Here is a 71,342-nt window from a genome sequence, read left to right as displayed (position 1 = left end):
CCCCAGCGTCTCCGTTCATCTGTCCTAGCGGAACTACACGACCTACCGACCGCAGGCCACCTCGGCGTCTCCCGCACATACGATCGGGTCCGACGCCGCTTCTTTTGGCCTGGTCTGTACCGCTCTGTTCGGCGTTACGTTGCCTCCTGCGACCTCTGTCAACGCAGGAAGAGACCATCAACGTTGCCTGCTGGCCTTCTACAGCCTATTGACGTACCTCTCGAACCATTCTACCGTGTTGGACTCGACCTTCTCGGACCTTTCCCGACGTCCTGCTCCGGCAACCGTTGGATTGCTGTCGCGACCGACTATGCGACCCGGTACGCTATCACGCGTGCGTTACCAACAAGTTGCGCAACCGATGTCGCCGACTTCCTATTGCAGAACGTAATCCTTCACCACGGCGCTCCACACCAATTGCTGACGGACCGCGGCCGCTACTTTTTTGTCCCCGAGTAGTTGACGATATCCTCCGGTCCTGTGGCACGCAGCATAAGCTCACTACAGCTTACCATCCCCAGACGAACGGGCTTACCGAGCGCCTCAACAGGACTCTGACCGATATGCTATCCATGTATGTCTCGCCCGACCACCGCGATTGGGACGTTGCCTTGCCTTATGTAACATTGCTTATAATTCGTCGCGGCATGATACCACCGGCTATTCTCCTTTCTACCTTCTGTTTGGTCGGCATCCTGCGCTGCCATTGGATACATTACTACCGAGTTCTACTGCCTCGACCTCAGAGTATGCACGTGACGCCATCTCCCGAGCAACTATGGCCCGTGAAATCGCCCGAGGACCGGCTCACCACATCTCAGACCTACCAGAAGTCAGTTTACGACCGCCGGCATCGCCCAGTACACTATCCGCCGGGCTCACTCGTCCTCCTTTGGTCTCCTTCTCGCCGTGTAGGTCTCTCTGAGAAACTTCTACGTCAGTACAGTGGCCCTTATCGAGTTCTCCGTCAGGTGACCGACGTGACCTACGAGATTACACCTCTTCATGCTCCGACGTCGTCCACTAGCCCTTTGACTGACGTCGTTCATGTAGTCCGTCTCAAACCGTACCACACGCCTGCTACATCATCCACTTAGCACCGGGACGGTGCTTTTGCCGCCGGGAGTTATGCTACGGTTGTGCTTGTGCTTGGAACGCTCGTGCTTGGAACGCGAAGAGGACGAAGTGCGTTTCTGCTGCTGGGCTTCGCGTGCCCGGTTGTTCGGCTGCGTGGCTGTAAGCTGTTTCCCTGTAAATATATTTTTCCCTTTTGGTGTGCACATCTTCACGTTACATTATGTATGAACCATCAAATCTAGTAGAGCTGCATTATCACGCTAGAAAATTCAGCGCGAACTTTAGCGTACACAATTGTGCACGGCGTACCGCTATCGCCACAAACCGAACGATGGTGTATCTTATAATTCAGGTTTTCAATGATAGAACTTTAGGTCTTTTTGCATTTCCGACTTGAGAAATCATATAGACAACGAAAAAGACTCGATGATGACTCGGCAGAAAGACTGCTGTCCAGATTGGCGATGGGAACACGTCGGATATTGGACTTTCGGACGACGACGAAGAAGGGCATCGAAATCTATTTGAGTGGCGGAATGACAGCGATTGTGATTCTGTCCTGTTTCCCTGGGTAAGTATAAAATAAATTTTGTTTGGCAGGCGGTTGTCAGACAATGAAGCTGGTCCGTCCAGAGCAGCTCAGCATCTTGCTCCTCTGCCAGACCATGGTGACGAACAAAAAGTCACCGGCCAACAAGAGGACAGCCGTTTGGACCACTGTGGAATTTGAGCTGCCCGACCAGACATTTCATTCCATAGGCCGTGATGTCAGTGTTGTGACTGAACCGTGTGAGTTCTTCAGGCGCCTTACAGATGAGCTGTTTGAAGAGATTGCATTTTGCACGAACATCTACACGCTTCAGATTTCAGGAGCCATCCTTGGAAAAACACCGGAAGAAATCAAATCATTCTTCAGAATGTTATTGATAATGGAGACACTGATATTCCCACGCATCAAAATGTACTGGAGTTCTGCAACACAAATTCCAGTGTATCGGGAGCAATAAGCATGAGCAGATTTTTCAGGCTCCGGTCTGCATTACATGTCAGAGCCGGGCCCAGGACACACAGGAACTAACAAGTTTAGGAAAGTGTGACCGCTTCGTAAAGCGGTCAGGGAGAGATGCCTTGAACTACCTCCTACTGAAAAGAACAGCATTGCTGAACAAATGATTCACACTAACCGAACAAAGCGCTGCACACAGCAGTGTTATGCATATTGTGTCAACTGTCGTCTGAACCCAACAGGTCATCAGCATTTGCATTGCAACCACTGCGTTAGTTATCATGGATTCTGCGAATGAGAACGCAGTGATCGAATATGACGAGAATGAAAACGAGGCAAGTTAGCAGCTTTTAAATGCTTCTGTTGCAGCTCATTATCTAAAATTAGCACTCTGCCCTGATCACACTAGGTGCTCGCAATTTTATGAACGCATGGTTTTTGTGCAGTTTCCAAACAGACAGGCTGAAAACCCTCAGTTTTCCCAAAATTATGACCTCGACATGAATCCTCCTAACTCTGGTATGTCGCCATTACATTTTTTTTAATTTTTTAAAATACATCAATAGAGCACCCTCTTTATAACTGTTTAATGTGAACAGGAGGCGATGAGCCTGAAGAACCCGAACGATCCAACACCAGTGACCTTTCACTGGATAGGGCAGCAGGAGGAGGAGGAAAGTGATGCACAGACATGTTGTTATAGTTCACTTTTTTATGTGCGTTCCATTGATGATAGTGATGAATTCTTGTATGCCAAGGACAGAGATCTGCCAAAGAGCGCCATGGCACAAGGTATTTTTGTGACGCAAGGTGGGGTGAAAATTGTTGCATAACCCGCAGAAGCCGAGCAGAAGGCAGGGGGAACGCCGGAAAGCTAGCACGCTTTGTATCACCTGGGTACCCGGTGGCATTGGGAATATCCTGCTTGCAAGGCAGATGGTCAAACCATTAGGGCACCGCCGAAACGAAATTATACCACATTTCATTCCACTGGTCGTGATGCCAGTGTTGTGATTGAACCGTGTGAGTACTTCATCAAGTGCTTTACAGATGAACTGTTTGAAGAGATTGCATATTGCACGAACAACTACACGCTTCAGACTTCAGGAGCTATCCTTGGAAAAACACCAGAAGAAATCAACACTCTTTGGAATGTTATTTATAATGGAAACACTGAAATTCCCACGCATCAAAATGTACTGGAGTCCTGCAACACAAATTCCAGTGTGTCGGGAGCAATGAGCGTGAGAAGATTTTTCAGGCTCCGGTCTGCATTACATGTCACAGAGCCGGACCCAGAACACACACAGGAACTGTCAAGTTTAGGAAAGTGCGACCGCTTCGTAATGCTGTCAGGGAGAGATGGCTTGAACGACCTCCTACTAACAACAACAGCATTGATGAACAAATGATTCCATTTACGGGGAGAGTCGTGGCTAAGCATTTTGTCCGCAACAAACCCATGAAGAGCTGCAACAATTGAGCATCACCATGGCAGAAGAACTGCGTACGATACCAAACTGCAATGAACAGATGATTTCAAAGCTCACAGCACTTAGCAATATAGCTTCACAGAATGAGCAGATGCAGAACCATAACCCCTTGAGTCATGCGATTTTGGGGCTATTTTTCTTTTCCTGGAGTTGAAATTTCCCACAAGAAAGACATTTGTGTAGGTTTGTATGGGCACTGGGCAAGACTACTAGCGCCATTGTACTTCCAAAGTACATATACTAAAATTGGAACGATACAGAGAAGATTAGCATGGCCCCTGCGCAAGGATGACACGCAAAATCGTGAAGCGTAAAAATAAAAAAAAAAATCTGTCGTTGCTATCCACAAACGAAGCCAAACATGGCCACTTTCAAGATGGACGCCGCCACTTTGTATGGCACCGCTGTTAAGTGCTTTACAAAGCGAATGTTTCTGGACTTTTATTGCTATTGGGAGGCAAGTGCATTGTTTTTCTATGCTTGTAAAGACATAAGGAACATGTATGAACCATCAAATCTAGTAGAGCTGCATTATGGCGATAGAAAATTCAGCGCGTTTTCCCAAAACAGATTGTCCTCCAACCTCCTTTGTTTCCGGAACCCATTTTGTAGCTCCCCTAGCACCCCCTCGTTCTCCACCCAAGCCTGCAATCTGTCCTTTATAATCTGCATCACCACCCTGTAAACCACAGATGTCACTGTTATGGGACGGTAGTTACGTCAGCTTTCTCCCCCTGTCCCTTATATATCATGTTCATTCTACTTAATCGCCATTCACCGGGGACTTTCCCATTTACTATCATTTTATTCACTACCTGTAATAATGTTTGCTTGGATTTTGGTCCTATAGCTTCTTCATTAACATAATCAGAATACCATCTGGTCCTGTTGACGTGCCACCAGGAACCTTCTTCTCTGCCCTTTCCCACTCTGCTCAAGTGAAGCTATTGCAGTAATCAGTCAATCCTCCTTCGATAAATTATGTGCAACATTTCTTTCTTTAAATTTTTCTGTCATCCCTGTTCCTATGTGTTTTATCGCTTCAACCGCTTCTAGTCGAATACCCTGATCTGTAACAATAAACCTTTGTTGAAGCCTAATCTTATTACTCATTGCATTTAGATGCTTCCAGAATTTTTGAGCTGCTTTTCTATCCTTTTTATTTACTTTTGACATCCATTGGGCACCCTTTCTTCTATTTTTCTCATTAATCAAATAGGATGCTTCCCTTCTACACTTTATGAAGGTACCGTATTTACTCGAATCTAGGCCGGCCACGATTCTAAGCCGAGACCCGAAAGTTGAAGGCCACAGAAAAAAAAAACCTCGATTGTAGGCCGGCCGAAAAAACAACACTGTTTATACCTCATTATCACAATTATTTTTATGACGCGACACGACTGTTCTTACGTCGCCGCGCACGTGAAAGTGCGTGGCGCGAAACGACTGCACCATGTGTCTGCGCATAGGTGACTTGGTGTAGAGAGAGGAACTCGAGTGAGACACAGCGGGAAGCATCGTGCCTGCATGCTCTGCCGAAGCGTGATTGATGGCCCCGAGAGGGACCGTTGAAAAAAAAAAGCTGCCAAAGGAGCTTTGAGAGAAGAGGAGGAGGAGAGGCGGCGTTGGGCGAGGAGACATATGCAACGCCAGCCCGGGATCAGCCCCCGCTCATTCGTCATCATCATCGCTGACTTCTTTATCGCTGGCCTCCTCGAACAGTGCACTATCTTCACTGCCATCAAGTGCATTAGAGATGCAGCACTTGCGGAATGAGCGTGCAACCAAGCTTTCTGGGATGTCATCCCAGGCTGCAGCTATCCAAGTGGCTACAACTCCCAGTGAGGCGCGCTTTATTCGGCCTGTTGGTGTAAGCTCGCGCCGCTCTTCACTAAGCCAGTCCACGTAGTACTTGCGCAGCCGATCCTTGAAAGGCTTATTGAGGCACACATCAAGAGGCTGCAGCTGGCCTGTCATGCCGCCGGGTATGATGGCGACGTCGGTACCGGCTTCGGAAAGCGCAGCTTTTACGCCGTCAGTGAGGTGTCCACGGTAAGAGTCCAGGACGAGGAGGGAACGTTTGGCCAAGAGGGCCCCAGGACGCCGCTGCCAAACCATTCTGATCCACTGCTCAACCATATCGCTCGCCATCCATCCATTTTCGTTGGCGCGGACGATCACATTTCTTGGAAACACTTCCCAAGCTGGTAGAGTCTTCCTCTTAAAAATTATATACGCCGGCAGCTTGTGGCCATCCGCCGTGCAGGCCAGCATTACAGTCATGCGCTGCTTTTCGTATCCGGCCGAGCGCACTTTCACTTCCTTGGCACCTTTTTCGTTCACGGTGCACGCCACTGGCATGTCAAACCATACCGGCGTCTGGTCAGCGTTTCCCATTTGTCCTACGGCGTAGCCGTGCTCCATCCTCTTCCTTATTACGAATCGCTGAAATGAGATCAGCTTCTCTTCGAAGTCGCCCGGCAGCTTTTGACAAATGGACGTGCGACGTCGGAGGCTGAAGCCAAAGCGCTTCATGAACTTCAGCAACCAGCCCCGGCTGGCTTTGAACAGTTCCCGGGGGACGCCTCGCTCTCTCGCCAGCTCTCTTGCTTTGGCTTGCAGCACTTCCGTGGTCACTGGAAGTGCCGCTGACCTCTGCGTCTCCACAAACTCGGCCAGAGCTACCTCCACTTCTGGATGGCGGCCTTTCTTGGGGCCCGTGAAAGCCGTTCTCGTTGCCGCGCAAGCAAAAATTTCGTTACGCTGCCCCCTCCAACGGCGAACATTCTTCTCAACCACGCCGAAGTCCCGCCCGGCTTGAAGATTTGACGACTGCTCTGCAGCGACTATAACTTTCCGCTTGAAGGCGGCACTATAATGGCACCGCCTGTTTGGTGCCATGGTGTTGGTGATAAAAACTACGCACGAAAACTTCACTGCTGCGAATGTGCTCACGCCACCGCACGAGAACAGAACAAGGCCAAAATGGCAGCCAGTGCTCATGTGTGCTTTGATACAGTGGCTAGAATTGGGAAGTGTGATGAGCGGCATGCAGCGCCTACGGGGCGCGTTGAAGCCTTCGGAGAGGAGCCGCGAGGGGGCGCGCGCTGTCGCTTATACGTTGGCCGATCCGAGTCGCGCCGTCTCTTCTGCACGCCGTCCGCCGCTGACCGCTGTCGGAAGTCGCGCTCGTTTCTTTTTGTGTTACAGCAACAGAGAAGTCTCTATGCGTACTCATGCCTCGTAAACAGAGTCATTGTTTTGTGCCAGGATGTACTACAGGCTACAAGTCGTGTAAAAAGAAACTGTCTTTGTTCGGGGTTCCGAAGGACCAGGCAGTGTTGGCGCAGTGGCGGCGAGCTATTCCACGTGCTGACAAGGAACTCGAAGAAAACTCCGCCGTGTGCGAGCTACACTTCGACGAGAGGTATATATCCCGCCACTTTGAACACATCGTGAACGGTGAAATTGTCCGGATTGACAGGGGTAGGCCTCTCTTGCTTCCGGGAGCTGTGCCTACACAGTTTCCTAATCTCCCGCATTACCTGTCAAAGAAGTTGCCTACAAGCAGGAAACGCCCAGCGAGGACTCCACTTTCAGCTCCACCTAGCAAGAAGAGTGCAGGAGACGAGCTTTCACCAGTGAGTGTTGAGACCGAAAGCCTCTCCAGCTCAGTTTTATTTGAGGACTTGGCCCTGCCGTCAGCTGCATGGGGAAAGCATACGTTAAGTGTTTCGCCTCTGACTGTGGCTTACAGCGTGTGTCGGACTGCAGTGGATAAGCGCATCTTGTTCGCAGAAAAGCTAGTTTTGTTTTCAGGACAAGGGGGCAGTGTGACGCATGATGTTTTTGTCAAAGGAGTGCAGCAAAAGAATGTCGCGTGTGAAGACCCTGCATTGCTCCTCGAAAGAGTGGACGCCATGAGCATTTGTCCGGGTGCAGGCACTATACACGAATTTCCATTCGTGCTTGGCAATAAGAAGATTGTTCTTTCAGATACGGCCATATCGAGCCAGAAATGCCAGGGCATCACCACTGAAGGCAAACCATGTATTCAGTGCAAGCATTTACGGAAAGCTCTTCTTAACCAAAGATCAAGAAAACGGTGCAGTCCGACTGGAGTAGCCCGAACTTCAAAGCGTAGAAGAGCACAAGCCCAAGCCACCCGTCGATTAAAAGTCAAGGTAGCACTTTGCACTCAAACTATTGAGAAGCTGAAGAGTCAAAGTGCAGAACTCGAAGAGGGCGTCCTCGCAGACCGGTTGAAAACGCTTCCACCAAAGCAAAGACTTGCTGTTATGCAATGTTATCAAGCCGCTCGCCGCAAATCAACAAAAGGCATGCACTACAACCAGGACTGGTTGCTAGAATGTATAATAATGAGAATGAAAAGCCCGAGGCTCTATGAGCATATCAGGCGGGAAGGCATACTCATTCTCCCAAGCAGAAGCTGCTTAAAGGTCCACATGCGCAAGTACAGAAGTGGGTTCGGATTTAACCCTGCTATAATCACGGGGATCGCAAAGAGAACTAAATCTATGGATGCATTCAAGTGTCACGGCGGCCTCATCGTGGACGAAATGAAGCTGACGGAATGCTTGAACGTTTGCACAGGAGGGAAAGTGGAAGGTCTGGTTGACTTGGGAAAATTCACTTTGGAAAACGACAGACATCTTCTCTGCGATCACGGTCTCATTATTATGTTTCAGCCTCTCACTGGTTCCTGGCACCAGATACTAGGAGTCTTTGCTTCCCGGGGCAACGTAAAGGCTCCGCTTTTGTCAAAAATTTTGATAGAAGCGGTTTTACTTGCTGAAAAGGCTGGGTTGAAGGTGGATTATATCACGGCGGATGGAGCATCATGGAACCGTTAAATGTGGCGTCTTTTTGGGATTTCCGGCTCCTCGACGTTCATCAGGCCATCTACACCACACCCTGTTGACGCAGCAAGACGCCTCTTCTTCATTTCTGATTTTCCGCATTTGGTAAAATGCGTTCGAAACGGCCTTCTCAAAGCAAGGTATAAAACACCTGAAGGTTCCGTATATATTGAACATATCAGAGCAGCACACAACGAGGATAAGTGTGCGCTTACTCTCAAAGTGATGCCAAAAATCACTGCTGCTCACGTGAACCCGAACAACTTTGAGAAGATGAAAGTGAACTTTGCTTTTCATCTTTTCAGTCCGCAAGTGCTTCGTGGCCTGTTCTTCTACCAGAAGCAAATTAAGGAGCAATGGGGTGATCCCGCACCAACGGAAGCCTTTGTTTTGCTGATGTGGAAGCTTATAAAGGCCATGACAGCACGCATACCATCTGAAGGATTAAAACCCGACTCTACAGCTGAGAAGCACATCAAGGATGTACTAAACTATCTAAACAGGTGGGAGGTTCATGCAAAAACTTCACCAGCAGGATTCCTTTCAGCAAGCACTGCCAAGGGGCTAAAAGTCACCCTTCAAGGTACGCTTGATCTAATGAGGTATCTTCATGAGAAACTTGGCTTTAAGTACCTGCTGACGTGCCGACTGAGCCAAGACTGCCTAGAGAAATTGTTTGGAATAATAAGACAATTTTCTGGCTGCAACGACGACCATCCCACTGCTGCGCAGTTCTTGCTCACCGTGAACTGTCTAAGTTTCTACGATTTGGTTAAAGCGCCGAGCAGCGGAAACTGTGAAGGGGGAGATCTGAAGTTTCTCCTTAGTAGTGAAGATTCAAATCAAGAACTGGATGCATTGCTGGAAGGTGGGAAGATTGAAGAAGCTTCTCAGATTGTAAAGAAGTCCTTAAAGCTTTCTGACCATGAGTACCCTGAGAAGATGAGCGACTCACGGCTGGTATTTTTCATGGCAGGGTATGTTGCCCGCAAGACAATTCTGAAAACTGGGTGCAAGGAATGCAGTGATAAGCTGCTTGTTTCCGCTGATGACGCCAATGAACAGCTGGCCATGTTCACCAAGTTCTGTGACAATGGGGGCCTCATTTACCCTTCGGAAGAGCTATTCGCATTTGTCGATGCCCTCGAGACCACTTTTACGATGTGGTTCAGTTATAACGAGCTCCGCAGTGACAGCTTGGACGAGCTCGTTTCCTGCCTCCAAAACAACAATGTCACACTGGGCTGTGCACAACACGGCCCCAGCCTTAGCAACCAGATCAAAAAGTTCTTTCTAGTCACTCGTCTGCACTTCTACACGAAAGCCCTCAACAAGGAGAGAGCGTCTTCTCGTGAAAAGAAAAAGCACTTGAAGCTTAGGCGCGTCACTTAGCGAGCATCGAAGCCTGAGAATTGTATTTTGAACTGTTTGTGAGAAACTTTTCAAAGTTAACTTGTATTTCTGATAAGCGCTCAATAAATAAAATGCTTACTTCAGAGAACACCGAGGAATTTTCTGTTTTGCGTTCTGTAACGCGTGAGCGGGAGAAAATCGGGCAAAGCAAGCTTCCGCCAACCTTCAAAGCGCGCTCAGTTGGATTAACTTCGCACCTTGGAATTGCCAGTGGGTTAGCGTGACTACTCTATTGCTGTTTCCCGCCATGTTCCAAAGAAAATATATGTTACGAAGCATTCTTTTAGCGTTATCGCGTTTTAGACTGCGCATGCAGGGCTGGCGGCTGCGGCGGCGGCTGCTGGAGCTGACGTGTGAACGAGCGTCAGCGCCATCTGGTGGTTTCCTCTCAAGGCGCCACGCGCGAACGGGCGCGGTCGTCACACTTCCCAATTCTAGCCACTGTAGCTTTGATCAGTATCGGCTACGGATAGCAACGGCTACGGATAGCAACGGCTACGGATAGCAACGGCTACAGTGCTGTCTTTCGTTGGCGTTTTGTGGGGGCGCCACCTGCGTGCTACATTTATTCGTATTTTACGAATACGAAACCTCGAAACGAAATCCTCGAATCTAAGCCGACATAAGAGTTCTACATCTCGTTTTTTTGAAAAAACTATCGGCCTAGATTCGAATAAATACGGTATGTGGCATTAGGGTCAAGTGAAGCCCACCTGTTTTGTGTGAACATGCAAGAAGCAGTAGCCATCAGTAAGCAGAAGGACTGCAGCAGCTTTGTTTGCATGGCAACTTTAGCCTTATAGTTAGGGAGTAATTACTCACTGGCATCCGCCCAATAGCAGCCGTGGAATGTTGTACAGCTTCCACAGAAAATTGTAGCAGAAGAAAATTCGTCCTGGTCCAGGATTCGAACATGGGACCACTGCCTCACTGGAACAGTCACTGAGCTAGCTAACCACGATGGCTAGCATGGCATGGGTAAATGCCAATGAGTAATTACTCTCTTATTACAAATCTACTCCTCCTTAGGGCAGGAAGCCCGGAAGAGGAAGGGGCTGGGGCACTTGGACACCATCGGAGCAATTGGGAATAAAACGAATTGGAATCAATTGGCTTCAGATCCAATCAGTTCCAATTGGTCTCAATTGTGTCCAAAAATCAACTGCATTCAATTGGAATCAATTGGGTTTTCTTCCAGGACTGCAAGGGACACTGCTTTGTGTTACCATTTTTACAAGAGAATTGAAATCATGCAAATTTTAAGCTTTTAGTGGAATGAAGCCAAGCAACCAAGCCTGCATCACAAATTGATAAAATATATAACCACAGAACACACTTTTTCTCACATATATACTCCATGCATGGGACCCTCCTGCTGGAGCCAGTGGCACTTGTTAGTTGAGTTCAGTTACTTTTTTATTTATGTTCGTAGGATGTTGGAAATGATAAAAACAATTGGAGCAGATAACACAAAGCACTGTATTAACACAAACCAGTATGAAGGTCCCAGCCAAGGCAGTCATTGGCTCAAATTTACAATTGAAAAATTTCCACTTGTGCATCTGGAACCAAATGGAATTAACACCCAATTGGACATTCCCCTTGGCTCACTTGCAATTCCAGTTGGTGCTTGCAACTGCTTCCTAATGTGAACTAAAAAATTGACAATCTTGACCAGTTTAACTTGTATATGCAAAAATTTCCAATTGGTTCTAGTTGGAATTAACTGGAAATTTAATTGGTCCCAGCTGGTTCTAATGGAACCAACTGACAATTGTTCCATAAGGCAGTTAAACTGGACAAGGCTTTAATATTTCTAATTACACTCAATTCTTTTTTACTGGTATACCACTTGGAATCTCAGGAGCCAATTAATTGGAATGTCCCAAAAAAATTTTAATGTGTTTGATTTATCCAAATAGATTTGGATAGACCAGTTGGTTTCAAACATTCTAAATCTTGGTGTCTTCTATTTGGATTATGCAATGGGCGACATGACACCAATTGGAATAGCCAGTTGGAATCTGCAAAACCAGTTGGATAATCCAACAGGACCAATCAATTGTATTGCTGTGTATTAATGAATTCAATTCAGTCCAGTTGGATCTTTAGTTGGATCGAGTTGCAATTCCCAATATGTCCTAATGTTGTTTTTTGACTGGGATCCTAATTTATCAAGTTTATATTTCTCACTAGTTTGCTTTATCATTCATAATGTCATAACTCTATGGGTGCAGCCAGAATAATACAGAACATGCTTCGGTATTTAGTTTTGTCATGCATTCTGTGAAGAAAATGTGGAGACTTCTTTGGTTTATAAGCGAGCCCTCAAAATGCCCGAATTGACAATGCAGCTACAGCACAACATATTACCGAAGTGCACAAGTGCATTTTCCCATGAGATTAACTGACCTATTTAGGATAGACACACAACAATATGTTTTCGACTTCACAACTGAAACTTCGTGAATAATTTTTGGTTCAAGACTACCTTCCCCTAAAGAAACAAGTGCAATAAACTTTAGGAGCTACACATCAGACTCATCTCCGGGGCGTCATCAGAAGCAGGGGCTCCATAACTCTCGAGGCTGTCATGGTTTCAGAGGCTGCCGGCTCAGCAGGCGGTGTTGATGTCTGTAGTTTCGTCCTGCAGTTGAATATTAGCTTTGTAAATGAAAACCGGAAAACAAGAGCTGTTGCAATAAGGTTTTTGAGAACCTGGAAAAGATCACTTAATTTTACATTCAGGTATGATACCTGACCTGAGTGCACAATGTGAGAATCTGACATGGCACTCGACCACTGCACTAACACTGTTATATTTTAAATGACATTAATAATGTCACGTAGTGGCGCCAACAGTCTAGAGAGCAGGAAGGCAGCGAAAAGGGCTTGCAAACGAAACTCTTTATTTGTGCTGACTATTGCCCGCAAAGAAATGAACGACTCAGCAGTCATAGAACAGAATGCCTGCCACACTCGGGTGTGCTAAATTTAAAGCTGACAGCAAACTTTCGAGATACGGCGTAGAATCGGCTCCGCCTGGATGCATTCACTCGAGATAAATCTGGTTGCGTCTTGCATCACACACAAAAAAACGATAAAGTGGAGTGTCGACAGCTTTGATGAATGCACAAACACTACAAAGATTCGCGGCAATATGCCTGCCACATGGACACAGCAAAGGCCTTAGAGAATTGGGCCCTTCCGTTAAAAAACTCACAGTGCGTATCTACGCAGTATGCGTAACACACTGTTGCCTCAAAAACCTTAGAAGCAAAAATGGCAATCCGAGACATTTGAAGCTAGCAGCGTTCAAGAAGCTGCGATTGCAGCAACACCCGACATAGTCAACCTAATGAGAAGAGAAAACCTACGCAGTTAAATATCTTTGAAAACATATGAGATATATATAAAAAGATTGCCTGAATGTAGTTTTGGATGAGTCTATTTATGCCAAGATCCCAAGACAGTACAAATGAAACAGCAAGTTTAAGTGGTGGCCAGGGCAGTAAACAAAACCTGCTGCTACTGATAAGATAAGCTATCAGTGGTTCTTTCATGAAGGGAACATCATAAAACAAATTTCTAAGCCCATAGGATGAGTAAAATTTCCACCCCACTTTTAAAGCTCCACTTCTGCCTCTTTATGCAATGGTGGGAGCACTGAAGTCCAGCTGTTCAACCTTTGAGGTGAATACTCTAGCAATGTCATTGCAGCTTTGGTGAAACAAGAAGCCTTTGCTGTTAACTCAAACCACCATCTCAAGGCTACTTGGCAGCACTGATGTAAATGCTGGTCCCACCACTGCTTATTATGCTTCTCTGATTGTTTTTAATGAACATACTACTACTATCAGTGCATGCACAGACAAAAAAGATGCTCTTGCCTGTCATTTACTGCATTCTTGCGCGTCTTCCTTTCAATACGCTCTTTTGCATGTCGAAGCCATGATTTGATAACCTGCTCAATTTGAGCTACAGTGCCATCTCTAAACAATGAACTGGTAATCAAAACATCTACAAAAAATGACATACTTGTGCAACTACAACAGACATAACTTTTAGCAAGATGTCAAATGAATTCTTACCAAACTCTCAATGCAAAAATAGTTTTCCATAAAAACTGGTGGGCAAAAAAGAATGAAAAGGTTTGCAGAAAAAGCAAGAAAAACAAGGCACTCAATCTAATTTAATATCCAACTTGACTCAATTATTCATACAAGTTGATTTAACTTGACACATAAGAGATTGCAGTTACCACTTATTCACAGCCATGTGACAAGCATTAGAAATGCAAAAATGCGTTACCACATTTTGTAGGAGTGTTGCATGTGCTGAACTAAAATTAAAACATCCATGCTTGTTATTTGTTTTAATCACACTGTCCTTGTCCTTTTCTCTTTTATAATGTGCTGTACTTTCAAAACAATTGTAACTTCTTTATTGTGCCGTGCTAAGTGGTAAAGCAGCCTTGCGGAGGTCATGTGCCATGCCGGACAGCACCCATTAACAAGGCAGTATAAAAGCAAAAAGAAAAGCCATGTCTTTCCTTCCAGCAGCCCTGCAACTTGGTTAGAAACTATACATAAAACAAAGCAATGCCAATGTTTGCTTTGAGCATGTAACTATTAGTTGTGACACACTATAGCCACGTAATAAAGCTAGAAACCCAGGCCCATAGATCGATTCAGACCAGCTTGCCTAGCTGCTTTACTGGCCATGCCATACAGTGTTACTACATTATGCACAAGTCAATGTTTCCATCTATGAGTAAAAGAAAGCCATAACATGCAAGTGTTCATACCAAACATGACAACAGGCTGTTGTCTTGAATTGTAGTTTACCTTTGCCCCCTTGCCAACTGAAGTGGCTGGCTGTTTCACTGGTCTTTTAGTATGTGTCTAGTTGCATCGCCAAGACTTGTACCATCATACTTCTTCTAACGCATTTTCTGTAAACAGGATAATGTAAAAGTGTAACTGCAGGTAACTTGCTAGACTAGTAAGGAACCCTGCAGATAAAGCAACAAAGGCAAAATACAGGTACTTGCATGGCTGCCTACATCACATGACAAGCTTGCTAGAAATCAAACCATACACATTCAGAGACACAGCTTTTGTGCCCACAATGCTAAGAACCTGGGTTATAAGATCACGTTTCACATCAAAATGCACCAAACATTCCTAGTGCCAAGCTCTATGGGCATGCTTATCACGACTTGCACTTATGCCCACATAACATCACACATCACCAAGATAACCTCTGTGGTTGTCTACAGCATAAAACTTTTAATGAAGGATGAGAAGGCTGACATGACACAAAAGTGCTGATTCAACAAGATTTGTTTGGACACACAGCTAGCATTACATTGGCCAACAGTTAAACTTGGTGCAAAACAAACCACATCAATGCCCCAATCAGTAGGAGCAGGCATAAAGTCACTTGTTCTGTTACTTATGACTTCCATCAGTGGACTGATGTGCAGTTTGTTTCCTGCTGCCATTTATCTGGCACTATTTTCAAGGTATTTTGCCGTTTTGAATATACAGTTTTCTTGAATGGTGCATCTGGATACAAGGACAATGCTTCCAGATAAATCTTGAGTCAGCCCCTTGTGTTATCCGATCACTCTTCTGACATTTTTTTCTGCCCTAAACATTCTCTCGCACTACGAATGCACCTAACTTGCAATTGTAGTTGAATCTTAATGAATTGCAGAAAGCCACCAACCAAATAATTTTGCTTTATAAGCAGCATACCGAAGAAGTGCAGATGTGGCTGATTAAAATAAAGGAACACATTGTACAACATTTGATGCTCAAGCTATACCGCATCGATGCGCAAGCTGTAAGGCCGCTACGGATAACAGGGTGTTTTGGGCATGCCTGCCGGAGATTAAGAAAAAAGTGATTCAAACACCCGAAAGTGCTCTCGCGAGCAAATGCCAAATTGTCATGCTTAAAATTTTGCAGTACCACAATACATTCCAAGCAATAAAACAAAAAATTACCAGTAGCTTTTTCATGGCTTCTGAGGTTGACAATTTCTTGTAGAACTCCAAGAATTCTTCAAATCCGTGTGGTGGCACCTTAATGCAGTCATCTTCACCATCATCATCATACAGGAAAGTCGTTTTTGCTTTCACCCACGAAGTCAAACAGTTCAGCTGAGATGAGTGCTTCAGCTGTCTCATGCAGATGGAGTGTAGCAGCTTCAACACTTCAGGGTGAGGTGGATCTGAATGGATATGACATATATACAGAACTGATGTTGCTTCAACACTTCAGGGTGAGGTGGATCTGAATGGATATGACACACATACAGAACAGCTGTTGAAGTGCAGCAGTTTCATAATTTACAAGGCAGTGCAGTGAATTTCAAGATATTTAACAAGCTGAAATCTGTATGAGCATTCAGCCTTGACAACTGTTGCATTTACATTATGTTGTGAATGCATTTCAAATTTGCATTTCAATAAATTCAAATTTCGATTAGGATTTCACAGCAGCAATCTCTCTACAGTAAGGCCACATCAGTAGTTTCTTTTGTTCCTCGTTAGCTATCACAAATCCTTGAGAGGAACAGTTTCAATCCAGCATGCATGCCAAGATGAGCCTGGAACACTGGAAGAACTGTGGGCAAATTCATGATTAAATAGCGCTCTCTCCAGAAGGTATACATGCACTTAATAAACTGATCTTATCAGGACCACTACAACTGCCTTAGTATCTATGCTCGATTTCCGGCTTACTCACAGGGGCCATATCCAGGTGCTCGAACTGTATGGCTCGTTTCTGTTTGCTTTGACTGCCCTTTGACCTGCACAAAGAAATAAAAACACGGCTTACTTGATGCAGAATGACAATTGTGTGCCCAGCAGACATAATGGCTAGCAGTCAGTTTTAAGAACAATTAGGCTCAGGTCAAAATATAACAAGCAAATATGTTAATTGACAAAAGCATATTCTCATACCCAAGTTGCACTTTCTGTTATATCCACCTAAATAGGTAACCTTTTGTATACCAGTCAAAAGCTACCGAAAAAACCCCATGTGGGGCGAAAATGCAAGACAAGGTGTAGTTCAAAGCTCCAGTTATTCCCTTATGAATTAATGTGAACATGTCATAATGTTTTGGTTCAACTTTTGTAGTTCTTCCCTCAAACATACATGAACACACATAACAATCCTAAAGTAAATAATTTCACGTTGCATCTTGACCACGTTGTCATAATAGAACAGCATGTAGTACATGTCGTAGTATGAATAATTTGTTAACAAGCAGCACAAACTGAGCTGTCTTGGCTGTCCTACGATGCTTGTGGACTGGTGCCACTTCTACCATGATGGGATGGTGCTTGCTTCCTATGAATAGTGGCATGCGATTTCCTTTTAAAAAATGACGCACTCATTTTGCATACACCTCACACAGAGCATTGTAACATAGCTTCGTAACCAAAGAAACTCAAAGGTAGGCTTCAGTTGACAAGCAAAATTTCTATTACCTTTACTACTAAACGAGCCGTCAGTCCGCTGCCTCTTGGCGGTTTTCCTGAACTGAAGTACTGGTGGCTGTTTTGCCTGCAAAGATGCCAGCGTCTAGTTAGTTCATGTTGGTGACAACTAATTTTTGAACATGCGCCAATGTTCCTTCAAGCCGTACCAACATAGCACAGGGCTGCTAGTTTGCAGGCAATAATAAAATAAAATGACAGACCAATGAAATAAACATACCTTCATGACTTCTGAACAGTGGCCACCAACCACTGGCATTGCCAGCTCATCTTCAGAACCTGGAAAATACAGTGTAGAAATCCCATAACAATTCAGTCCTTCCTAGTAATACTGCTATTAAAATTTGTAATTTACCAAGTGGGCACATTAAAGTACAATAGTTATTACCATGTATTAATAAAAGGGCAACTACTGAATTTTGGGTAGTTGCCTAGCTAGTATTTGACAGATTTAGAAATTTATTACAGAAAATAGCATTAGAAAAACGTATTTCCCAATGAAAAATGTGAAACCTCCAAAATACCTACTATACAGTGGTCAATAGGCAAACTTACTAAAAATCTCTTCAATCAAGTTAAGCAGTCCGGGCATCATACACACACGAGTTAGAGTGAAATTCTGGCAAACTGTTACACCTCAGAAGAATACTTTTTACAGAGATTATGAGGTTAATACAGTGCTTGCCATGAATTGCTTAATATTCAACTAATGTTACAATGCAGACAAGCTGCACATCATTACCATTCATGAGTCTGGCAGCGTTGGGTGGTGTAGGTGGAGCATGAATGCTGTGTGCATAAGGCTGGACCGGTTCATCGGAGTCGGAGCTGCTGTAAATGAAATGCCGCTTTTTTCTTTTCCTCTTTGGCTCATCTATCTCAGTTTCAAAAGATGACGCCAACTCTGCTCTGACCAGTCTGCTTCTTGCTTTATGATAGTTTTCAAGAAAGATGACATCATAAAAGTATTCTAGGTGTGTTAGATGAAAGATGAAAAAGTAAGATGAAAGAACAAAGCAAGTGAAATTATTTAAGATAGAATTTGTCATGATACCTTGCTTCATGTTTCATTTAAAAATTTTTTACTCCAACCAACTTTTGCTTCTCCGCAGAAACCTCACAGGGCGCTCGCGTAAGCAAATAACTTTTTGCCAGGAAAATAGTTCAATGAAAATCCATATTATAATCGCCAACTAGCCCAACGTTTTTCATAACAATCTGTGGTGGTCGCTTTTGAGGACTACGACGTTTGGTGAGGAATGAGCCACATGTCACAAGAACACAGCGGTTTTGCATGGTTTGGGATGTAAATATTTCAGCAAAATACATATCTGATTGCCATTAGCTCCTTGCAAAACTGTTTCCTCTGAAATGAACAGTTATCAGTTTGCACTCCCTTTGTATGTCTTATCTCTGTGACATGATCTGTTGCTAAATACAATGAAAAAGACTCCAAGCTTCCAAAATAATGGCACCTTTGTCGTTCATTATGGCACGTGTATGATAGGATTCGATTTCAATGATGAAAGCTGTAATAATTTAGGAAAATTTCAGCCATTTCTGATGAAAGGAAATATGAGAAATTGCTTTCTGAGCAAGCAGTCACAACATGCAACAAAACTATGGAATATCCAAAACGTGCACAGCTTACCAAATGAGCCAAGGACCACACAACTTGTTGAGATCCATCCAGGCCTTGGCTCAGGTCCATTTTTCACCAGCTCTGCAACGTTTTTCACTTTTGGTGGCCAGAGACATGCCATGCTTCATCCACTCTCCTCTCACCACAGTAACTGCATCTCCTTGATCAGGAAACTTGACAAAAGCAAATGGTTTTGCTACAACATATAAAAAGAAAAGTTACCGTTAGTACCTCAGGAGCATAGCTCCAAGAAATCATAAAGCTTGGCCCTCAACAGCTAACTCAATAGGGTTAAATCACTGCTCTACTAACAGAGGGTGCAGTGGTTACTGTGCTCGGCTGCTGACCGAAAGACATGGGCTCAATATCGGCTGTGGCAGTCTCATTTCTATGGAGGCGAAATGTTGGAGCCCTGCGTACTGCGCAATGTCGGTGCGTAGTTTAGAATCCCAGGTGGTTGAAATTTACTAGAGCCCTCCACTCCACGCGGTAGCCGCTGCAATACTGCCCGAAATTTCATCTTTTAAGCGGCGCCGAGAAGTCCACTTCGAGAGGGCAGCGTCATGCCCTGCGTATTATCAAGGAACGTCAACGCTTACAATAGCAAAGGAAAAACGCTTACTTGAAGGCACACTCCTGTCCATGCTTGCTGAGAACACGAGCAAAGGAAGTCCGAAACTGACGCGAGCATACGACGCATGGGTACAGTCAAGCCACTGTAGCATGGTGGCATGGGTCTCAACGTAAACGCAAAGGGCGCGAAAACTACCCACACAGTGAACAAGCCCTGGCCATGGCAGCGCAAGTAGCACAGTAAGTGAAAGAGCGCGACCAGCAGGTTCACTTTAGTGAGCTACTCGGCCAACGGCTACACGTTCATGGTATATAGGAAACAAATTTTCTCGTATTTCAGTAGTGTATAGACAAGTAACTACTATTTTTGTACAGTTGTCAAGACTGAATTTGATCTTGGACGTTGCGTTGCACATAACGTGACATACCTGGCTACTTGGCTTGAACACTGCGTAATTCGAAGCAAAGGCCGAAGCCTAGCCGAGCCAATATGTGGCGACTGGCTAGGGTGGCTAAGCCGTCCTAGACTGGCCTCTGTAGACTGGCCATGGCGGAAGGAAAGAAAAGCGCATGCCGTGCGACCCAGTGCGACTGGCTGGCACCAGACAGTTCTACCAACCTCGGAATTGTGCAGCAAGCGTATAAGTATTCCGCTCCCTTCAGCTAACGTTGCCACAGTAAAGCGATGCGGTATTCAAGGTGAGTTCTAGTTGACACTGGAAGGATATCTTTTTAATGCAGACTCGTGTCCGGCGTAATACATAGGTAGTTCTTAAACAGTTTCAGTTTCGCAGCTCTAGACCTCCTACATGTTTGCAAACAAACGAGGTGGCGCTGCAGTCGCTAGCGGGCTCGCGGTAGGCAAAAGGCCAGGGAGTGGCGTCGCGGAGTGGTGTTGAGCGCGGGTTTTCAAGGCTTGTAAGCGCGTTTCCAGTTTCTGCGAATCACAGCAGTGCTTGATGCTTCCAACTTAGTAATTTCTCGAAGTACACGAGCTTGCGTTGGCCACGTGCGGCATATTCAGAGAAATAGTTTGGCACTGTGTATTGTATATATGGTTACTAGTAAACATGTAGAAAGCGTTTGTGCCGTTGATTTATACGCTAGGTATTGAATAAAATAAGTTTTGACAATATGCACTAGCCGGAATGATTTTACTTCGGGACAGTAGTGAGGGGAAGTGCTGGCGTTGTTTCGGCGGAGCAGACGTGCGCTCACCGTCTGTGGACGTACGTGTCGCGCAGTGCGAAAAGTGGGGACATCGTCGTGTCCCCGAACTCCTCGATCTGTCTCGCGCACTGCTTTTAGCCGAATGATCACGCACCAGCCAGGCCTAGTTCTCCCCTTGTTAAACTGGTCGATTTGGTGAAAACTTTTGATTTCTGGAATTATTTTCTTTCCTAGCCCTGGAGTCTTGTTGCGCGACGAAAGATTATAGCAAAATATTCTGTATGTCAAGATATCGTGGGCGGCTGTGGTGTTGGTTGGCGCCGAAGTTACAATTAATCGGGCCAACCTGCCCACCACTGCACTCTCCGTAAGTTCGGAGGGGGAGGAGCGACAAACTTCTCCACCCCGCGTGCGAAAGATTGTGATTCGACTGCTGCCCGGCGATAGGGGCACGCCTGATTAGTCGTTGACTGGAGGCATGAGGCGTAGGCAAGTTCCGTAGCGAATTAATTTAATTAGGCAAACAACAACCAAGTATTACAATATGCCCGACAAGGTAGCGCCGTACGCTGACGTGACGCAAATACCACAAGCACCAAGTGAACACGTTAACACAACAATTAACACAAAAAAAGAAACACCAGGGCGATTGCTATACAAAAATGTTACGAGACGGAAAATACAGTACAAAGGATTACCACGAGAAGCACAGAAAGCAAAAATACAAAGATAAAAGAGTTGAAGTGAGTGGTGAGAAACGATGGCTTAGCTGCGGAATGGCAAGGTCCGGTCGCAGGGAGCGTCGGGCTGCGGTTGCTCGTCGCGGGGCTGGTGGGGCTTGCGGATACGGGCGAACTTGGGCCTCGCGTCTTCGGGACTACCGTCGCCGCGCTCTACGCGTCAGATCTCCGCCTAGGTTCCTTGCCGACCACTTCCCTGGCTGACCTCACTCACGACCGCACGCACCGAAATCTCCAGACCAACTGCTAGCGCGCGGCGTTCCCGTCGCCCCCTTCGCATGGTAAAGAATGAAAAAAAACACACAGGAAAAAAAGACTCTTCAGGAGCCACGCACAGAAGAATGCAGCTCCCAAAAATAAAAAAAGAACACATGAAGGAATGTCGAAAGAATTCGGCACAATGCCTTAATCCCACGAGGAGTCATTGGGGGCCGCGAACAGTGCCGGAGCATTCAATCCGCTTCTGCTGTTCCCAACACGTGCAAGCGCTTGCCACCTGTATGGCAGCAATGCTAGGAGGGGGGGGAGTAGTTTTGAGTCACCCCTCCAGCGCTATGGTGAGAATGCCGTTCCCCCGCGGGGAGGGGGAAAAAGTCGTCGATGCTGTTCCGCGACATGTTTCTGGGAAACAAAGGTCAAAGCTGGACAGGGCAAGCATGAGCTTTGTGACACAACCCCCACGAGAAGAATGATATTCTCAATAACATTCACAAACAAAACACAAATTTCGTGCATGCACACACGCTCGTGGCGGACAAGCCACCTCAGATGAAAGACGCGCACATCACTTTCAACAGCGCGCACCACCTCGTCGTATCACCAGTTTTCCACGAAGGCTCGCAGGAGAGCGCACCCACACACGCCTCACGCACTGCCACACCTCACGCAGTCACGTCCCAGTTAGTCAAAACAGTTCGACAGTGCACATTTGGTCGTAACAGTCCAACACTGAAACACGACCACACGCAAACATCTTGCGCTGCATAACATTTCAAAACACTACCAACAATGCACAAAATAACAATAAAAAGAAATTTCCAGCTAAGGGTGAAATTGGGCCGTCGCAACGCGTTTAGTTCACCCCATGGCTATTCACACCCGGCTGAGGTAGTCTGCGCCGGCGTTATCTTTTCCCTTCATGCTCTCGACCCCGAAGTCGTACTCCTGTAGGAGCAGCGCCCAGCGAAGCAGCCGTGAATTCATAAACTGGGCCTCGTTCAGATATTTCAGTGACTGATGATCTGTCTGGACGGTGAATCGTTTGTCGTGAGGTAGAAATTGAAGCGCTTGATAGCCCATACAATGGCCAAGCACTCCTTCTCAACTGCTGCGTACGCCTTCTCTCTGGGAAGTAGCTTGCGACTCGCGTACGCGACGGGATGCAGAAGTCCGTCTTTTTCCTGCCACAGTACTGCCCCAACCCCTTGATCTGAGGCGTCGGTACGGAGTACAAATGGCTTGCTGAAATCCGCAACCTGTAGGATGGGGGCCTCCGAGATCAGTTGTTTAAGGCTGTTAAAGGCTTGTTCTTCGTGATCCCCCCACCTAACGCTGTTTGGTGCGAGTTTTTTCGTCAGGTCTGTCAGAGGTGCGGCAATAGTTGCGTAACTCGGGATGAATTCACGATAGTACCCCGCTAGGCCCAAAAAGGCTCGTACTTGGCGTTTGGTTATCGGTCGTGGGGCTTGGCGGATCCTGTCCAGTGTTGATTCCATCGGGCCAAGGGTCCCCTTTCCAATCGTGTGACCGAGAAAACACATTTGATCGACGCCGAGTTCGCATTTCCTCGGGTGTATGGTCATCCCGACCCTTGTGTCATCCCGACCCTTGTGTATGGTCAAACGACCCTTTTTAGGGGCTCACCGCGCCGCCACGCCGCTGCAGGTCGACTTTGAAATGCTCCTGCAAACGACCGTTTTTAGGGGCTCACCGCGCCGCCACGCCGCTGCAGGTCGACTTTGAAGTGCAAAACGACCCTTTTTAGGGGCCCACCGCGCCGCCACGCCGCTGCAGGTCGACTTTGAAATGCTCCTGCAAACGACCGTTTTTAGGGGCTCACCGCGCCGCCACGCCGCTGCAGGTCGACTTTGAAGTGCAAAACGACCCTTTTTAGGGGCCCACCGCGCCGCCACGCCGCTGCAGGTCGACTTTGAAGTGCTCCTGCAAACGACCCTTTTTAGGGGCTCACCGCGCCGCCACGCCGCTGCAGGTCGACTTTGAAGTGCAAAACGACCCTTTTTAGGGGCCCACCGCGCCGCCACGCCTCTGCAGGTCGACTTTGAAGTGCTCCTGCAAACGACCCTTTTTAGGGGCTCACCGCGCCGCCACGCCGCTGCAGGTCGATTTTGAAGTGCTCCTGCAAACGACCCTTTTTAGGGGCTCACCGCGCCGCCACGCCGCTGCAGGTCGACGTTGAAGTGCTCCAGTAAACGACCTTTTTTAGGGCCACCTCATTGTTTCCTGGCAGATCACGGGCGTCCTGTTTCGTGGCCGTGTTCCCGCTCTTTGTCGAAATCAGCGCCAGGCAACAAAACTAGCGCTAGGCCTTGTTGCAGGGTTAGCAGAGTGCAGTGCGCCTTTGTTCATTTGCAGTGGCAAGTCCAGGGTAAAAGTGGCCGCGATGATTCGGCCACTACAATTGGCCCTTTTGGATCGCTATCAGCTTCAACGGTAAGTCCAGAAGTTCCGACTCGCGCATTGTGGAAATCGCGCTTGGCCTAGGTATACAGCATTCACCCAGTGCAGTGCAGCTTTGTTTAATTCCTTAGACACTTCTCGCGCTTTGTCGAAATCGACGGCAGCAGTGAAAATTTACATATTAGACCTCTACAGCATTAGCCCAGCGCAGCGCGCCTTTGTTCCTTTGCGTTGGCATGCGTTAGAAGCGTGCGCCGTCTCGCGCTTTGTCCAAGTCGGCTCTAAAACTCGCGCTAAGCCTCGTTGCCGTGTTGACAAAGTGCACGGCTTTGTTCCTTTCAATGGCAAGCCTCTGCCACTACAGTCGGTGCCCTTAATTTTATGATCGCTATCAGCTTCAACAGCAAGTCCAAGAAAAGTTATGACGATCGCACGGTGTGGAAATCGGCGGTAGAGACAAAAAACTCGTGCTTGTAGCTACAGACTTACCCAGCTCCAGTGCGCCTTTATTTCGGTAGCGACTACTCGCGCTTTGTAGAAATCGACGCCAGCCGTGAAAATTTACATATTAGACCTCGGTACAGCATTAGCCCAGCGCAGCGCGCCTTCGTTTCTTTGCGTTCTACTTGAATGTAGCGCACCTTTGTTTGCTCGTTACTTTTGTTCTTTTCAGTTGTTTCCTGAATCCGTCCAAATAGCCGGGCTAGGTGGATGATTGTTCGCCGTCAGTGGAACCACATGGCGATCGCACTGCATGCAGCACGACTTTGGTCCCTGTTTTTTTAAATAAAAACATCAGATGTCGAAGGTCATGGTCGTGTCCGAGGATTGCTTTGACAGCTGGGGCAAAACCACGGGGACGTCGCACACGCTGTGTCGTCGCTGCCAAGTTAAAAGGCACAAAACGGCTGTCAACCTTAATAAAGGCGCTTCTCGGGGCCGCCTCAGTGTTTCCTGGCAGATCACGCGCTTTCCACCCTGTGCACGTGTTCTCATTTTCAATTAAATAGGTCCTTCAAACCCTGCAGAATACTTGAATTAAAAACTGCTAATATCAAGATGGTGCATGATACTTGAGAAACAATAGCGGCTGCAATGACAAAGGTGAAGAAGGGCTGGAGTTACACGCAATTAAATAAAGGTTGGGGGTACCCAGATAACAAGCTGAAATGGTTTTGGACAGGTCTCCTAGTTAATTGCATTTGGAAGAGAAAGACAAGGTTTCATTTTGCAGTGTAAGCTTGCGTGTCTATAATGAACAGAGAACGTTGCCTCACACTGCTTGGGCCTGTCGTTTGACCCTTCGTTGACCCCATGAAAAAAAAAAACGGATGTCTCTCGGAAACTGCGGAATCTTTCCCCCGCTTAAAGAGACACTGAGGAGAACTCTATCGGATTTTTTTCGTTAGCAAAATCTGATAGTTCGGCATTTCATGGCTTTGTTGCCGCTTGTCCGGGAGCGAAAGATGCATTTCAAAGAAATTTGGATTCGAAGTTGAAAAAGTTTTTCCCGCCGCTCCGATTCAAACTCGAGAACTGTTTTGACGTCACGGAGAACTCTTATGACGTCGTAAGACGGAGTGACGTGAAACGTGACGTAAACGCAGATTCCGTGATTTCTTGTGGCTTGCGGTGCGGTCTAGCAGCTGCCGAAATTAAAGCTACCGCCGCCGCACGTTGAAGGCATCTATCGGGGGTCGCTGCCGTCGCTTCGTTTACGTTTGCACCGGCGTCTTGCCAGCGTTACGATGGATCCCGTTCCCGAACCCGACGACGTAGTTCTCGCAAAATCTCCGGCCTGAATTTCAGCGAGCTCAGCCCCACAGAGCGTGCGATGCTTTTGAGGGAGCACGGTTAGGTTAGGCGCCGGCGGGTCGTTTCCCTCTTCCTCGGAGAGCAGCCGTTGCAAACTAAATATCATAATCCCAGTGCGGGGAGTCGCGAGGCGCCAGGACAAGGTCAGCGTGTTGCGCTTGCGCCCATCGGAAGCTGGCCGGGGCTTTGGGGCCAATGGATTGGGATTCCTTGAACGGCGCGGTTGCAGGGGGCAGCAGGCGGCGTCGAGGTCGCCCACGGTTGCAAGGGCCAAGTTATTTATTTATTTTATTGCCACAAAAAACGGATAGGTGTTTAAGGGCGGTCGCGTTTAAAGTGGGCGCCTTGAAACTAAAGCCGACGCACGATGCTTCAACGGCTTCCGCTAGATCCAAAGGGTCCCCTGGATCGGGCTCTCTCGTCCACTTGCATGTACCTTCAGATGTGTACCGTGAATGGATCAAATTAGCCGAGAGCTCGAAAAGAACAGCTCCGCCCAACTGCCGAAGTTATTGAATTACGTCACAAAGCGAATCTCGCCGCGGAGCCGAATCAGTCTGGCTGGGCCGGCGGCGGCTGGCGCACTCGGCGCGAAATAGAGACATGCTCGAAGTCTCCCCGCCAGTGCGGTCAGAGTGCGCCGATGCCGCCGAACGCGTCGGCGGTCGAGCGCAGTATATAGGGTCTCGCTTTGGCCGACTTGACGTCGCCGTGCAGCGCGCGCGCGCGTGTTACGCCGGAGCATAAACGCGCCTTAACAGAGCCTGCGCTTAACCGCTAACCAACGTATTCGGTGGCGACATCTATTGGAGCCACTGAAGCCCCCCGTCCACTCACTGAATAAAAAAAAATCCTGTGCCGAGGTTCGGAATCGAAACAGAGCCTTCGGCGTTTGAGGCGGAGACGTTACCACTCTGCCCCGACAGCTCAACTAGCAATTACCAATAAAGACGCATCTAGTGAATGCACTCTTCCGATGCTGAAATTTCCGCGCTTTCGCTACGTATATCCTGGCCTAACAGAGCTATGCCATCAGCAATTTTTCTGAACTGCCTTGTACCTTGTCTCCCGTCCCTAATAAACAATTTCCGTTACGTGTTTGAAGTTGACCGGCACAGCTGGGAATGTTTCGCCGGGCGAGCGTGCGAAGACACAAGTGCTGCCTTGTACGATTACCGACCATCGTGCCATCATAGTTTTTCATCGCCCGTGGCGATCATCTGACAAGCCTTAACAGGCTCCTTCAAAGGTTAACTAGCACTTGAAGCGGCACTTGGAGTTCCTCTGCTGTTGGGCGCTTGTAAATCGAGGCGCGTCAAAAACAAAACCACGGGGCACGCAAAGCTCATAGACGCGAAGCGCCTTAACAAATCGAAACTCTCCTGGCCACCTGTGGTGCCGCCAAGCATCGGTTTTCTTTGCTTGCAACATTCAGGTTGCCTTTTGTCTGCATTCTTTGTGTGATAAAAGTGCACTATCGGTTTTAAAACAAAACTTACTTCAATATTGAACCGCGCAATCTTCCTTTGTCAGCTTCAGAGATTCGCACCCCATGTAGGAAGGAAAATTCCTCCAAGGTGGCGTCTCTTGTCCTACGACGTCACCTCGCTTGTACTTGCGAGTTTGGCCTGTGGCGGCGATACCTGTCTTTTGGTTCTTGCTTTTTTCTACCTTACAAGAGCTTTGTTATCAGTAAGAGCGGCGTTTTTGTGATCGGGAGCTGGTATTCTATCGATACAAGCCAACTTCAATTTCTCCTCAGTGTCCCTTTAAGGAGCTTCCGAAGTTCCATTGCTTTTAGTAGAAGCACGCATTGTGACACCACGACAAAGCAATGCTCAGGGATAGCCCTGAAAGGCTTTTTAGTCAGAAAAGTTGGTTACCTTTAAATGAAAGCAGGCTGCAATGATCACCAGTGTGAGGTTTCAGCATTAAAACAAAAAATGGCTGCTACTGTTTGTGATTTGTGGTAAAACTTCTTTCACTCAGGCCGATGAAATGCTGGATATATTCCATACCTTTGGCATTGAGGAAGCCTTTCCGGTGTGCGCTTCAGCTATGATTTAATAAGTTCCCCAGCAGTGGTCATATTTTGTTTCAGAAACTGCCCTGTAACAGCTGAAATTAAGAGACATATTTTGTTAAATTACTCAGCCTAAACTGTATAAATACATTCTACTAGGCGCTACAGCATTAATAGTGATAGAGGATGAATGCTTACAGTAAGGAATATTTAAGATTAACATTCAATAACAAAAAATGGTGCTGATAAACTTGTGTGATATATGGGGTTTAACATGTTAAAGTGACATGGGCTATGCAGACTTAAATAATGGGTTATCACGTCCTGAAACTACTATCAGCCCTGAGACAAGGCGAAGAGGCAGACTCTGATCAGTTTTAACTAAACTACATAGGCATTTTCAACCTGTAGCCATATAGTCCATCCAACTAAACCACCAGTGTGTGCTAAGCTAAATAAGATTAATAAAACAACTACCAAAATGACAGAACACAAGAAGATATTCTAACACTTACAAGTACGAAAGTGCAAAAAGCAAAGGAAGATATAGAGTGTTTGTGCTTTGAGAGACTAGATAACTACAAAGTTATGGCAAAATAAGTGGCCCTATAGTGCCTTTCCCAAATGCAGTCAGCAGAAAAGTCCAGACGAAGGGGAGAAAGGCACGGGAACAATTCTCTTCCATAGTGTTAACTCGCAGCATATACTGAGGTGTAGTACCGTTTTACATGTTTAGTTAGGTGCTTCACAGTAGGATTTTTTATTAATTACACAGTATTTGGCTTACCTATAATTGATCTGCCAGTTTCCAAGCCTGAACAACTGAACTTGGTTTTCTTTTAGACCCACGAAATATCTGGTGCTAGCAGATATCACTAAGTATGTGCTCGGTGACTGAGCTTGCATTTTTCCTCCAAGCTGGACAAGCAAATTCACCTGCAATGAAAGAATGTATTGGTTTAAAGGTATGCACCCGTAAACACATAAAAGAGGAACACAAAATTTTACCAAATCCACCACACTGGCTAAGTGAATGGAAGGGAAACTTAGAAGGTAGAAAAGGTACGAGCACAATAAACAAAATCACAGCCACAAGGGAGGATTACTATGATACTGCATCATAATCACACCGCCCGGAAAATAAACTCTTTAATTCTTATTCCTAACACTGCACACAAAAGTCAAGCACCGCAAATGCAGGGCTTCGCTTTTAAGTTTTCACGCGAAAGGCTTTGACTGCATGTTTTCTGGCTTCCTCTATCGCAAAACTTTTTGCTGAGACAGCTTGCACTTCCTGGTTTGTGCAGATTGACTACAAGTTCTTCAGTTTGTTTTGTTTGACCCCAAAACCACATTTTCTTGATTTAAAAAATTAGCTGTGCTCACACTAATTTCATTAAGTAAACAAGGAATAAAGGAACGGAACAAGCACTGGAAAAGTCAGTCCGGTTATCTGCTGAAAGGCAGCACGCGGGCATTTTAACAAAAAAAATATTGAATGGAAAAATTTTGCTACATAAATGAATACTACCTTGCAAAAAAAAAGACTCCCAAGGAAGCAAAGAAAAACACTGCAGACCTCGCCAATTTGTTTATACAAAAATGCAAGAAAACGCACAGCCACTAATAAGCTGGTCAGGTTAAAACTTTTGTTCTTCCTGCAAATGAAGCTTGCGCAAATTTAGCAATAAATAAAACTCTTGCTCCATAACTTATTATAATGTTAGGAAGCTCTTCTTTTAAACAACCCTCCGTGCATGCAACTACACCTGCATTTAATAAGATATGTTGCTGGCTAGTTTTCCCAAGGGGTCAAAGAGGTTGATTAGAGCAAAATATTTTTGCACAAAATAAAGAAAAAACAGGTTTTACTATCATTATACACATCTGGTTCTTTGATAGCTTTTAAGTATCTGGTATGAATCCTCTGTGCACATTTAAACCTCTCATACTTGCTGTCCTTTGAGATGGAGGGAAGCGAACTATAGTAGCAAACATTTAAAGTAACCATGTCTCCTGTACACCCTTGTCTGGCCTTGTTATGTACAGTCTTGTGTGTATCATCGCCAGATGCTTAAAATTGTAGCGGAAGCTAAATGGGTCACCTGTTCAACTGAGGAACTGAACGGATTCCTGATAAGAGTAGTATCTGATAAGTGCATGGCTTGGGAGCGCATCGTACAGCTTATCCAGCCTTCCTCAGTGGTGCTTTAGAAGGACTTTTTGTGGGGCTAGTTGGTGCATTGCTTTGAAGAACCACGTTCCGTAATACGGCCCCAGGTGGTCTAAATTAATCCTAAGCCCTCCAATATGGCGTCCCTCAATGCCCATGTGTCTCTTCGGGACACTTGGACCCACAGAATTTAATATTTCTGATCATATAAGTAACGAACACCCTGCCCTTGCTAACGAAAAAAGGAGACGATAAACGAGGATAGAGCTCGGGGTTAGAGAGCAGGAGACCAGAAATTCGAAGCTCATATCATTTCAATGCCCAAAGAACCAAGATAAAAGCAGGCCGATTTTCAAAGCAAAGGCTCATAAAGGTGACCAGCCTGCTTTCCTTCAGCGCGCCAACACTTGAATAATCAAGAAGCATCGGCGATTCCCGGATCTTTCATGTAGCATTTGAATCGCTATATTTATATTTGCTAATGCATGCACACAAAGAAACAATCTCATTCATCCTTGCTCCAAGATTTAGCCATGATAGCACGTCCGATTTCAACACGCAAGTTGCAGCGTAGCCCGGTAATGAAGGCGTACTCACATGTTTCGTTTCCAGCGGCTCGCATCTGCCGAGGTGCTTGATTTGCAGTCAGTGTCAAAAGCTGCCTTGCTAATCAGCAGACTTATTGGCCGAGAAAAAGTGAGGCGCACGCATTACAGCCACAACAGCCGCTACAGCACCGGCTCGGCTTTCAAACGGCGCCAACCGACATAGATGTCCATGGCGATCCGAAGTGTGCTTGATACGGTGGCTGAAACAAAATCTACAGCGCACCAATTTTTCAGGTTCTTTTTTTAGGACAGTGGGAAGGGCAATGAAAACTTGCTAAAGGGCCACAGAAAGGGGTGTTTGAGCTTGGCTTTAAAATGCCTGCACTATGTAGAGTACAGGCCACCAAAGAGTCCATGCCACGTACGAGACCTCAAAAGCGAGAGGGAAATTTACAATAAATATTTTAAAATTCCCGCTTTCGCACCTCGCCGCGACGCGCGGTTCCGGGAAAACCTGGCAGACGACGTCACGTCTTGCGAATGACGTCTGCAGCCGGGGGTTATCATTGGTTTACAGCGCCAAATTCTTTCAGACGTCACGTGCTACCGCGGCCGTGGCCACTCCGCGCGCGCCGCAGCCGGCGGAGGTAGGGGAGGGGCCGAGTGAGTGGGGCCGGCGGAGGAGCGCCGCCGTTTTAGCGTGCGAGAGGAGAGGGAAAGGCGCGAAGAATTGGAAGTTCAAATTTTGTCTGCGTATAACTCAGCTTCCACAAAACGCATTAAAGTAATTCTTGCTGGGGGATAATTATGAACCATCGTCTTTTAACATCCCAGACATATCGCACCTTTATTCAGACCCCCTTTCTGGGTGCCTTTAAAATACGATATTTCAGCGTCACGCGACGTTCTGTTGAAAGAAAAATCTCGCACGCATGTGCATAAACATTGTTGGCCAGAAAAGTACAGAGGACGGCCGCTGGATATTACATTAGGAACTGGCCAGTGAGTCAAAGAGTTAATTCAGACAACGTACGGTGCAGTTGCCTAGGGCGCAGACCAAAGGGCAAATGAATGCTGGACAGAGTCGGCGCCCTTCTTGCTCCCGTTCGAGAGCACAAGACATTCAGCGCATAAAATAAACACTAAACGAGATGGAAATAAAAGTGGTTGCTTAACATTGAAACTGGTGTTATTTTATATTGAACATTTATGTACAACAGTTGGACAAATACTGTGAGAAACAACGGAGTAAAAACGAAAAGAGTGGTCATGCCTGCCGTAACAACAGATACATAGTGATGCTATTTTGAAAGCTTTTAATGATTGACTTTCCTGAATAATGCTTACAGCAGGATGGTGATCATTTAAAAAACTGGAAATTCTGTAGCTAAGGTTCTGGGTGCCGTAGTTTGCACGTATTTTTTCCTTATTATAACATATGTGCCAGGTGTTGTAGGTGTGTGTTTTCGTTATGTACTGATGACAAAAAGCGGTAGGATTGGAATGCATTTGTACGTAAGTAGCTAACTTTCTTTTGTTAATAACATTCCACAGTGTAAGCAGTTGGTGTTTTCTAAACAATGGGGCCGTGTGGCTAAGGTATGGTGCATTACCTATTAGGTTCAAAAATTTCTTTTGAAATAAGCATATGTTTTCTATGCTTGTTTTAGGTGCTGTGCCCCAGGCAAGAAGACAATAGTGGAAACGCGAATGTACCAGTGTGTCGTGTAGTTTCTTTACCCAGATAGGCAAAGGGTCCTTTATTTTATACATGATACCAATGGACCTAGAGATATTAATGTGAACTTTTTCAATGTGAGGTGACCAGTCTAGATGTTCGTGAAATAGGACACCAAGAAATTTATGTGATATTACACGTTAGATAGATTCATCGCGAAATTGGATAAGTATTTCTTGTTTTATACATTTGTTACGAGCGCGGAATATAATGTACTTAGTTTTTTTAGTGTTTAACTCCAGTTCATTACCGGGGAGCCACGTCGACAAATTTTCCAGCCGTACATTGGTTTCTACTTGGGGGACTTCTAGATCTTGCCCGCAGATTAATACATTGGTATTATCAGCGTACAGTATTAATTCTGGTGTAGACGGCACGTTGATGATATCATTTATAAAAAGCAGAAACAACAGCGGCCCAAGAGTTGATCCTTGTGGAATTCTATAATGTATTTGACCTAAGCTGGACATTGCATTCGTAATATTCGTGTACTGGGGACGATTTAAGAGGTAATTCTTTATAATGTGAGAGCCGTTCCTCTAATGCCATAATTATATAACTTGTACAGTAAAATAGGGTGCCTAATGGTGTCGAATGCCTTTTTAAAGTCTAGAAAAACGCCTATTTTATATATTTTCTGCTCAAAATTGTCTATTACCTTGTCCTTAATTTTTATTAGCGCCATTTCAGTAGATTTCACTTTCTGGAATGAATATTGCTGCTTGGCGATGATATCGTTCCGCTTGCAGAAGTTTAGTAGTCTGATGTTTGTAACTTGTTCAACTACTTTCGAGAGGATTGGTAGGACCGAAATTGGCCTATAATTATTTATACATTTCTGTCACCTCCCTTGTGTATGACGGAAACTAGCAATTTTTAATTTATCTGTATCTGTTTTAATTTATCTGTGGGGTGTACACGTCTGGTGTACGCCCCACGTACACTGCAAGCCGCACGTTCATTCTCTGCAGGTCCGTCAGTTGCACATGAGCTGCCGTCAGTTTATAGACGACCTCTAGGTGTTTCTTCCTCTCCGTCTCGAAGAGCAGCTGATAGTGACTGAATTCAATATTGTAGTCTCCAGCCTGGAAATATAGCTAAAGAAATAAGTCGCAAATACAAATTTTAATCCCATTACCTTAAAAGTGCAATGACCCCAAACCTTATTCTTGAGTTACTTGCTTGGTATGATGTGCTGCATATGCTGCACATTAGAAAACATGGACAGCCGCGTGGATTGCGCCAACAAGATGTAGTTTCGGTTTTCGTTTTCAACAGCAGAACGGCGGCTGTGACGTAACATACGCGTTGAGGTCCAGGCATAGAAAAACTGCAGTATGGTCGTTACCGTCGTCTATTAATTCACATAAACTTTTACGCAAGCCTTCTCAAGGGTTGGAATCCAAAAAATGAAAAAGCAGCGATTATATCGTAGTTTTTGCATGACTCACGTGACCTCAAATCGTCTGTTTGTTCGGATGTTGAAATGAAACCGAAACAGCATGAGAGAAAAAAACCTAACAGATTATTGAGCTGGCGCAAGTGAGTGCCATGTCATGGCTCATGTATACTGGTGTCTTGCGCACCACTTCGAATAAAAAAAACATTCAACTAAAAAATTGTCTTCTCTACTTCAAATGACGTATTATTAATGGCAGTGTGTTACTTCATGCATACCTGGCCATATCTGTGCTTGAGGAGATCGTTCCCCACACATTTGACGACGTGAGGAATGTCGCACATAAATTGAAGGTACTTCCCCTCAGGTAGACAAGGATGTTAAATCTTGTGACAAGGGGATGCAATGTTTTCACTGATTCCCATGGGCTGCCACATTGAACGATTATTTCCTGCCCCACATCGCTGACCACCGATATGACAGTCGCTCCATACTTGTGCAGTTGGATAACTGCCTCCAACACAAGTTGCGGCAATATGTTTCCAGGTGCAGCTCCTTTCGTGGCAAAGGTCGATCGCTATAGATTGCTCCCATAACATAACAAGAGCATGGTCCGCCAGCTCTGTGCTTCCTTCTAAAATGTCACCGTAATCGGCAAAGCCGTCTATCTTATATGTCGGCTTGCTGAAGTTGTACGCCTGGCGCAGTTTTATTTCATCTAAGATCAGAGTGCCAGATCCCTGGCCACCCATTCTCGAAACTAATTGCCTTTCTATTGGTTCTAAACAAATGGAGTTGAACACAAACATGCAAGGTATGGCTTTAAGGGCTTGAGTTAGAAGACTCATAGAGGGCAGAGGCATCACTTTCAGGTCTAAAATAAGCCTGTATAAGGTTGTTGGCTGGCTATCCTCAGCATTATACAGTTTAACAACCACTCAGCATTGTAGCGAATGCCACATGCTGACTGATTTTTAGCTGCTTTAATGCTGTCATGAACGCTGGTCGCTGCAAAGGTGGGAGGTGAACCAGTGTTGTTTCAATTCCTTGATCTGTAATCTTTGAGAGCGCTGCTTTCAGTGCCACGACCTCGCTCTGTTTTTTCTCCCGCGCGGCAGTTGCTCGACAAGCTTTCCTCTTCAAGTTCTGCAGCTTCTGGCCCTTCTTATAGGTGCTGCCGTTTTCTTCCTCGCGCGCACCTGCCTTCGCAAACGCAAGCAACGCGCAGATTAGCTGCTTCGAAAAATAAGTGTTTGTGATGAACAGCTTCCGACTTCGTTGGCTGTTCAACAGCTTCCGACTTCGTCGGCTGTTCATCAAGCTTTGTATTTACCCCTGCACAGATATTTCAGCCATCTGTTTCCATCAGAACCTTTTCAAGGTCAATGACCGAAGCTAAAGTTTTGAACAGCTGCTTGTGCTGCTTGTTGTAGCCGTTCGCGAAGCAGCTACCATCTTCTTCGACGACAACAGCGGGCACTAGCGCCCAGTGCCCACTGGGAATTCAGACCTCTCGCCCGTTCACAACGTGCTTGTGCTCCTTGATAATATCTTCATGCTCAAAATGACGCTCACATATCTTAGACGTGTGAGAGAGCCTCCTGTCTTTGCGATGCAATATCTGCTCTCACCTTTTAAATTCGCTTTCATCGCGAGGCCGTTTGAAAAAAATGATGCCCGGTGGCATCGTTTCTATTGCCACTTGTGCAGCCGGGCGCAAAGCAGGATGACATGTTTACCTCACGCTTGATGTCACCAAGTGCACATATTTGACCACAAACACGTTTTCACAACACTATAACAGCACCATCACATTAAAAACAAGCTCGAAAATCTGACTAGCCTGCCGTAACTACAGCGAGCGAAACTCCTGCGGCAGCAGACAATGTAGGAAAGCTCGACTGCAACGCCACTAGTTCCCGCGACCGCCACTTTAGCCACCTCCCGAGAGGAGCTGCGAAACTGAAACTCTTTAAGAACGTTGGTTGAGGGCTCGTGCATGCGGAGCCATGCCGTTTTCTTTATGAAACTGTATACAGGCGTAATTAGAAGCTAGCGCATAATCATGCCAAATGAGTTGCAGTGGGAAGCAGTATCTTGTATCGCACAAACTATTTAATCGCGGTGATTCTTGACAGTGTTGTAGGCGTTACCGAAAAAAGGTAACTAAATACTTTACTCGTTACACTAATAAAAAAGAACGCGTTACCGCCCTACGTTGCCTAAAAACAAAGGTAACGCGTTACCGTTACCGAAAAAAAGTATCACAAGTTATTTTGCCGTTACTCCACGGTGATAAATTTTAATCAAGGCGTCTTCGCTTCAGGAACTCAAGGCAATTATTTTATAAAGCTCATATTTCACATTATTCTAAGTTCACAAAGAAAACATAGCTGAACTGACAAATTTACAGTAATTCTGTTGCTGTTCTGCTAACAAAATATTCGCGCAAATTGTGTAGCAATAAAGGAATGCTTCAGTGGCATAGTTCCGGAAAAAATATATTTGAGAACATAAATAATTTTTTCACTTCAAACTGTATAATTATCGCAAAAATGCGAGTGTTGATGTTAAGGTGTTCCAGGTCAGCCTCGCTCGCTCAGGAACTCAATAACCAGAAATGTAGCCGCAGTGGCAAATAGAAAGAAGAAAAATTTATTTTGAAAACAATGTTGATGAACAGCGGCAACTTTCTAATAACTACGACTTGCTGTTGAAATTAAGCAACAGCTGTATTTCAAAGCTGTCATCGGACAGCTTGCCTAGCTTCTTAGTGCATACGTCTGCACCTGCGCTAAATAGGCACTCGACGGGTGCACTGGATGCACTCCTGTATTCACTTTCAAGAAGAGCTGGTGAACGAGTAGAAAGTTTTCCTTGAGCCCACTCAGCGCTAAGTTACGCGGCACCAAAAGGTACCGAGATGGTTATTCATCTTCACTTGACGACGATGTCAAGTAGTTCCCAAAGAAGTTATCCTCTGTTGTGCTGGAGCTGTGGCTGGTCGCTGTCTGGGTGCCCGCAAGCCGAGAAAATCTCGACAGCTCGCTTTTGACGGTCTCGAGGACAGCACTTCGCTTCGCTTCATCGTCAATCCACGACAACTTGAACCTCGGTAGCAAGGTAGCCGCAACCAGCAGATACTTCTGATTCATAACAGTGTTGAATCTGCGTCAGCAAAAACTCGCATCAGCAAAGTTGCTTTTATCAACAAGGTGACTGGGAAGTTGTCGAATAGCTATAAACATTTGTAAATGATACCCGCTGTATCTTGCGACATCGTACACTACCTTCAGCAGATGAAGTTAAATTAAGTGATAATCCTCGACCGCACGAAATACGTTTGCTACAAACAGAAAAGCAATAAGGGGAAATGTGAAAATATAAAACATTTGAATATGCGAATCATGTTTGCATGAAGTTCTCAACATGAGCGCGCAGCTCTTCTCACCGGCTTCAACATTTAGATATTGTCACCAACAAATCTAGTGCGACTCGAAAAGGGGCTTCTAATCGCACGGCTAAGCAGACTAGCAGCATGCACCGGAGCGAAAGCGCCGTCTCCCTCGCTCCGTCACGAGCCAAGTCATGCCGCTCGGCCGCATGGCGGCGCCCGCAAAATGTGAGCAGTGTGGCAATATATAAGAAGTCCATTTTTTCATAATAAGCCTATGGCGTGTGTTGAAAAACTTTCCTCTTGCGGATGCCATCCAAAACACACTGAGCTAGAGGCCCGCAGAAGTGCAGTCCAGAGATTTTTTCGTGCTCAATCTTTTTGATGACAACATCGAGCGCCGGAAGTAGGTAACCGCTGTAGTTGTTACCTTGCAGGACGTCCAAGGCACAGCACACGGGCTTCATGACGTGCAGTGTAAAAACCGGATGTTGAACTATAAGCCGCGAGAATTATACCTAGAAGCTACATACCTTGCAGTATTCCGCTATGAACTTGGGCTCGTGAGGTTTCTGCAACCTGATAATTCCTAGCTTGGAGAAAATAAATTCCAAGTCCTGCCTTCTTTCTAGCAAGGAATTGATAGCGTCCACAGCCCTAAATGTTGAACTCCATCTTGTAACAGCCGGGTGTGGCAAATAGATCCCGCAATGGGTCTTAATCAGATCAGCTGCTTGCGACGACTGTCCTTGCTTATTCCAGAGTTTCTGGCACTTACTGAACACACTCTGTTTTATCCTAGCGTAATCCGCGTCAACAGAATCCGCCCTCGCTGCGTCAACACTTGCAATTAGGTTCATGGTGTGCGCAGAACACCGATGATGTGGTGGAAGCCGGTGTTTGCTTTTCTCCACGCTGTCGATGAGCGGACATAAATTTACGGGCTCGCAGTTCTGCTCGCCTTCATCGTCTCCTTCATCTTGACCGTAGAGCCTGTGCAGCGTGAAGACTATGTTTAGCGATGTTTACCAGAACTCAGTAATTCACAGAGGGGGAAAAATGCTTTAACTTACCTAAAAGCTTTCAAGAAGTTCGATCCACTGTCCGCTATCACCTTGGTGACCTTTCCGTGAAGCTCTAATTCACTGAACACCTGTTCAGGTGTAGTTTCCAGGCTTTCATAGCCTACGCTCCCTTTCATTCGGAGACAAGCTAAGGCGGCAACCTTTCGGTCTGAAGTCTGCGCATCTAGCCATATAGCTTTCACTCCGAGGTAACACCTGGAAGCCATATTTTAATGAGACATTTTATGTTTTAGTGAAACAGAAAAGGTCGCAAAAATGCATGATTTAGAAGGTGGGCTTGGTTTGGGCTAACGCGGGGGCACCTGATGCACCAAATATACATTTCTTCATCATGGAAGTGATACTGAGCGCGAAGGGTTAGAAACGGACACGATACAGGCCTTCCTTCTGTTTATATTTAAACCTTAGCGCTGAATATTATTTACACGATGAGATAAACACCAACCAACCAGCACAACTCTTTATTCTACGCACTTGTTTCTAAACAATTATCAAGAGCTAAAAGATTCACCTGTGAAAGTGAGTCCAACAGTCCGCGGTGACAGAATCACGAAGGATAGTTTGAAATTTTGAGCGTAAATTTCCTTTCATCGTTTTCAGGCGCGCATGGAGACGAGTCATGAGCATTGGACGTGTAAGAACTCTTTCTGGGGCTGTTTCTTTGAGTAACTTCACAAATGACGGTTCCTCTACGACCGAACAGGGCTGCGCTGCACTGATGACAAACTCTTCAACAAGCCCGTCAAGCCGCTCGTGAGTCACTGAGTGAATGAAGCTCAGTTTCCCTTGAGTCATCCCCTTTGGGCGAATTTTGTTCCGGACTCAAATGTTCTTCGCACAGTCTCCTTTTTTGCCAGCATCTCAAACTCGGGGAGGCTTTGCCTGTGCAGTTTCTAGTTAAAAAAAATAATAAGCAGTAGTTAGAAAGGTTTAAATACCAATAGAGGGGCTGGGGTATTGCTAATCTGTCAATACCGCCAAAAATGCATCAGTGCTGACACTCAACACCGGAAACAAAGTAAAATTAAAAAGATGGATTCAAAAGTCAAGCTTACCTTCACTTTTTTTTTCAAGTTGGAGTTCGCGGACTTCCCGCATCTCAAAAGCTTCAGTTTTGGCAGACAAAGGAGGCACTTGTAAGTAAAGTTTTCATCTTTGCTATTCTGTAAAACAAAAAAAAAATACTAGTACAGGCCACGGCGAAGGGCGCAGAGTTGTCGTGGCCATCCATCCAAGTTACACGAAGGCCGAGATGGGCAGACGACGTAGCCTGAAGGCGCCTCTACTTTTTTACTCTTCCACACCTCGGCGGTCTGTTTCCCTCCTCGCATGTGCCTGGCGTTTTCCATTTCGAAAAGCGCGTGTTTCCTATTGTCCCGCAAGCCCCTTTTTGATTTCGGGAACCCGACTACCGGTCGAAGCAAGCGTCATGGCCTTTTGAAAGCAATAATGTCTGTAATACGGAGAAGGCACAGGTGACAGCAATCCACTTGCAGCAGTCCAGTTCTAAGAAAAGCGTCTACGTGTGGGCCGCATGGTGGACTCCGCGGCTTTGATCAAGCTTTGAGCGCTGGTGGCTCTACCCTCCCCACCTGGTGTCTGCGCTTCTCAAGAAATTCTCTGCCATTTTTCCCAGAATCGACCATTTGCGGAAACCTGTAACTCGTCTTCTCTGCCAGGCTTGTTTTCCGACCAAAAGATCTCGAACCCAGTCGACACACTCATATTATTCAAGCGAATGAAAACTCCAGATGGTCGCACTCTGCCTGCAACAGTCTAAGTAGGAAAAGGAGGGATACCATCCTTTGTCACAAAGGTGTCGGGAGTTGGTTGTTCCTTGTTCTGGATAATGTAGAAAGTTGGAGCGAAAGTGCTGTTCAGCAGAAAATTTTTGGAAAGTGTAGTATGAGGTAGCTCACGAGTCACTACTACCCGCACGGGAACAAAGGCCCATTTCCTTCTTTTTACTCTACTGCAGTGCTACAGCCGGTTGACTGCAATCCTCTTTTCTGCGCTGTACCATTGTACTCTTTTGAGAGTGCTCTCAGGGCCATCTTGAAGTAAACTGGCGACATTCCTTAGTTTACCCAGAAGGGGGACCTTGACCCGCTTCGCTTCAACAAAGAATGCGAGACTGTCATCTTGGAACGAGACCTTTTGGTTGGAAAACAAGCTTACGGAGAAAAGTTCGTGCTTTTTTTGGTTGGGTGCGTCGTCAAGCGCAGGTGTTTTCTGCCATAGATGCGAGCCGCAACAAGGGTCGTGGAGAGCATCTTGACATCACTTTAGGTGTTTTTTTTTAAAAAAGGAGACGAAGGGGGACAACCAGAATAAAAAGTAACTGGGAACGTGACACCTCACGTTACCAAAAAATGTTAACGCAAGTTCATTACCCGTTCCGAAATGATAACGAGTACGTTACTAAGTTACTGAAAAAAGTAACGTGTTACCGTTAACGCCGTTACTTGTAACGCGTTACCGACAGCACTGATTCTCGAAGGTGTTTATATGGTCTGCTTAAAAGCGTGCAGATTTGAAGGCCGTTAGTGTGTATGCCAAGCAGCCTGTGAAACAAATTTTTCTTTCAAGTATGCGCTGGAACGTACAAATGCTACATCCAGCGGACATCCCCTGCGGGACATTTAAAGTGAGGACATCCAGCGTATATTCCAAGGAGGTACGACCAAGGACTAGGATATTTGGCCCAGATTCATATATCCCTGGGATATGGTGCTTCACTGGGATCCTAACAAGCACGCTACTTCAAGACTGCCTTGAAAATCTTTTTTCGGTAGTACACCTAATGAAGCCAGTGCCGGCGACATATGATTTAAAATGTGCTCTGAGGCTTGTGAGTGTGAGCCAGTTTCTACATACACCGCGAACGACGAGCTATGAACATGGTGATCTCGAGTACCTCGTCGATCTCCTTTCTCAAGCAAGAGAGAGAGAGAAAAAAAACTTTATTTGGTCCATTAATGGTTTAGCGTTCAGTCTTCGTCTGCATCGCTGCAGACTCTTGACCTTCAAAGCAGGGTTGGGCCCCTAGTCCAGGGCTCCACTGAGTCGCGCTGCTTCGCTTGCGTGCTGCACCATTGCCCTTTGCAAAGAAGCAGTGCTCAGAAAATTTGCCTGAAGAAATAGACGACTTTGAGATTTTGTTGCTTGAAGGGCTGACGTCAACGGAATGTTTCACCTTTTACTACTTTGGAGGCTTCATCCAGAAAAGCGTCTTAAAGTCCGTACCAACGAAACACAAAACGTCTTAGAAACGTCCTGAAACAGCTCGAAATGGCTTCACATGTCTTCAGATAGATCTGAATGTCTCATAGACATCGACGCCAAGAAGTCTTTTTAGAAACTTCTTTAAGACGTCTGCAGTAAGACATTTCTTCAGAAAGGTTTATATAACTTCTAAGTCAAGTCCATGTTATGAAGACGGGTCTACACAATCAGGCGGTTGGGAGAAAGCTGCCACCGTAGATTAAAGATGTTATAGATCACGGCAACCGTTTTCAACCTTCACATGTTTTATTCCGACCAAATAATGAAACACGCAAGTTCGGCACATTACCTATTGGCTGTGCATTACATCGGTTTTTGCATTTCACGTTTTGAAGACCAGGCGCACCTGTGCAAAGACCGCGCTTTGTACTAGTTGAGTTTCCCCTTTCGGGTGGCGATGAGAGGAAACACCTTGTTGATGATGAAATCGGTTTTTCTTGATGACCCGGTGGTTCTAACTCGCAAACATTCACGTTACTCGAAGCAAAGAGAAGGTTAACTATTTATTTATAGCATAAATAAAACGAGAAGAAACAAAGCAAGGAGAAAACTATTTACATGACTAAACCGTTGATCAGACGAATTAAGCCCCCGTTCAACCCAGCGCGCTTGTTTTTAAACCCTCTGTCTCTGCCCTTAGCGGGGACAGCCACCAATAAGATTACAAGCGACTCACCAATCGGTGGTCAGGGAAAGGAAAATAAGGTTTCTGCCAACTAATCACAGATTGGGGAAAGAGTATAGATTAAACATAAGGGAAAAGAGAAGTTGCAATCAAATACACAAACAGCACAAACGCGACCACCCTCTCCCACGGCACAGCGGTTACCACTTTCCTAACATGTTTTCTCTTTCGCACACGCGACAAACATATGCCGACGAGACGATCACTAAAGTTGTTACAGAACACACCGCACGAGACGAACACAGTCGTTACGGGAATAGTGGGTTTCCGGTCACTCGGCTAATACTCAGCCGTATCTCGTGCGCCGCCGAATCCTCGTCAACCCCTTGACAACGAACACATGTCGACACCTGTTCATGGTTAGGCTTCTTAAGACGGGCTGTGCCCGTGACGGCGCAGAGTAAACGAGGACGTCCGCCGCAAGCAGGGGAGGCCGGGACTGGACGGGCCCCTTTGTTGGCGACTACCGACCCCACCGGAGCTGCCTTCCTTGCGAACACAAGACCAACGAGTTTGTGGAAAGGTCATCGAACTCCACACCTCCTAACCAAGAATGTCAAGCGGACACTTGCTATCAGTGTGACATAAAAGTTCGGTCACAAGGTTCCAAGCAGCACTGCGCACACACACACACAGCCTCAATTCGTTCCGTGTACACAAGGTTAGGACACCAATCTGCACGTTCCAGAACTTGCCATGTCAGATCGGTGGACCAAATTGGCAGAATGATTTCTAGCCACCTACATCTCGAAAAAGAAGTTGATGTTTCCTTTTAGCTTTGTCCACAAGATTGGACCAAAATTTCAATTTATCCGGCACGGCGCCGGTTGTAAAGGCTACCGCCGCTATCGGGTCTACATCGTCGTTTTCATCAAAAGCAACAAAGCTCACCAGCTCCCTGCGTTCTACCAATATTGCTGCTGCCATCGCGTCTACGTTCTCTGCCTCTTTGAATTTCACAGTTGGGATAGGCCTGTCACCGGCTACTTCACATGCAGTTTTACATCGCGCTTCAGGTAGCGCTAGCTCCCTGTACGGCTGGCAGCCGACATTCTCTTCAAAGACAACCATGCCCTTAAGCATTCTTTTCTCACAATTAACTTGACCAGCTTGCACCCACTCTTCTGGTAATGAGGTCTTATGCTCCATGTTTAGGCTTATAGGGATGGGTGCAGTATCTGAATCCCCCAGTTCTCTATATGCTGCGAAATTCGCAGCGGTTCCTGTTATCTCCCAATCTGCTGCAGGAACATTTGCAGCTTTCGGATCTGCCTGAAGCTCTACTAAAGTCCCGGGTTTGTTGCGAACCGAATCGTGGGGACTTTCGAAATACTCTTCGAAGTCTGAACTCTGATTTTCTTCTCCTAGCTGCTCCCTTTCAGAGTGCTCTGTTAGTGCGTGTGTTTCTGGTGTCACCAGCTGCCCTACACCTCTAGCTAGATCTGCTGTCACTGTGAGTGCGCACAGTGTCAGCACCGGCTGGTAAGACAACTCCTCTTTGGCAGCTAGATTGCCATCGACTGTAAAGCACGTTCTCGCACTCAGATCCGCCTTCTCGTCCTCGACCCTTACTGCTGCGTCAGAGTTAGCGCACACAGACTGGGCCACGATGCTGAACTCTTGATCGCTAGCAACACACTCAAGTGCCTCCTGGGTCTGCTCTATATTCGGTTGCTCTGACAGCGAATGCTTCACAGGTGTGACTAACGCCCATATGCCTACAGTACACTCTTTTGGCTCTGCACACAACGTTAGATCACCTTCCTGTTTTGTTATTTCGGCCCCTGAATCCACACAGGCTTCAGAACTCTGGCCTTCGGTTTGCAAGTCGCCGGCATGAGCTACTAGCTCGCACACATCTCCCCTCACCGCGGGAACATTTTGTTCTTGCTCTTTCGGACACTCAATCATCGAATGCCCAAATTTCATGCAGACAAAACATTGAACTGATGCGATTAAGACCTCACTATCGACTTTCGCCCCCTGTCTTAATTTTAACTGCATCTGTGCAAGTTTCCTCTTTTCCAGTTCAATTTGGAGTTTCAAATTTTCAATTTCACTCAGCTGTTCAGCCTCCTGCTCAACGCGTCGCATCCTGCCCTCCTGATCATACCGTACGGCAGCCATCTCCGTTTTCCTTGCTATCGTTTCTAGCACGTAAACACTACACCGACATGGTGAATTCGGAGAAAGCGAAAAGGTCTCCTACATTACTGGTTGCTCTCTGCCCCGGTGATCACGTCGTCCTCCGGGATGACGACAGGCTCCTCGATGCGGACGACTTGAGCTCTGGATCTCTCAGCAGTTCGCTGACTTCTGCCTCGTTTGACTGGCTTGACTTGGTCGGCTGGTTACTTTTCATCAGCTCGCTGACTCGAACCCGTTCGAGGTGGACGCCTGGTTCTTTTCAGCAGCTCGCTGACTCGAACCCTCGATGGCTTGTTGCCCGGCTCCTTCAGCTCCTAGCTGACTTGAGCCTCCGACGTCCTCTCGAACTCGACCCGTGATCCTGAAGCTTTCGACGTCAGTCTTTCGACGCAGCTTCACGTTCTCTCCTTTAGGACAAACAGCTTGTCCACCGACTTGTTCTTCTCACCTTCCGTCCAATGCCTCGAGTAGAAAGAAGTTGCGATCCTGCCGGCTGCGCCGGTTGCGATCCTCTGTCGACTGCGCCAGTTGTGTTTCCCCCTTCAGTTGGTGATGAGAGGAAACACCTTGTTGATGATGAAATCGGGGTTTCTTGATGACCTGGTGGTTCTAACCCGCAAATATTCACGTTACTCGAAGCAAGGAGAAGGTTAACTATTTATTTACAGCATAAATAAAACGAGAAGAAACAAAGCAAGGAGAAAACTATTTACATGACTAAACCGTTGATCAGACGAATTCAGCCCCCGTTCAAAACAGAGCGCTTGTTTTTAAACCCTCTGTCCCCACCCTTAGCGCAGACAGCCATCAATAAGATTACAAGCGACACACCTCACCAATCGGTTGTTAGGGAAAGGAAAATAAGGTTTCTGCCAACTAATCACAGATTGGGGAAAGAGTACATACTCAGCCGTGTCTCGTGCGCCCCCGAAACCTCGTCCACCCCTTGACAACGAACACATGTCGACAGCAGTACGTGGTTAGGCTTCTTAAGACGGGCTATGACCGCGACGGCGCGGAGTAAACGAGGACGTCCGTCGCAAGCAGGGGAGGCCGGGACTGCACGGGTCCCTTTGTTGGCGACTTCCGACCCCACTGGAGCAGCCTTCCTTGCGAACACAAGACCAACGAGTTCATGGAAAGGTCAGCGAACTACACAGTACTGAAGCTGCGCGATTTGTCGCATGCAGTCCGGAATCACCTTAATTACGGTAAACATCGAGTACAACAGCCTACCACTCGCAAGGCTGGACTGAAGTCACGCGAATCATGAAATTTGTTTCTTGTTGCGAGCGCCTCTTCGTTCCGGCTCGGCTGCCATGAGCAGCGAATGCTGCCGTCGCCAATGTCGCACCAATGCCGTTTTCTTCCTCGGTGATTTCTTCCATGGCGCCTTGCATGCCGCCCTGCACGCCGCAGCTTTTTGCTTGGAGTCACTACGCTCGGTGGCGATGCAGTCTGCAGTCTGTTTATGTGGTTTTAACCGCTTCAGGCGAAAATAAATATTTTTGCAAGTTGTTTGTGATTAGCGTTACATAAATGTATGAGTCGTTGTTTGTTTATTGTTTTTATGTTTTTGCTTTGTTTCTTTTGTGTTTTTTACAATGTAGTACTTTTTCTGGCCATTTGGCGCTGCAGCCGCTAGCGGTTGCTTGCTACGCGCGCAAAGTGAACGCTCCCAACGTTTCTCTGCCGCCTTTGTCTCGCGTTGTAGGCGCTTCATACTGCTGTTTGCAGTTTTTCCGCGATGTCTTTTACTACCAGGACTGAGCTGAAATGTGAACCTCGTTTTCCGAAAAGGTAAGTCACCTCTCATCTTTCCTGTGTGGTGAAAGCATCAACCTCGCTGCGGCTAAGCCGCGAGTGTGTGGTAATTCGGTTTTCATACCAAAGTGTAATGTTCGATGTACGAAAACAGGGCGTTTCCACGTGTTTGAACTTTACTTAAGTGGGTACAGCTAGGTTGCTTCCGCATATTTAGCATCCTCTATGAGCTGCTTTCTTACGAACGCCGTCAATAAGTTAGAACCCTAGAAAAATCGAGTGTCATCCTTTTTGACATAGCTTCATAGCGACCACCTTTGTTTAAACACAGGTTGCAAAGGCACGAATTTTTTATACAGTAGTTGCTCGATTGCATCCTGACAGAATTTTATTGTTGCCAACTACTCTCTTCTGTCCTTGTGAGTGTTCCAATTCAACACCACCAGTGACAGTCGTCTCAAGAAGGCTTTGGTTATGCTTAATGGGCAATGTCCATTATCATGAAGTAACCATGAAGTCCGTCATGGTGCCTGTGTGGCTTTGCGTTCGGCTGCTGGTTCGAAGATCGCAAGTTATTTGACGCCGGCCGCGGCGGCCGTATGTCGATTGAGTCGAAATACAGAAATTCCCGTGCGCTATAATAAGTTAGCGCACGTCAAAGAACCCTTAGTCGCCCAAATTAATCCGGAGCCCTCCACTACTGCTAAGCTCCGCAATTTTCAAGTAATCATGTAGCGGAAGTTGTATTGATTTCATGAAACTCAGTGAGTACATGCATAAGCCGAGCAATTCAAGAACTCAAGCAATTTATTGTTGATGGCATGTTTTCTTCCAGGTCTTGATGAAAATATGGAAGACTACTTTGTCAATTAACTATTACTGCCCGATTTCTGTTTGTTTGAGCAGAGCTATCCTGAGCTATTTGAATTGATGTTCGCGGTTTTATATGCCTAGTTGCTCAAGATTATGGAAGTATTGTTTTGGCTTAGGTCTGCAGTCGGTTATGAACCCCAGAGAAAAAATAAAGGAGCTGAGGGAACCGTGAAAATCCGGATGCATTACTACACGGACTTGCTGGACTTGTCAAGCTTTTGCTTCATTAGGATAGATAGCTACGACACAGAGGATATCTAGTCAGTGGTACTGCTCTGTATGCGTGCTGGCTGTTTAAAGATATAAGGAAGTGGCCGCTCGGCAGGCAGGCCTCCTTGAATTTTTTTGGTACACCTTTGCAGTGTGCACAGCTGGTGTTGTCAATGAATTCACTCTGTGCATTTCTTTTTAGGCGCAGACTGTTTAACAATGGCTTTCAAAGAACCTCCTGGCCTACTCAACTTCTAAACTCTTGGTAAGCACTGTTCACAGCTGACACTTTTTTTACTTCATGCTTTCTTGCGTATACGTGCACGCTGTTTGCAAACATTTATTTCACATATTCTGTTGTTCGCGTGGCCCGACCTTTTGGTTTTGTTTAGACCTGCTACAGTTAGCCAAAAGAGCAAGGGCTTTGGTTAGTTTCAAGGAAAGAATGAAAGAGAGAGAGACAGTATGCTAATTGCTTTCTCTATTACCCCCTCCCCCCGGACAGATTGAAAACTGTGCCTATGTGGACCTGTCTGAATGAGTTACTACACGAGCACAGGTATGCATGCCAGCAGATTACGAACACTGGAAACTTAACATCACATTGTTCGAGTTTTGAGGACAGTAATAACTGTAATACTGAAGGAAAAATAGCAGTGCCACAATAACTCAACAAAGAGAAGGCAAATATGTAAGCCTTTGAGAAGCAGTAGTGTTTCATAAAGCGAGGACAGTTGGACTAATTTCCATCCAAGTTTGAAAACTAAAGCAAGATTTCATTTATTTTATTCTTTCGCTCTACTTACGGCAGCATGCATAAAAATCCTGAATGGAACATGATATACAGTTATTAGTTGCTGGCTGTCTTGTGTATTTTGTGACTGTTTACATGCACTCAGTCAGGCACAAATATTGAGTGCTGAAAATTGACATTAATTCTTCTTTTCACTCAGTAACCATGGCCTTTATGCCCGCTGTGGAGTGCGACTGTAAATATCTGTTTTGGAGTCTTCATGGGAGACATGAGCCCGGTGCCTACCATGTATATAGCAGACAGCTGTCAACTGTTCCTTCCAAGTGACACTTTTTGTTCTCTTGAGGTATTTGTCATGTGTTTTGATTAAACATTTCGCTGTTTTTAATGTTAAGTAGCAGCTAGGTATGCTTTATTGAGGCAATAAAATGTTTGATTGTTTAATTGAAGCCATTTCTTGCCCTTTTTTGGCACTGAGAACACTGCCTCTATTGAGAACCAACCACATCAGCTCTTTTCATTATTTTTCTTAATTTTACTTGTAGTTCTACTATGATCACATTTAACATAGTCTGCCTTCCCAAAGCTTTCATCTTGCAGCAGGCATTGCAAGAATATGTCACGTTTGCATAGTTCACTTATAGTTACGCAGTAGACAAAGTGAAAGCTGCTTTGTGTTTCACAAAGAACCCATCTTGATGTCTCACTAGCTATAAGAGCTCAGTTTGAAAAAATACGGATGTCGTGCACGCTTGGGAGGAAAAGTGTGTGTATTCAGGGTGCGTGAGAAAACTTGTTGCTGTGCTCTCTTGTCGCTCTTGCTGGACAATTGGCCAGTTGTCAACATACTAAAGGATTGTTTGCACTGAGCAGAAGTCTAGGTAACGGGCTGTATACATGAAATGACAGAGTAGTTTCTTTTGCACACTTGACATGAGAAATGCTGCAAAAGAAATGCATCATCTCATGAACTAATTACCTGGTACGTAGACTTCTGCTGTGGCAAATTTGCCTTTAATCTGCAGACAACAGGCAAAATGTCAGACAAGAGGGGCAAGAGGCAGCACAGCGACAAGCTTTCTCACACACCCTCAATGCACACATTGTCTCCCAAGCATGTAAGGCGTATTTTCTTCAGAGTTCTTATTGCTTGTGAGACATCAAGGACGGGCTCTTTGTAAAGTGACTTTCATTTAACAGCATTACATTACCACAGATACAAAGCGGCTAAAACACATCTATAGAGGTAGATAAGACCTCTGTTAGCCAACTACTAGCATTGGATACCACAGCTACAAAAGAGCTAAAACGCTTATTTATAGCTAAACAAGGTATCACCTAGAAGTCTACAAGATGTCAAGAAAAACCTTTTGTAGTCGACAGATAGCGTTGCATCAGCCTGGGCTAGCGGAGGTCTTCAAGACTTCGGACGGTTATATAAAATCTCGGCTATTAAGTCATCAAAACGCCTTGGTGTAGATGACATAGATTTCTACAAGCACTTTTTGTGTTTAGTGGGATATAGCTTACATGTGCTTGTCAAATGGGAGACTACCTTGCGACAGACATTCGTACATATTGCATATGCTCCTTTTTATGCCTTTTAAGTATTTAGTATCAAAATTGTCGTGCACCTGTTCGTCCTACAGCGTTCTGGGTTTAGCACTAACAATTATCGTTGCACTTAGCTTATATGTGCTAGTAAAGTTGGAGGCTGGCTTGCGACAGATATTCGTACCGATCGCATATTCTCCTTTTATGCCTTCAAAGAATTTACTATAAAAATTCCATCCTATCATTTCTCATACAGCATTATGGGTAGAGTAATGCATTTCTCGTTGCACGTAGGTGACATGTGGTTGTCCAGTCAGAGGCTGGTTTGCGAAATGTATTCGTACCGATGAGATACACACCTTTGTATGAATTCCTAGAATTTCGTATCAAAATTATGCTGCAACCGTTCATCGTACAGCGTTCCGGGCAGTTAAATAGCATTTCTCGTTGCACATAGCTTACATATGCAAGTCAGGTTCGAGGCTACCTAGCGACACGTATTCGTTCTGATGGCATATGCTCCTTTTTATGCCTTCCAAGAATTTCGTATCAAAATTTTCATGCAGCTGTTCGTAGTATTGCGTTCTGGGCAATTAAATAACAATTTTCCTTGCACATAGCTTACACATGCTAGTAAAGTTGCAGGCTGCCCTGCGACAGGTATTCGTATCGATGACATATGCACCTTCGTATGAATTCCTAGAATTTCGTATCGAAATTGTCTTGGAACAGTTCGTCGTACTGTGTTCCGGGTAGTATAATACATTTCTCGTTCCACGTTGCTTACATGTGTTTGTCAAGTTGGAGGCTACCTTGCAACAGCTATTCGTACCGATGACATATGCACCTTCGTATGAATTCCTACAATTTGGTATCAAAATTATCATGCAACCGTTCGTCGTACAGCGTTCCGGGTGTAATAGCATTTCTCGTTGCACATAGCTTAAATTTTCTAGTAAGGTTGGAGGCTGGCTTGAGACAGGTATTTGTACCGGTCGCATATGTATGTTTTTATGCCTTCCAAGAATTTCCTATAGAAATTTTCACGCTATCGTTTGTCGCACAGCGTTACGGGTAGAGTAATACATTTCTCGTTGCACATAGGTTACATGTGCTAGTCCAGTTAGAGGCTGGCTTCAGTCAGGTATTCGTACCGATGACATATAAGCACCTTGGTATGAATTCAAAGAATTTCATACCAAAATTATCATGCAACCATTGCTCGTACAGCGTTCTGGGCAGTGTAACAATTCTCGTTGCACATAGCTTACCCGCGCCAGTAAACATCGAGTTTGGCTAGCGCCAGGTATTCGTATCGATGACATGTGCACCTTCGTATGAATTCCTAGAATTTTGTATCAAAATTATCTTGCAATCTCTCGTGGTACTGCGTTCCGGGTAGTGTAGCATTTCTCGTTGCACACAGCTTACATGTGCTATTCAAGTACGAGGCTACCTTGGGACACGTATTCGTACCGATGGCATGTGCTCCTTTTTATGCTTTGCAAGAACTGAGTATCAAAATTGTCATGCATCTGTTCGTCGTACAGCGTTCTGTGTAGCGTAATAGCAATTCTCGTGGAACATTGCTTACATGTGCTAGTAAAGTAGCAAGCTGGCTTGTGGCAGGTATTCCTATCGATAACATATGTACCTTTGTATGAATTCCTAGAATTTCGTATCAAAATTTTCCTGCAACCGTTCATTGTAGAGCATTTCAGATAGTGTAATAGCATTTCGGGTTGCACATAGCCTCCATGTGCTATTCAAGTACGAGGCTACCTTGCGACAGGTATTCGTACCGATGCAGATGCTCGTTTTTATGCCATCCAAGATTTCCTATCAAAATTTTCATGCAATCGTTTGTAGTGCGTCGGTATAGGCATATCAATGAATTTCTGTTTGCACATAGGTTACATGTTCTAGTCCAGTTAGAGGCTGGCTTGCGACAGGTATTCGTACCGATGACATATGCACCTTCATATGAATTCTTAGAATTTCGTATCAAAATTATCACGCAACCTTTCGTCGTACGGCGTTCCGGGCAGTGTAATAGCATTTCTCGTTGACATAGCTTACGTGTGCTAGTCAAGGGGAAGCTAGCTTGCGACAGGTATTCGTATCTGTGACAGATGCTCCTTTTTATGCCTCTAAGAATATCGTATCAAAATTGCCATGCAACTGTTCGTCGCAGAGCGTTACAGGTAGAGTAATGCATTTCTTGTTACTCATAGGTTACATGCGCTAGTTCAGTTAGAGGCTTGCTTGCGACAGGTATTCGTACGGATGACATGCACCTTCGCAGGAATTCCTAGAATTTCGCATCAAATTTGTCATGCACCCAGTATGGCCGCGCTTCATCAACGCGCACATTTTTTTCCCCCTTAGCTAGCGGTCACTGCGGGCCTCGGGTCTCGTGGAGAGCTCTCAGTGAAGCTCCGAGCTCCCTCTACCCGCCTGCCCCCCCCCCTCCCCCGCAATCAGTGGCAAAGAAGCAGGAGGCACTGGCTGCTTGACAGCACCGCTGTGACCGCCGAAGACATCTGGCTTTGTTAAGCGCGCCAAGAAAGCATGCGAGGCGCGCACAACGAGCACGTGGTGCCGCTTGGTCTTAGGCAGCATTCCCACGGCGGCAGACCCCGATACTGTGCGTCTGAGGAAATATGCGAACCACCTCGCATTCCGCGATGGGCCCCCTTTTTGGCATGCTCGATGGCACCGAAGCGTCGCGGGTCTCTGCTGTCTCACATTCCTGCGGCGAGCCACTGGATTAGTGGTCCCGCCAGTTAGCTAAAAAAAGTTTCATGCTTCGAGAGGCGACGCGCGGGTGTGGCAGGGAAGGGGAAAGCATGAAGCAATAAGGGAGAATCTGATCCAGTGCCTTGACATGGTCCTCCCACGACTCGGTCGCGGCGAGCAGGTCGTCGTAGTAATGATAGACGTTGTCTATCCTGTCTAGGAGCTTCCTCATCAGTTTAGTTCCCTGAGAGGCCACACCAGCGCCCCATCGTCTATATTGGAGGCTACCGCCGCAACCACCGGCACGTGAGAGTCGGTTTCAGGGACACGGCTGAAGCATTTCTTCAGCATATTGACATGGAATGTTTTTGGGTTGCCCTCAACATCTACCACGTAGTCGACTTCTCCCTTTTTCCTTTTAACCACATAGGGGTCCTTCCATTTCATCGTGAGCTTATTGTGCTCGGTGGGGACCAGTAAGCGCACGTGGTCTCCAACCTGTAATGCCCTCGATTTAGACCCGCGGTCGTAATACAGCTTGTATCGCTCACCTGCCTCTTCTAGAGCCTCATGTGCCACCTGACAGATCGTTTTGAACCTCTCTCGCAGGTCAATCACATACTGGTAGGCCGTCTTGGTCTCCTCTTCCAGTTTGTCCCCCGTCCACAATTCCTTCAGTATAGTGAGGGGGCCTCGCACGTTCCGCCCGTACAAAAGCTCGAACGGGGAGAACTCAGTGCTTGCCTGGGGGACCTCCCTGTAGGCGAACAAAAGTGGCTCGATAAACCGATCCCACTCCTTGGGCTGATCTGTGCACATGCGGCGGAGCATCTTCTTGAGCGTCCCGTTGAGCCTTTCCACGAGGCCGTTGGCCATCGGGTGGTAGGGCGAGGTGGTCTGCAGGCGAAGAGACAGCAGACGGCCCACTTCTGCCATGAGTTCCGAGGTGAAATTCGACCCTCGGTCGCTGAACACCCACTCGGGCGAAAATTTGTAAGAGAGCCTCGGCCACCCGATCGGTCTTGATGCTGGGCAGGGCGACGGCCTCTGGGAACCGGGTCGCATAGTCGACTAGCGTCATGATGTAGCGATTCCCCTTCCGAGTTGTGGGCCTGAGGGGCCCAATAATATCGATAGCCACCCGGCGAAACGGCGTGTCAACCAGAGGCATTTTCTCAAGGGGCACCTTTTTGACTGATCCCCGTGGGGCTGTCTTCTGGCAGCTGTCGCACGACGCCACAAACCGACTAGCGTCACCATGCATGCCGGGCCAGAAGAAATCAGCCAGAATGCGGTCACAAGTCTTTTTGTGCCCCAAATGACCTGCCATCAGTCCGCAGTGCGCGAGGCGGAGAACCTTGTTTTGGTGCTGAAAGGGGACAACCAGCTGTAAGGTACCCGAGCCTGACTCTGGTAGGAACTGGCGATAGAGCATGTCATCTCTTAGCAGAAAGGTGTACGAGCCCCCTCCCTTGCACCGGACCTTTTCCTCTTCCCTCTGCATCTGAAAACAACGCCGGAGGGTCTCGTCCGCTTGTTGGTCTCGGCTAATCTGCGTCGGGGTGACTTCTGCCATCGCGGTTGGTACTCGTAACTTGCGGAACGTCTCCGACGATTGCTGCCTGGACTGTTGACGGGTGGTCACGGCCGCCGCGGGTGCTGGCTCGTCCGGGGTACTTGGCTGTCACTGTACGGTATCCGATGCACCCGCTTCGGCCCCTTTGATACTCAGGGCTATTGCCCTCCAAGTCGCGTCGGGCTCGGACGGATGCCTGGCGCCGTCGATATTCCCGAGAATTAGGTCTAACAGTGGCGATTCCATACATCCTGCCAGCACCTCTCCCCTATAGTAAGGTGTGTCAACTTGAATTCGCGCCTCGGGTAGCGTTTGACCGAGCGGTCCACCAGGTAAACGGCTCGGTGTCGGCCAGTAAGTTGGGACTTTGTTACAAGGTCTCGGTTGACAATAACAATGTTACACCCTGTGTCTCTCAACACCTTTATCCTCTGCCCAGCAATGAGGCCTTCAACGACGGGAAGGACCCCAGACTCTTGGGCCCTGCCGAGGTTCACCACTGGCAGGAACTGGGCATCTTTCAGCTCTAGATAGCTGTTTTGAATGCAGGCTGACACGTCATTTGCTCCAGGGCGTGCCCTGTTGCCCTGCTCAGGATTTCTCCGGCTCTCCTTGCAATGCGCCGCAACGTGCCCCGGTCGCTCGCAAATGTAGCAGCGTGGTGTGGATGATACTGCCGCGGGTAGCGGTTTTCCCTGGTGGCCCTTGCGGCCAGCGTCGGAGGACTTGTCTACGGGCCGGTCCTCACGTTTCAGTTCACGCCGGCCAAAGTATGTGGACCCCCTAGCAGTGACATAGTTCTCTGCCCTTTGTAGCAGCTCATTCTGATAGCCCGCCGTTTTCTCCTTCAGGAAGGTAGCCATCGACGGCGTGCAGTTCTCTAGAAACTGCTCCCTCAAAAAGGAGGCTCTTGATACCCTCGTAGGTCTGCTCGCACGAAGAGAGCTGTACCCACCGCTCCCAGTAATTCTCTAATCGGAAGAAGAACTGGGACGGGGTTTCGTGCCCGTGGGGGGCTTCTGTCCGGAACTTCTGTCGAAATCCCTCCTCCGTCAAGCGGAAACGAAGCAGAAGAGCTCGCTTGACCTTGTCATAGTCTACCGCATCCGCTCCCGGCATCCGGCCAAAAACGCTCAACGCCTCTCCCACAAGGCACGTGCTAAGGGCAGTAGCCCGCTGGTCTCGCGTCCACTTCTGCGCCTCTGCGGCTCGTTCGAACCGTGTCAGGTAGGCGTCCAAGTCGTCCGTTTTATCGTTAAACGGCGCCATTAGCTTATGTGGACTGACGACCGTGAAACGCGATGTAGGTTCGCTTTGAACCGAAGCGGAATCTGAACCAGCGCTCCCGCCACCCTCGCCTCTCGCGTGGAGATTTTGTAGTTCAGCGTTCAGTTCGAGCATTCGACGAGCGGAGCGCGCCTTGTCCCTTTCTTCCTCCTCGAGCAGCCGCTGCTCTTCTTCTTTCTTGCGCTCGCGCTGTTTCACGCGCTCATCTCTGAGGAATTCCTGGAGGGCGACCCCCTCGAAGCCTAGCTGCTTCCCGAGAGCAATTAGTTTTTCTAACTCTGCCATTGCACCAACGGTTCTTTGTTCTCAGTTCTGACAGTACGTGAGATATTACTTGAACGCTATGCCTCGCGGTCACGGCCAATCGTGGTCAGCTAGTCCTGTCGCGGACGCCGGTTTGTCAGGATATCGTGGGCGGCTGTGGTGTTGGTTGGCGCCGAAGTTACAATTAATCGGGCCAACCTGCCCACCACTGCACTCTCCGTAAGTTCGGAGCGGGAGGAGCGACAAACTTCTCCACCCCGCGTGCGAAAGATTGTGATTCGACTGCTGACCGGCGATATAGGCCACGCCTGATTAGTCGTTGACTGGAGGAATGAGGCGTAGGCAAGTTCCGTAGCGAATTAATTTAATTAGGCAAACTACAACCAAGTATTACAATATGCCCGACAAGGTAGCGCCGTACACTGACGTGACGCAAATAACACAAGCACCAATTGAACACGTTAACAACAATTAACACAAAGAAAGAAACATCAGGGCGATTGCTATACAAAAAGTGTTACGAGACAGAAATACAGTACAAAGGATTACCACGAGAAACACAGAAAGCAAAAATACAAATATAAAACAGTTGAAGTGAGTGGTGAGACACGATGGCTAAGCTGCGGAGTGGTAAGGTCCAGTCACAGGGAGCGTCGGACTGCGGTTGCTCGTCGCGGGGCTGCTAGGGGCTTGCAGATACTGGCGAACTTGGGCCGCGCGTCTTCGGGACCACCGTCGCCGCGCTCTACGCGTCAGATCTCCGCCTAGGTTCCTTGCCGACCACTTCCCTGGCTGACCTCACTCACGACCGCACGCGCCGAAATCTCCAGACCAACTGCTAGCGCGCGGCGTTCCCGTCGCCCCCTTCGCATGGCAAAGAATGAAAAAAAAACAGGGAAAAGACTCTTCAGGAGCTACGCACAGAGGAATGCAGCTCCCAGAAAGAAAAAAAAAAGAATACATGAACGAATGTCGAAAGAATTCGGCACAATGCCATAATTCCACGAGGAGTCATTGGGGGCCGCGAACAGTGCCGGGGAATTCAATCCGCTTCTGCTGTTCCTAACACGTGCAAGCGCTTGCCACCTGTATGGCAACAATGCTAGGAGGGGGGAGTAGTTTTGAGTAACCCCTCCAGCGCTATGGTGAGAATGCCGTTCCCCGCGGGTTAGGGGAAAAAGTCGTCGACGCCGCTCCGCGACATGTTTCTGGGAACAAAGGTCAAAGCTGGACAGGGCAGGCATGAACTTTGTGACACCGTGCATGGAGTATGTGCAAACAAAAAATATTAAAAATGTTTCGGGGGAAGAACTTTTCTCATGTACTAAATTGATGCTTTAGCACGCCAACATTTGGGAATAAAGTTTAATCAGAAGGCATGGCAGTGGATCTGATATCCTGTGTAAGCCATATTTTTTTCTACACGTTAGTTAGTAAGCCCCTCAGTTCAGGTTCCCGACTTCGGTTGGTACGCTTACTACACGTGAGATTAGCTAGTTTGCGTAGGTTTATCAGTATTCTTAGCGGTTTCTTCTACACAACTCTCAGTTCTAGTACTTTCTGGTTTTCGAGTTCTCCTATGGGTTATGCAACAATAAGCAAACGTGTTACTCGCACAAGCTATGGGCTCCGTGCGCTGGTATGGTGGCGCCAGCAGCGACCGCATCGCCAGCGCCGCCTTGCGGCTGTCCCCGCGTTAACCGGACGCCCAGTGCGTTTTTGTCAACCGGCCCGGCCACATCGCAGACGCGCTCTGACCATCGTTGTGAGAATGGCACCGCGGGAGAGCCAACGCCTGCTTTTCTGCGGATTTCAACGCGTTGAAAGCCTTGATGTGTATTTTAAAAGAGTTTATAAAGTGGGCGACGGCTGTATGAAAGCAATCATGTGTATGGCGTTCAAGAGGAAGCAGTCGGCGCAACGGAGCCTTCCGACATCATCGGCAAGTGCGTCGCGCAAATGAAAAATGTGGGCTACGACATTCGCCTTGAGGTAAGCAAAATTTACTGCGGTCAGCACTGTTCTAAGGAGGACTAAAATAACCAGGCGTGTTGTTTATAAGCTCTCAGGAAACCCAAGGGAGATCGCGAGGGCCAGTTGCACTTGCAAAGCTGGGGTCCGTGGATGGTGCAAGCATGCTGCAGCACTGGCGATCTTCGTCAATAGCCTCGAGAATAGCTCATGCACGGACCTTCCGTGTGAATGGCGCAAACCGTCTAAACCAACGCTGGACACAAAAAAAAAGATTGAGGAATTGTTTCCAGGTGAAAATTACAAATTTTGTGTCCATTCAACATTTATTTTGCGCTATGTTTGTGTACGTTTTTGCGCAGGCCCGTCCCGGCAACCCCCAAACCTACAACCCCTTGATCCGGCAGTTGTTCATGCTAAATTTGCGGACCTGAACTGCTCAATCAGGCATGTTTTAAGGACGGAAAGCAGCCCTGCTGAAATGCATAAAAACGGACCAGTGGCATCACAACTGACAGAGAGGGAACAAAATTGTGAAGCAGAGCTAGTGAATGCCCTGGTCAGCGGGAAGCGACGGCTTTATACCATGCTTGAAATCGCAGAGATTTCCCCAATGAAAATGAGAAGGCTCGACATGGAGCGTAATTTGAATGAAAAAGAGATTTCCTTCTACAAAAAGGTCGTGCAAAAAAGTCTCAAAGAGATAATTTAGATAGCCCTGATTACAAAAGGCCAGGCAGCAGTTCAACGGTTTGTTTTTTATTGCTTTTATTTATTTATTTATGGTATATGCTGTTTTTGTTTCTGAGCACAAACTATGCAATTGCTGATCCAGATGGCACCAAGAACGACAAGTGCGCGTGAGCAGTTCGACTGCGCACCGGATTAAAACAAGAACAGCTGAGTTCCAATACTTAGCTGATGTTCTTGCCTCGCAAAGACCCTTTTCAAGTGCTGCAACCTCATACGGTATGTGCTGTGCCCTGCCTAATATATTTGTTTATTTAAAGTGTCCAGTACAGTGGCTGAAATAACACTGTGCAGTAGTGTCTTTGCAAGGTGTGATGCAGTTCTCTTCCACATGATGGCGCAGGAAAGAAAATGGAAAAAATGGCCAGACAGGAGTTGGAGCTGGCACTTGGGACGAAAATACACGAGGTAACTTTAGTACAAGCCTAATGAAGCCATGCTACATTTACTCTCGATTACTTTCAGGTTGGGCTCATCATCGATGCCGAGCAGCCATGGTTGTGTTGCAGTCCAGACGGCATTGCAACATCCGGCAGCACACTTCAACTTATTGAAATTAAGTGCCCTTATAGTATGAGGAGCAAGTGTCTGGTTGACCCAGATAACGAAATCAGCAATGTGCCATATATTCACTATGTGAATGGTCACTTAGAACTGCGAAAAACGCACTCCTACTACACGCAGATAATGATAATGCTTTACATCCTGAGGACTGACACCGCTTTGCTTTATGTGTACTCCCCTCAGAGGAGCATAGCAATTAACGTAGAAAAAGACGAAGCGTTTCTTGCGAAGTACGTACCAAAATTAGAGGACTTTTATTTTAGGTATTTTCTGGAGGCACTAATTAAATGAATGCTGTGAAGTTCGCAGAACTTTCCGTGGCGCCAGTCGGCCTTGGGTTCGCGAGGAATGCCGCACCAGTCAAGTCACTTGCATCAGAGGGACGCCTGATGGGGATTAGGCGGCGGAAGGAAAGAAAACACTCATACGAAAAGGCAGTTTATGGAAAAGCACAAGAAAAACAATGACACCAAATTTCCTTTGGTGGCAATGTGCGCATTGCCTAGGGTTTAATATTCAGAAACTAATACAAACGTAAATAACGATATGGCCGGAGCAAACGAAAACCAACATAACATCATCAAATGCAAACAAAAAACTCGAGTTCTAATCAGGGGGATCGCGAAATTTTGTCTAGATATTGTATACTTGTTTTTTTTTATCCTGAAAAATGAAATATCTGTCACTTACCACGGATGTGCGGAGAGTGCTACCCTCTTGGTATTTGTGCATCTTCAATGAAAAGCAATGGTGATTCGTATTCTGGATCTGGTGACCATTCCTGTTCGTGTAATGGAGAAGCGCTTTCCTCTGCATCATCGTCCGAACTGTCCGCAGTCGTCCGGTCTGCTGCACGACGCTGAGACCTTCAAATCAAAAGGATACATTTCGTGTTGTCATGCGCCAGAGAAAACAAGCGCACTATTTCATCGGTTTCAACAGACGTATGTATGACTCAGGTCGTACATAGTCATTCCCTTTCCTTCAGTGGTGCTTACCTGAGGTATCTCTGTAGTTTTTCACTAGGCATCATTCCATCGTCTTTCCCATAAGACGGAGGGAATATGGTGGGAACGTAGGCCGGGTGCGAAACAATGCTACTTTTCTCATTGCCCACAAAGTGCGCGCTGCAAATTCTTGTTTCGTGCCGCACCGGCTGCCACGGTTTTCCGTCAGGGCTGGTAGGGCATGACGAAAACAGAAAAAAACTCAAAATTCTTTCTGGATTGAGCCTTCCCCATAAAAAAAGGCCATCCTCACCTTGCTCGCCGCACTGCTTGAATCCAGCGCTCCCTCTTTTCCGTTTCGTACGGTCTGCAAGGAAAGCAATAAAATTTTATCCTCGGTACCTGGCCTGAAGTGTTTTTATAGCTGTTATGACACTTGTAAACACAGCAGTAGGTCGAGCCACCCATAATTAGCGAAATTTCCTTTCGCCTTCGATGGAAACACCCTACCGCTCGCCTAGCTGACAGCAAACTGAAAGAGAGCGCTGCGTCCGGTTTTCGCCACGTCTGTTAACCAGGGGGCGCCACCAGTACTCGCCAAACTGCAGCGCACGGAGCCCATAGCTGCGGTGTGTACAGTTCAATCAGCCTTAGCAAGTAAGTTTTATTTATTTTTGGGCAGCATAAGTTGACTGGACTGATGCTACGATATTAGTAAGAATAAAAGTTTTGTTTTAACCATGCAGTCAAGTATTCCAGCCTCACCTGTTCATCGCTATTGCACACATCCCAAGCGTGAGCAACTTGTCTGCGTAATGCCTCATAATTCCGCCGACCATCTACAAGCTTCTCCCAGGCATAACAACTGCTTCTAGCTACGCAGTGGTACGCAGTTTGCTGACCTCGTCGTAAGGCCCTTCAGTGTGCACACGTCAGCAGCCGTCAATTCACATAACATTGTCTTATTGACTTGCATATCCCGCAACGATTAGTATGCCTCAGCAGCCTATCCAACCAAGAAAAAACTGCAAAGAAAACTAAAATATACCAAGAACAGCGGACAGAAAATGTATGGACCCTATAGACGAGAGCGCATATATAAGGACCTGGTTTACATTTTCCGTCAGCTGTGCTCCGTTTAAATGAGTTAAAAACCTTGTTTAGTCGTTTCGCCAGTGAGTAGAACCGCCTACGCAGAAAAGGAGGTGATGGGCCCTCGACTGTCCCGACTTTCGCCAACTTGTTATATTTTATGCCGCGCAATTCTTTCTGTAACAATAACTAAAACTTTACTTTTCGTCATTATGCCCGTTTAGATGCCCTGTCCGCACTTTTGTACATTCGCTTCGAAACAGCGAGCTTGCGAAGGTAAAAGCGCTGCACACCCGACCGACGTCCTGATATCACTAAGCACATGTACTAAATGTTCGTGGATCAATGTGAAACGCAGAAAGGGCGGCAAAGCATGATGCGAAGCGAGATCAGGCCATTCGGTGCAACATGGCGGACGCAATTGTCATACGTCACTAGTGGGCGAGGGCATTGGAAAAGAATTTTTTCTGCCGCTCACTATTATGGTGACGCCGGTTATGATTATGCAGGCGCCTTGCTTCGGTCTCAGTACAGCGCAACACACAATAGTTCAGTTTTTCAAACCTAAAGAGCTGGTCCCACACAAAAGGTGCTGATCCCAGTGCATACATAGCGTGTGTATGGCACGAAGTACTAAACGCCATGTCGTGATGTCGTGATGCAATATATATATAGTGGTGCTTGGTCTTCAAACCAATAGCCAACAGTGCTTAGAAAGCGGAATGCCGAACGGTCGGCACAGAGCACTTTGACCTAAGAGCTGTGGGTCGGCTTAGAGAAGCCGACTGGTGGAAACTGTTTTCCGGTGATACACCGTTATGAGATGCCTTGCTTTGTTGCCTTGCAAGCTGTACAACTCGGTAGAGTGGCTGCGAACTAATAGACTTTTTCTGAAGTACTTTTTATTGCGACTTTTATTTCACATATTAGGATTAAGTTTCAAACGCCCCCATTGACATCTATAGCCAAAGGAATATTTCCATGTTAAGTGAGCAGTTATCAGGGTTTTGCCGAAATTTTGAGCAAATTCCAGCCTTGCGTGAACAGTTACGCAAGCTTCTGTGGGTCGCGTCTGGCTTCTCGTAAATTTGTCCCGGCATTGAATACTCTGCCCGTCCGAAGAAAGGAAAGTTTCAAGAAGCTGAATCAGGCCTGGCCCTATTGCGGAGACAACACGGCTCGTTCTGTCAACTTCCTTTCATGCTAGGCGAGCATCGTGTAAAGTCATCTGGCGGCACTGGCATGCCGCCAGATGACTTTTCTTCGGGATTGCTTATCGAGCAATGAACGAGGCATTGTTTGGATTATTTCGGCGTACGAACCGGCAATTCCGACTTAGACGGGTTTAGCCTTTGGATGCCCAAACTTTACCTTCTTCTTCAAGCAACCGAAAGCTTGTGGAATAATTTGCAGTGCACTGTAAGTAAACATAAATATTTGTAACTACAAAGTGAAGCTTTTTCCTTCTCTTTATTCTCATATTCGCATGCCATCACTAGGTTATTCAGACGCATGCAATATCCAACTTCTTTGTTCTTTTCTGAAGTGGCTAAAATCAAATAATTTTGGCTGTACAATGCACTGCTGCCATGCTAGCAGTTACTATCGTCGCGCACCTTTTTCACCAAAGTGCGATGCCTCGTCAGCCAGCCTCATTCAGTGAGTCCTGTGAAGAAAACAAACAGGACCCGCCTGTTTTTTATGTTATGAAGTTCCAAAGATCGTGTCTTACACCAGATGGCAGTGGAAAGATTTAAGCTGGCGAAGTATGCGAGCAAGAAAATTTACAGGATTGCACTTAAGTTCTTTATAGCGCTACAAAAAAAAAGGACACAGGAAGAAGTACACAGGACGGGCGCTGTACTTCTTCCTGTGTCCTTCTTTTTTTTTTTGTAGAGCTATAAAAAACTTCGAGAAACTGTGCTTCACCCACTAGCCCCACAACGTGTTTTGTTAATTGCACTTAAGTCTGCATAAGAGCGGAAATGCGAAAGCCATTCTCTTTCCTCTTTCTCCCTTCATTTCTCATTCTTTAAATGATTGTAATTTTTAGTATTTGAAATTTGTCATAGTTTTATTTTCATTTATTTTTACTTTTACACTTTTTAATATTCTTGGTTTTTTATTTCAATTTTAGTTTTTATTTTATTTTAAATACTAACTTCGCATGCATTTACATCGTTTTTCACCGAATCAGTCCCATGAAAACCTGCTTAAAACAGAGCATTTATTCAATTAATTAGTTCAAATTCATCAACGAAACATTTCTCATTTTAAAATCTGCTCACGTATTACCTAACACAATCAAAGTATTGCACATTTATCTCCACAGAACGACATAATCATGCGCACAAAATTTGCAGACGTTTTTGCTGACGCGACATAACTATGTAATGCTTTCGCATTAAAATATTTAATGGTATCATTGCTTCTTGTAAAGCAGCCGTATCAGTCACGTGGGAATGCCTTTTTGTTTTCGTTGTGATGCTATGTGCCGTGGCGAAGTCGAATAATTCATGATCCAAGGCGAGGTGTGCCCCACGTGGAAACTTGTCCATGTCCAGGCCAAGATTACGAGATGCCCTGATGCGTTCAGTTGCCGGAAAGTCAGGACAAGGCGTTCGCTGGAAGCACAGCAGGGCAGCCATAACCTGAAGTGCAAAGCAAAACAAATTTTTCAGCATGTTGCCGGTCGTGCTGCGGCGATGCCCACTGCCGATTAATGGTCTCCTTGCTTCGTTTAAAGCAGCAGTATCGGCCACGTGAGATGGCCTTGTCGATGTCACTGTGGTGTCATGTTCTGTGGTGAAGTCGATTAATTCCCCATCGAAGGCGAGGTGTGCACCAAGTGGAAACTTTTCCATGTCCAAGCCTAGAGTACCGGATTCCCTGATGCGTTCAAATTCCGGAAAGTCGGCACAAGGCGTTGGCTGGCAGCAAAGCAGGGCATCGAAAACCTGAAGTGCGAACCAAAATGTACTTTTCAGCATGTTGCCGGTTTTGCTGCTGTGTTGCCCACTGTCGATGAATGGTCTCGTAGCTGTTTTTAAACCACGAGTATTAGTCACGAGAGATGGTGTCGCGAATTGGTGGCACGTCCCCGACTTTACGAAGGGGAACGCTATCGCGTGCAGATTCGAACAAGAGGACAAGAGAATAAAGAGACCAAAGAAAACTTAACGAAGCCGTATTTATAATTTGGAGGAAGCGGGGCCAATAGGAAACGTACACGAAGACAAGAAAAACACACACTGAACACGCGCACAACACTACAGAACAAAAGGAAAGAGCTCACCAGGTGAAGCGGGGATGCCTTGCAGACAGGGTGAACGCGGGTCGATGTAGGCGTAGAAGGAAGCGACGGAAGGGAGCCGGGTGTTAGTAGGAGCAGATACGAACACAGGGAGACGCTGGTGGTCGCCCGTCAAGAGTCCGAAAAACTTGGCAGCAGCAGGAAAACCAAGCGTATCCAGGCCCCGTCGACGGCGTCACGAAACGCCGGAGGCCTAAAGAAGGCTATTCAAGAGTACCTTACGGCAGCACGGATCCTCAGTCCATCGGCTGCCACCTCCACAATTGCAGAGAACGCAATAGGCTTACGTAGGTTATCCACGGACGGTCACGGCAGCACGGACCCACGTACGACGGCTGCCACCTCCGCACTTGAATGACACGATCTCCGCTGCGCTGTCTTCCTTAACACCTCGGTTTACTGACACGTCAGCCCTCCGCTCCTCGTGCTCACCACGCGATTTGTCGCCGTCGCCTCGCACACACCCTTCCCACGCGCACACGCGCACCGCTGGGCTGGCACGCGCAGCGCTCCGCTGTTCGACGCACCACTGACGCACCGCGTTCACAAATACTCCGAGGATCTTTTGTGCACCTCACATATCCCCCCCCCCCTTCGAAAAAGTTTTTTCACATAGCGGTTCTCGCACGTGTCGTCCAAATATCAACTCAAACAGAGATAACCCCAGACTCTCCTGCGGCACCTCTCTGTATGCGAACAGAAGCGGAGCGATATAATGATCAGATGCTTTGGGCTGCTCCTGACTGAGCTTCCGCAGCATCTGCTTGAGTGTGCCGTTAAATTTCTCCATCATCCCATTGCACATTGGATGGTAAGGACTGTGCTGAGATGTTTCACCACCAAGAGATCATTGAGCCCTCTCATCATTTCGGTAGTGAAACAAAAGTCCTGTCAAAAAGGATCTCTCTCGGGAAATCTATACGTGAGAATATCTCCACCAAACCTTCAGCCACGGTTGCTGAATCTATCTTTCGCAGAGCCACGGCGTCGGGATACCACGTGGTAAAATCGACGACAGTGAGAATATATCTATTCTCTTTCACCGATGTGGGCTACAGCGGACCGACAATATCGACAGCGACCCGATCAAATGGAGTGTCGATAAGAGGCATGCGTCCCAACGGAGCTTTCCCTACTTTGCCTTTCGGGCACGTCCTTTGACAGGAGCCGCATGACCTGATATGCCTCTTAATTTCCTCCTGCACTCCCGGCCAGTAGAATTCTGCCAGAACTCGATCTGTAGTCTTCTTAATGCCCTGATGCCCGCCAACGGGCTATTGTAAGCAAGCCTTAACACCTGTGTTCGGCAAGACTTGGGAAGTACTACCTGTCGAACCTCTCTGCCAGAGGCGAGATGATAGAGGCGGTACAGCAAACCCTTTTCAACAGAACACGAGTGCGAAGTGCCGTGCTTGCCATGGAACACCTTTCCTACTTTCACCCAACACGCATTCAATGACTCATGTTTTGTAAAACAGCGCGAACAACGACGGACAAGAACAAGAAGGACACGGGACGAGCGCTGACTCTCAACTAAAGTTTTATTAGCAACGCCTGGTGCTTATAAAGGGATAAACATACACATAGCACAACACATGATACGCTAAAAGAGATAAAAGATGAGGCAGAGATGCACGCGACGCTCAAAGGCCAGCAAGAAAAGCTATCTCTTTGTCATTGAGAGTGACTGACGGTTTGCTGACACACTTTGGCTGTTGAGTGATATAGTATGATTCCATTATTTCTCGCGTGGTTTGATCACAGTGCGTGTACAGCACCTTTGTGCTACGCCACATGACTGTGCATTTTTTCTTTTTCATTATTTCACACTTTTTACAGTGGTTCACCAAATATGAAAGTCCATTGTTGTTTTCTAGATTATTTCTGTGTTCTTGCCACCTTTTGTTTAAGCACCGCCCTGTCTGCCCAATGTACCGGGCTCCGCAGGAGAGTGGAATCTGGTACACAACCCCTTTGCGACAAGCGACGATCTTGTCTCTGCGCGGTGCCACAGCCTTCCGTTTTTTTCCCTTTGGATCGCCGGACATAACTGCTTTAGTTTGATGGGAGCTGATATAGCTACATTAACTTCATAACGACTTGCCATATTTTTCAGCCCATGGGTGATGCGATGTAGGTAAGGAAGAACAGCAAATTTTTTCTTCTTTTTTTCTCTTTGGTTGTCACGAGTCTTCTGGGTGTCCTGCTGTTTGACCCACTTGAGCAAACGAGAGCAGGCCTCTGTTATCGTGCAACTTGGGTACCCGGCAAGCCTAATCATGGAGAACTGAGATTGGAAACTGTCGCTGAGAGCATGGTGACAGGATTTTGTAATAGAATTACGAAGGCAGGAATTGACAATGCCGTTTTTAACAATTTTTGAATGACTTGAATGGGAACTAAGGAGCGGGTTCGTTGATCTAGGGTTGTATTTCCAGCAGACATGATCGGGACTGAACCGCAGGTGCAAATCCAAGAACTGCAACTCATCATCGGATGGTGCCTCAAAGGTGAAATCCAGCCCTGTTCCACATTCTCTGAATACCTTCAAAATGTCACGCATGCGCGATGCTAAACGATCATAGTCGGTAAACACCAAGTAGTCGTCCACATACCTCACGGTCTTGAGGTGCAGTGCCGATAGTTCCCTCTCGAGGTCCCTATCTACGTACATTAAGAAAATTTCGCTAAGGACCGGAGCGACGCTTGACCCGATGCACACTCCTGCCTTCTGTGAATAAAGTTTGCCCTGCCAACCCACGACAGTCGAACACAGGTAAAACCGGAGTAGCTCTAGGAAACTTTCAACTGTCAGACCGCACTTCGTGACGAAGGCTAGCTCATCATTATCTTCTGTAATACATAATTTCACACGTTTCAACAGTTTGTCATGCGGTAGGCTGTAATATAAGTCTTTCACGTCGATACTAAAGGCGGCACGGCTTCCTGGATTACGATCCTTCAGGAAAGAAACAAGCACAGCGGAATTTGGAATCCTTAAGGGGTCGTTCAAGCACAGGGATGAAAGGTGTCGTTGCAAGAAGATTGACACATGCTGTTGCCACGTGCTCTTCTCTGAGACGATCGCCCGAAACGGGACGTCGACCTTATGCGACCTAAAACGCATAAGGTCGACTTCCTGACTTTTGCTGCCGCGAGGTTCCGCTGACAGCTGTAGAACGTCAACAAGCCACTTTGGACGAAAACAGCTGATTTCACGCCTTCTCAGATCACGGCGTCTAAAATTAAGCTACTGTGCGGTTGACCGAAGTGAGCAGAAAAGACTGAACGAAGGCAGGGAAGGCTACCGGTCTGCCGAACAAACTTGCAAGGAGCGCTTGGTAGAAATCGACGAAGACATCTTTTTGAAGCCGCTGTGTAGCCCCAAGATGGTGCGCAGATCAACAAAATTGAGTGGTGTCGCGGCTTACCAGCAGTGGGCAGATAGGATCACTGTAACGCACGCAACGTTACGCACTGCCGCTGGTAGCCCGATCTTCGCCACGATTTCAGAGCATTCGAAACCACGCACGGTGCGCTCCTGCTCGCGGCTCGCCAGTTCCTTTAGTGTACACCAAGCTGCCTACCATTAGGGCGACAAGTTTCGGCAACTTCGCTTCACATTCGCATCAGGATCCTCGCCTTTTCCGAGCGATCTTCACCTCAGTTTTCAAGCACGGCATCTCAAAGCATTTCATGCTTAGTGCGGGCATGGGCAAGGCATGTAACGAGAATGGAAGGCAGCCATTGGTCCCTCATGGCAACGGAGTGCATGCCGAGCGAAGACAAGCGTCACAGGGGGCGCCAGGCCGATCACATTACGAACCTTGCAGGGTTAAAGCGGCCACAGCTGGCACAAGACAGGAGTAATTGGAGGTGAGCGGAGGTCAGACCTTTGTCTTGAATTGTAAGTTGTTAGGCTGGTTATCGTGATATATAGATGGGCGCATATTGTGACGAAGCAGACGAAGCTGGCAGTGGCGTGGGACTGAGCACTCGCGCTAGACCAGCGGCCATTCACAAACACACAAACAAATTATGCCCTTAAATAATTGGTTTTTTTGGGGAAAGGAAATGGTGCAGTATCTGTCTCATATATCGTTGGACTCCTGAACCGCGCCGTAAGGGAAGAGATAAAGGAAGGAGTGAAAGAAGAAAGGAAGAAGAGGTGCCGTAGTGGAGGGCTCCGGAATAATTTCGACCACCTGGGGATCTTTAACGTGCACTGACATCGCACAGCACACGGGCGCCTTAGCGTTTTTCCTCCATAAAAACGCAGCCGCCGCGGTCGGGTTCGAACCCGGGAACTCCGGATCAGTAGTCGAGCGCCCTAACCACTGAGCCACCGCGGCGGGGCTTATGCCCTTATCGAGCGAGAAAAAGGCCTAATTTGATAGAATACTAACAACGTGAGAAGAACCGGAAGAAGACGATTTTGAAGCGGATCAGCAAAGGGGAAAAAAAGAAGCTTTCAGTGCCATCGCTTCAGAGGCAACAACGACCTTCAGCTCAGCTGTCCTGCTGCGGGGTAGCGACTAAGTACCTGGCCGTGTTGCGCTAACTTGCTCAATTTCTCCGCCTTCTTGTCTGTGCCCGCTTGCTCCTGTTCTGTGGTGACTGGGCGCGGGACGAAGGCTTAATGTCTACTTCTTCTCCCGGCCAGGGGTTTTCCCCTTGGTCGGCATCCCTTCCTCAAGGCCAGCTCCCAATCCGCCTTTTTCACGACGCGACTGCGCATGCGCCCATCCCCTGGCGGCGGTGTCGCGAAACATATTGGAAGGGTCGCTCACTCCACTCGAGACCGGTTGTGGAAGTGTAAACAAACCGGCTTCCTACGCGGGGTGCGTTGCTGCAGCCGTCGGGCGTTCAGCGCGACGCATTTGGCGATACCTATGAAATCTGTTGCATACGGCAGCAATGCCCAATATGTAAAGGGAAGTAAACTCGGATTTTTTCACTTTCCGAGTGCTTCCCTGGTCAGCCTTCGTCGCCAAGCGTGGATAAAAACAGTTCACCGGCTCGACGATCGTGCCGCCCTTGGGCACCATCAAGCACGTCAAGACTGTGCGGGAATCACTTTCTGACAGGTACGGACGAGGTACTGTGTTTAAATGCGTGTGCAGTCTATTATGAAGTGTTTTATTCATGGGCAGGAAGGCCTCGAATGTCACCGCGGCACCCAGACTTCGTTCCGACGCTTTTTGCTTTCTCAAGCAAGAAGGCCAAATGGGCAAGTGCTGGGAGCCGCTTTCAACGCGCGATGGAGCGGGCAACGAAAAAGAAGCTACGAGAGCATTCACGCATGGTGCTAAAATTTTGTCATAATCTCCTATGGAAATTTTCTTGTTTATGGCACTACACCCTGGCCAATCCCCCGGTGGGTATGTGCCATGTATTAAGAGGCAGAAGAAGAAGGTGCGTTATGCGTGTGTTCGAATCATATCCATGATGAAGAGCTCTGCGTGGTATCGCCGGAATGGATTAATGTGCACCTCTCACGCTTGTGTTTATGGACGCGCATGCTTGTTTAACCTATGCAGCAGTGTGTTGTGGGAAAATACAGTGAAATGCTAGCAGAGCTGCCACGTTGCGAGTATGCTTGTGCTTTTATAGCTCGTGTAGCTATTCTGCAGTGCTTGAGCACTACGATTGCTTGTGAAAACTGTTGTCCCCAGTCGTTTTCTGTACTACGGCATGCACGATGTAGTATCCACCTGTCATGATTGGCAAGCATATACAGCGGAAAACGCCAGCCTCACTGATCGGGGATATTTCATTGAACATTATGTTCCGAATGTAGCCTTCATCTCTGAAGCGGCGGCCCTTGCTAGCTGGTGTTTGCATCGCATGCCAGAGGATCGGAGATACTGAAGAATTTGCTCTTCGGTGGGCACTACAGCCTGCCTCGGACTTCGCACCCAGCCATCAGTCAACCCTAGAAATCCTCCAGGTACCAGGTGCTGCCCAGGACACGCCATCGTTGACAGAGTCCAACAAAACGTGCTCCGCAGTGGCACTCAGTCCGGCCGGGTTGGGCGCAGAGTACCCTACCAGTGAGCTTCCAGCGTTGTACGCGAGGTGGCAGCACAGGAAAATGAAAAAGGCGGATTGATCTATTTTTCTGCAGTGTAGTTTCCAGCATTCAGGTCGCTTACGATGGAGGCGCGATCCGACTGAACAACCGAGAAGCAGTACAGGCGGCTCTTCAGTTCACATCGAAGTTCTTCACGCGCATTACCGATGTCCGGCAGTTCGGCAGGGGTGGTATTTTGTGCAGGTCACGGGATAAGGACTCTATAGAAGACCTGCTGAAGTGTACTATCGGGGACAAAAGTGATATACTCCACGCAGCGGGGAGTCAGAGCAACGGAAAACTGCATCTTAACGCCATCTACATGCGGCATCTAGGATCGAGACAGCCAATGGGAGCCCTTTATTATCTACAGGCATGTCGCTTGAGTCGTTTAAATGTTTCTTGCTTTAGATGGCGTTACGATGCAGTTTTCCGTTGCTGTGGTTCCCGCTGCGTGGAGTGCACCCCTTTTGTCCCTGATAGTACGTCGTTCGCCAACCACCCGGTGAGCGCATTCATTCCGCCTCATCTAGCGTGTTCGGGGCCTCCAGTCCTTGCACAGTCAAGGACGACTGATGAGGTTACCCGACCTCCTTTGAAACTTTTCATATTAGCTATTTATCAATATTGTTTTGATCTCAATACTAGGTAGAAGGAAATAACTTTTTCAGCTTTCTGCACCGCCAATTTTTATATATATTTAGAAAAATCTAGAAAACAATTCTTTATACCTTGAGCTTGGCGCATGATAGCCTCAGTCGCTTATGCACCATTAAACCCAACACAATACAACTCATCTAGCGTGTTCCAAGGGCTTAGTCCGAGGGGTCGACTCTTGATTGAGCCCTATGGAAACGATTGAGAACCTCTCGTCTGCAGGAGAGATTGATGTCCATCGATGCAGCAGAATGGTCGACGAAGTAAAATTCCTACGGAATACATCATTGCCACATTTGCAGGAATATTCTGCCTGTCAGAGATAAAGGTGCGGCCATTGGTATTTCGAGTAGATGTTTTTAACTCTCGGCCCCTGCAGTGTCAAAACTGCTGGAGATTTGGCCGCGGCGGCAAAGCCTGCATTCGGCCTTACGCTGCTGTGCATGTGGGGAAGGTCATGGCAGAGAGGAATGTCCCGAACAGCAAGAGAAATGTTGTGTGTGTAGTGGTGCTC

At 46.9% G+C, this 71,342-nt stretch overlaps 1 protein-coding gene, 3 long non-coding RNA genes, 1 other non-coding gene and 1 pseudogene across 8 annotated transcripts; 3 read left to right on the top strand and 3 right to left on the bottom strand.

Annotated features, from left to right (window-relative positions):
• Positions 1-3,796: 3,796 nt before the first annotated feature.
• LOC144116856 (U6 spliceosomal RNA) lies at positions 3,797-3,899 on the top strand. Its single transcript, XR_013311978.1, has one exon. It is a non-coding gene; the product is annotated as a U6 spliceosomal RNA (small nuclear RNA).
• Positions 3,900-10,895: 6,996 nt separating this feature from the next.
• On the bottom strand, positions 10,896-19,769 carry LOC144113124 (uncharacterized). Of its 4 annotated transcripts, none has more exons than XR_013310632.1 (8): positions 19,650-19,769; positions 19,037-19,223; positions 17,606-17,664; positions 17,377-17,452; positions 16,628-16,691; positions 15,883-16,109; positions 14,717-14,823; positions 10,896-12,516 (listed from the first exon to the last, which is right to left on the bottom strand). XR_013310632.1 is itself a non-coding variant. In XM_077646031.1 (6 exons), the coding sequence occupies exons 1-6, from the start codon at positions 19,072-19,074 to the stop codon at positions 16,156-16,158; spliced, it is 342 nt and encodes a 113-aa protein (XP_077502157.1). In that variant the 5' UTR covers positions 19,075-19,217; the 3' UTR covers positions 16,145-16,155. The 4 variants fall into 4 exon arrangements, 1 of the variants encoding a protein (XP_077502157.1); XR_013310630.1 differs by lacking the exon at positions 19,650-19,769 and adding an exon at positions 18,128-18,216 and having other exon boundaries at positions 19,037-19,217; XR_013310631.1 differs by lacking the exon at positions 19,650-19,769 and adding an exon at positions 18,128-18,213 and having other exon boundaries at positions 19,037-19,217.
• A 319-nt stretch (positions 19,770-20,088) lies between these two features.
• LOC144133561 (uncharacterized) lies at positions 20,089-24,977 on the top strand. Its single transcript, XR_013315070.1, has 3 exons — positions 20,089-20,299; positions 24,103-24,180; positions 24,821-24,977. It is a non-coding gene; the product is annotated as an uncharacterized LOC144133561 (long non-coding RNA).
• Positions 24,978-36,543: 11,566 nt separating this feature from the next.
• On the bottom strand, positions 36,544-38,438 carry LOC144109319 (uncharacterized; annotated as a pseudogene).
• A 19,340-nt stretch (positions 38,439-57,778) lies between these two features.
• LOC144133555 (uncharacterized) lies at positions 57,779-58,841 on the top strand. The gene is made up of 3 exons (XR_013315069.1): positions 57,779-58,401; positions 58,526-58,590; positions 58,648-58,841. It is a non-coding gene; the product is annotated as an uncharacterized LOC144133555 (long non-coding RNA).
• Positions 58,842-59,011: 170 nt separating this feature from the next.
• LOC144133550 (uncharacterized) lies at positions 59,012-59,991 on the bottom strand. The gene is made up of 3 exons (XR_013315068.1): positions 59,745-59,991; positions 59,437-59,612; positions 59,012-59,132 (listed from the first exon to the last, which is right to left on the bottom strand). It is a non-coding gene; the product is annotated as an uncharacterized LOC144133550 (long non-coding RNA).
• Positions 59,992-71,342: the final 11,351 nt, after the last annotated feature.

This window comes from Amblyomma americanum, chromosome 1, assembly GCF_052857255.1.
Source record: "Amblyomma americanum isolate KBUSLIRL-KWMA chromosome 1, ASM5285725v1, whole genome shotgun sequence".
In the NCBI taxonomy this organism is placed as follows: Eukaryota; Metazoa; Arthropoda; class Arachnida; order Ixodida; family Ixodidae; genus Amblyomma; species Amblyomma americanum.
The sequence above is the reverse complement of the archived record's forward strand: the minus strand, read 5'-3'. Positions and strand labels throughout refer to the sequence as shown.

Bases quoted from the DNA above. Each gene is read 5' to 3' on its own strand.
- LOC144113124 (XM_077646031.1), bottom strand. From the start codon at position 19,074: ATGGATCTCAACAAGTTGTGTGGTCCTTGGCTCATTTG. The intron at 18,217-19,036 runs GTAAGCTGTGCA...TTTCATTTACAG, and splicing joins TGTGGTCCTTGGCTCATTTG to CAGCTCCGACTCCGATGAAC. The intron at 16,692-17,376 runs GTAATAGAAATT...TTCTTTGTGCAG, and splicing joins CGGCTCGTTTAGTAGTAAAG to GTCAAAGGGCAGTCAAAGCA.